At 38.4% G+C, this 72,089-nt stretch overlaps 1 protein-coding gene across 5 annotated transcripts; it reads right to left on the bottom strand.

Moving 5' to 3' along the window:
- Positions 1 to 11,944: 11,944 nt before the first annotated feature.
- KLHDC10 (kelch domain containing 10) lies at positions 11,945 to 67,980 on the bottom strand. 5 transcript variants are annotated; one of them, XM_036909035.2, is made up of 10 exons: positions 67,688 to 67,980; positions 40,444 to 40,530; positions 26,622 to 26,843; positions 25,070 to 25,224; positions 23,773 to 23,921; positions 21,889 to 21,973; positions 20,978 to 21,044; positions 20,407 to 20,454; positions 18,423 to 18,562; positions 11,945 to 12,103 (listed from the first exon to the last, which is right to left on the bottom strand). In XM_036909035.2, exons 1-10 carry the CDS (start codon positions 67,857 to 67,859, stop codon positions 12,092 to 12,094), a joined length of 1,137 nt encoding a protein of 378 aa, XP_036764930.1. In that variant the 5' UTR covers positions 67,860 to 67,980; the 3' UTR covers positions 11,945 to 12,091. The 5 variants fall into 5 exon arrangements, with proteins under 5 accessions (XP_036764930.1, XP_036764928.1, XP_057360743.1 ...); XM_036909033.2 differs by lacking the exon at positions 11,945 to 12,103 and adding an exon at positions 12,679 to 17,803 and having other exon boundaries at positions 67,688 to 67,977; XM_057504760.1 differs by lacking the exon at positions 11,945 to 12,103 and adding an exon at positions 12,679 to 17,803 and having other exon boundaries at positions 67,784 to 67,976.
- Between the last annotated feature and the right edge of the window lie 4,109 nt (positions 67,981 to 72,089).

Here is a 72,089-nt window from a genome sequence, read left to right as displayed (position 1 = left end):
GAGTCTTTGAACAGTGGAAATCCCCTCACTGTTCCCTTTCTGAGGCTGTTATAGGGAAGGGCCTTGGTTTCAGCTCGAAAAGAGTGATTGTCAAAGGGTGTTCACAGTTCCTCTTACAACACAATTATTCATGGGCCTTATTTAAAGTGCAGATGTGGGCCCACCCCAGTTTACTGAAGCAGAGCCTCTAGGTTTGAGGCCTAATGATTTTCACTTTTAAAACAAGGTCCTCAGACAGTGACTGTGAACTTGGTGATAAGTAGTGATTTTACAGCATCTTACTATGTGATGGACAGTGACTGTGAACGGGGATGTGGGGGGGACTTGGTGAAGGGAGGAGCCTAGTAAACAATGTCCTTCATGTAATTGTAGATTAATGATACCAAAATAAATAAAAATAAAAATAAGAAAAAGGAAAAAAAAATAAAAATAAAACAAGGTCCTCAGATAATTCTTCTGCACACTCAAGTCTGAGAGCCACTGATCCAGCCAGGTACGTGCACACAAATACCCCACCTGTATGTAGGGAGCACTGAGTGTGGGCTTCCTACATACACGTGTGAAGCTGTGGCCCACCTACGCCTCGTAGCAAACATCTCCTGAGGGCATAGCTGAGCTTTGGCTCTCACCTCTGCTTAGTAGTACGCGCCAGCCCCATCTTTTGAAACCTTGTGGTTTATGCACCACCACTGGGTTGGTTTTGTTCTCAGGCCATGTTGTGAGTAGTTGACCATTTTAGAATATCCTCGAGAGCAAACATTTTTTTCTGTTTCTTTGCTACCCTTCTGGCTCCTCAGGGTCTCATGTGGGGTTCTGGACCCAGCCGGTGCTGAACTACTTGCTAAATACAATGGCAGCACCTTAGAGAGGACCTCAGGAGATGAAGCAGGGGTGGCAGTCACAGGGTGTGGCGCACCTCTCCCGGCAAAGCCTGCATACCTGCAGCTGCCTCCAAGGCACTGCACACCTGGCTGAGATGACCTGACTTGCAGCCTGGCCCGCCCTCCCTCACCCCCTTCACTAATGACCACCAGGAGGCGGCAGCTCCCTACAGGCCCTAGTGCAGCGGGCAGCCATCCTGCGGCTGCAAGGGCGAGAGTGGTTGGATGGGTGCAGAAGTTGGGGGGCCCTTCTGCACCGGGCTGCTCGAAGCTCTGCAGGAAGCAGGACCTGAAGCTGCATTGCATCCTTAGTTCCCAGGCAGCAACGTCTAGGGGAGGGCACAGCACATCCTCAGTGCCCCCTTCACCCCTATGCCAAGCAACCCCCTGGGGGAGCAGGAGGATATGGGGCCTTTCAGGGTCAAATGGCCTCCCTTGCCCCCAAAGCTAAGTCAAATTTTAACTGAAACCTGTGAAGCACAAAGTCCTACAGAAACCAATACAAGAGTCTTCTGGAAAATAGGGACTGACACTCCCTGCAGGGAAGAGGATGAGATTCATGGCTCACCAGCCCTCCTGGCGGGAGCCCCAGGGCACGCAGCAGACGCTTCTCCATCTCTGGCCTATCTGGGTCCTCTCCCAATCTTGATCTCATTAAAAGGAAACCAAAAGGGCTGTATTATTTGGCTTCCATCTGGCTTCTTGAGGTTGAAGGACTTTAATCAACTGAATGTTAAAGAATAAAATAACTCTACAATAACAAGAAAGCTGCCAGCTGGCCCTTCCCGTGACCTTGCCTGAGTGCATGGGAAATGGATCACCCCATCTGGGCTTGAGTTCCCTTCTGGGGAAGACTGAGCAATTACAACATTTTAGGATCCAATTTTACAAAAAAATTATTTCTCAAGTTAAAAAAAGCTGTGCCCCCTAAACAGCACATATCTAAAACACCTGTTTCCTGCATCCCACTGCCTCTACCCCAAACCAGCCCTCCTCTGTCGTCTACGCCAGGTCAAAAACTCCAACACGGCATCTTTGGGAAGAGTTGACAGTTCAAGGCACCCGAGAGAGCTCACAGTGAAGGAATGTGGAAGAGACTAAAAGCAGGATATAAATCACACAGGTTGAAAAGACAGGAGAAGCGGGCAGATTCCTCCTCCAAGCCCATGTCTAGGATTTACCAGTCCTCTTCCTGGAGCCATCTTGCTCTCATGGGGAGAACCTACACCTAAATCAGTGAAGGAGAGACGGGGTGCAAGCAAACTGCCCAGTGGGTGACAGTCGGGGAGGGAAACCTGTTGGTGGTTCATGCTGGCCATCCCTTTTTCAGGGAGCCACTGAGAGGGAGCCCCTAAATTCCCACACACCCTCTTCTGGTGATGGCAGGCTAGCCCCCACCCCACCTGAGGCAAAGGGGAAGACTCCCGGGAGGCAGGACGGACCCAGCGCTGGGGCCCCGGCTCTGCACTCAAGCACCGTGAGGAGGGGCTTGGGCCCTTCATCCCTAAGAGGGGTCTGGAGGGAGGGGCTGTGTGAGGCTGAGCTCCCCACTCAAGGGCTCGCCTGCAGCTTTGAACCACGAGGCTGGCTCCCCCCTCCTCTCACCATCCCTCCTCCTCAGACTCCTTTTCCAGACTGTGGAAGCCTATGGAAGCTTCTTCCCCAGCCATGGAAGCTTCCCCACCTTCTACTTGGCGCCACATGCGGCCCTGGAGGTCATGGCCATTGGCACCTTTTCTGAAGGGACTGCTGTCATCCTTCCAGGGAGACCACAAAGATTAGGGTGGCCTGTCTGTGGTGAGGAGGAGCACCATCCCTGAGGCACCGGAAGTGGCCAAGAGAGGGGTCCTCAGGTCAGCAAGGGCTTTTGCTGGGAACAGGGCTGGTGGTTGGAGCTTCTCCTGGGCTGCTGATGTGGCATCAACTGCCCAGGAAGGAGCTAGCCCTGCTCTGACTGACACTCTGGCGCTTTCCAGCTCACCCCAATTTTCTTCTTGTGCTTAAACCTCCAAACCTTTTGAGGGTGGATTTTCTCATTTTAGAGAGGAGGCAGGCAAGGCCCAGAAGATCACATTCTAAATACAACTGCTGAGACCCGAAGCCAGGTATAGTGTAAAGAGAGGCCCCCGCCCGCTGGCCTGTTCTCTCCTCAAGCGGAGGCCGTGCGGCCCCTGCAGCTCCAGGCCCGAGCCTCTCCCAGCAGAAAGAAACTGAGTCTTTTAAATTCTTTAGGAGAAAGTCTTAAGAATACTCTTGTGCCTACTACCTAGATTTCTCATATCTTCACATTCTGCCCAGAGCCAGTGTTAAAAGTATATAAATATATATTTTTTTATTTTGGTATCCTTAATGTACAATTACTTGAACATTATGGTTACTAGAGTCCCCCCTTCACCAAGTCCCCCCCACATACCCCATTACAGTCACTGTCCATCAGTGTAGTAAGATGCTGTAGATTCACTACTTGTCTTCTCTGTGTTATACTGCCTTTCCTGTGTCCCCCCACCGCTACATTATGTGTGCTAATTGTATTGCCCCCTTTCCCCATTTTCCCTCCCTACCCACCCATCCTCCCCAGTCCCTTTCCCTTTGGTAACTGTTAGTCCATTCTTGGGCTCTGTGTCTGCTGCTGTTTTGTTCCTTCAGGTTTTCTTTGTTCTTATACTCCACACATGAGTGAAATCATCTGATACCCATCCCCCCACCGCCCGGCCCACCTCACTGAGCACAACACCCTCAAAAGTGTATTTTTTAAAGAAAAAAATAGAAATGGATAAACTGTAATTATTTCCAGACACTGGAATATTATTCAGCACTTAATAGAAATGAGCTATCAAACCATGAAAAGACATGGAAGAAACATAAATGCGTATTACTAAGGGGACGAAACCAATCGGAAAAGGCTACATACTGTATGATTCCAAGTATATAACATTCTGTAAAAGGCAAAACTATGGAGACAGTAAAAAGTTCAGTGGTTGCCAAGGGTTGGGGGAGAATTCTGAGATGAATAGGTGGGGCACAGAGAATTTTTAGGACAGTGAAGACACTCTGTATGCCGTAATGGTGGATATACGTCATTGTATTTGTCCAAACCCATGGCAGGTGCCCCACCAAGTGAACCCTAATGCACACTGGGGGCCCTGGGAGATAATGACATGTCATTGTAGGGTCAGCCTCGGCTCAGCGGGTTCAGACAAGCCGCCACCAGGAGATACCCAAAGGGCCTCCGGGACCCTCGGGTGCTCCCACAGCTTTTCCCTTTCTTATTTTCTCTCTGCCATGGACCCCCATGCCAGGCATTCCACTGGGGTAATTCTGATGAGAATTCTCCCAGATGTATTGCTCAAAACATACTTACTGACACAGCTATTTTTATACCTCTGCATTGCTGACTCCAAGAAAGCAAAGTGATTGTTAGATACCACTGTTAAACTCATACAGTGATTAATCTGAGAATCCCTTTTATGAAATTACTTCTGAAATGCTAACTTTTCATCTTTTGAAACTCACTGTGTAAATTACTCTGAAGATTACATTGTACCAACTTTTGGCTCTGTAAATCTTAATGGTAGTTTTTTGCCAAAAGCAATAAAAGCTGTCCTGAATTTATCAGGTCCAACAGGAAAGAGGCAGGCAGGCAGGAAATTGAAGGTGACTCATGCTGCAAGGGTTCTGACTGCGGATTGTTAGAACCTGCTGCTGCCAGGCAGTTACAGCAGACTTTGCTCCAATGAGAGGAAAGTAGCAGCCTCATGAAGCAGAGGGACATTCAGAGTCCCTGGTTGCAGGTGTTAAGGCTCCCTGCCTGAGAAAAGCTAATGTGGTTATAGGAAGCTGTCCCTCCACTCTCCCCACTGCCATGTCGGAAGCCCTGCAGTGAATCTCCCCCTAACGCACTGCACTGCTGAGTCTCTGGGTGCTGGAGACCTCCCAGCACTTCCCATTTGGGTTCCAAGCCCACTGAGAGCTGCCTCATGGCCGCCCACCCTGAGCAATCCTACAAGTCCTCGGCATGGGGTAGGGGGCACACCTGGGCTACTGCCCTCTGCCCTGCTTTCTCAGGGGGCCGGCGCCTGGACCTCAGGTGAGTCTAGTCATTCCAATCACGCCATCAACCCCGCTGCGGAGAAGGAATCTTAAAGCTTGCTGGGGCTACCACACCCAGTGGAAATAGCAGTGTCCAAGTTCATTCTTTTTAAAAGTTACTTTTATTCTTTTATTTTTTAATGGTAAGTCCTGTACATCCTATGAGGGTCTTACTAGAAGAGTGTTAGACAGCTCTGTCAGGTCGTGTAAGGCTGCAGCGCCCGCGCCCATCTCACTTGTTTTGAGAACAGGTGAAGGACAAAGCCTATTGAGCCTGTGGCCTCATCCATCCATCAGCCCACCCGCCCTCCCATCCCCCTTCACCCAGCCCCTCTTCGCCCATCCTCCCCTCCATCTCCCAACCATTCCGTCCACCCACCCTCCTGCCCATCTGTCCATCCATATACCTCCCATTTTTTAGGAGTGTATATTGAGCACTACTATGTGCCAGGCTCTGTTATAGTTTTGGGGAAACACACAAACCACAAACAGGACAGATATGATTCCTGTCCTCATGGCATTTCCATTTTAATAAAGGAAGTAGACAATAAACAAGATAAATACGAAGTGAGATGGTGCGCCAGTCATTGGGAAGAGGGTGGGGAACATAGTGGGAGGTGGGGAGGTAAGGGTGGCAGCAGACAATTTTAAATTGAGGGGTCAGAGAAGACCTTGATGTCTCTCTCACCTCATCCTAGCTTGGCTCTACCTCACTGAGATGACATTTGAATAAAGAACTGAAGGAGTTGGGAGATGGATACTGTAGAAAGAGCCTTCCAGGCAGAGGGAACAGTCAGTTCCAAGGCCCTGCCATGGGAGAGTGCCTGACTGTCAAGGAACAGCAAGGAGGTGCTGGAATGGAGTGAGCAAAGGGGCAGTGGCAGGTGCCACTGGGGCCATGGAAAGAGCTGAGTAAACTTGGCACATCTGGGTGTTTTGCGAGGGAAAAGCATGTCTGTAAGCCTTGTTCCCAACCTCTCTTGGCCCCCCCTCGCACCCCTTGGTTCTGTCCTGAAGGTGTCTTACAGGCAGACTCCAGAAGTTGGTCATCTGGGGGCCCATGCTAAGAGAAGGGTGTGTGGCAGGACCCATGGCCAGTGTTTCCTCTGCCCTGAGGCCCCACTGCCACGATTCTCCATACACCTGGGGAAACTGAGGTAAGAGCATCCTTCCTCTACTGCCCCTGGGGTGTCAGTGCTGCTGCTTCTCCAAGGGAAGCCAGCCAGGTACTTCTGGCTCTGGGAGGGCAGGGAGCTTCCCACTGCTGTCCGGAATTTTCTCCCACACCTGTGAGTACAGGTGAGAGCTAAACAGCAAGGGAAAGGCTGCCTCCAGGAGCTGCCAGGCGATTCCTGAGGTGGGGCAAGCTTTTGATGAATCTAACATGAAGACTGGAAACCAGAAGAGGTTTCTAATGCCCTCACGTTGCTCCTGAGAGAAGCCCCCAGTGGGTGGGAGGGCTGCAGCTGGCAGCTGGATAGTGGCAGGTGAAAAATGGACAGTCCTTGTTCTCTGTAGGGGTGAGGGGGTGCCCCTCTGTGACCTTACACCCCTAATCCTGTACAAGAGCTATTCCATTTTGCCACACTCCCCGTCCCCCACTTTCAGCAAAAGGATGACTTCACAGTCACGGTGTCATATTGAGGTGTCAGCCTTCCAGGCGTCTGAACGAGGACCAAGGAGAGCCTAGGAGGCCTCTGAGGGGAGCGTGGAAGGGGCAGCAGTGACGCCCAGCCCACCCTGCAGCTGGAGAACTGCGGGCCTCTCTGTTCCAGACTAAACCTGTCTTTGACCCTGGGGCTTTGGATCCCGCTCTGCGGCTAACTGCCTGGCTGAGCTGCCCCCGCTGCAGGGTTGTCTGGAAGGGGACAAACAGGCGTGAGCCTGGGGAGGCTCCCGACGTCTCTGTTTGCTGCTCCCTGGGTGTGAGGATTGAGCGACAGGTCGGGGTTGTCGCAGGGGCGTCTGTGGTTGCATTTCTGGTGTGTCCTCAGCCCTCCTGCTCATCCGCCGCCCCGCGGAGGGGGCCTGACTCCTCTCTTCCCTGCCCCTCCCCAAGCGTGCGGCGCTGCGCTCCAGAACAACCTCGCCCACCGTGGGCGCAGGGAAGAGGCCTCCTTCCCCGCGGTTTTCCTAGGGAGCCTTTTCTTCCCCCTGAAGGCGGTCACACATCTGAGAGGCGGAAGGACTGCCCTCTGGGTTGCCGTGGAAACGGAGCATTCTCCCCTCCCCCTCCCTCCGCGGTCAGGGACTGCAGCAAAAACCAGCCTGTTGGGGAAGGACAGGGAGGGCGGTAGGCGGGGGAGAGAGAGAGAGGGGGAAAGGCAGCAGCTCCGAACCAGATCATTCCGGTTGAGAGAGAAAGTGTGTGTGTGTGTGTGTGTGTGTGTGTGTGTGTGTGTGTGTGTGTGTGTGTGTGTGTGTGTGTGTGTGTGTGTGTGTGTGTGTGTGTGTGTGTGTGTGTGTGTGTGTGTGTGTGTGTGTGTGTGTGTGTGTGTGTGTGTGTGTGTGTGTGTGTGAGAGTGTGTGTGTGAGGGGAGAGAGTGTATATGAGAGGGAGGGTGTGTGAGTATGTGTGAGGGGGAAAGTGTGTGTATAAGAGAGAGGGAGTGTGTGTATGAGGGGAGAGTGTGTGTATGAGGGGAGAGTGTGTGTGTGTGAAGCAGTGTGTGCGCCTCTCCCGCCCGGAGTGGCGGCTCCCCGGGTGGGCCCTCGGCGGCCTCGGTGCAGGGCTCCTCCGTGCAGGGCTCCTCGGGGCAGCGCTCCGGAGGCCGCCCGCCCGGCCCCGTGTTGTACCCTTCCCTTGGGTGCCAGCTGTGAGCCAAGCCTTTGCGGCGCCGCCCCGGCTGTGCTGGGCCCCTGCTCAGAGCTGGGCGCTTGGTGGCCACACAAGGGCGCCCTGAGGAGGGCGGAGGGGGACGGGAGCTGAGGTCCGACCCCGCCCCGTGCCCAGGCCCCAAGCGCCTTCACCCTGCCTGGGTCCGTGCCTGTCCTAACGGACCCGCCTCCTCTTGCACCCTTTCCGCCGCGGCCGGAGGGGCCGTCCTGCGTTCCTCCTGGCTGAACCCCAAAGTGCCCAGCTCTGGATGACCTGCCCGGCCCGCCTCTGCCTCCCCGCTCCCCGCGCCTGCTCCCCCGGGGGGGCCTTGCTCCTGCCGCGCGGCTTCCTCCCCGTCCGGAAGACGCCGGGGGCTGGGTTCCGTCCCTGCCTGAACGTCCCGGTCCCTGATGCAGTAACGTTCTTCCTCAAACCGTTTTAGTTCCTGGTGCACATTCACGGCGTCCTCGGAGAGATGTTCCCCGACTCTGCTTGGACACGCGCTCCTAGTCACCCCATAGCTGGTTGCTTTGCTCCCTCCTGACGGGCGCTCCCTGCAGGCAGAGCCGCTTCCCTGCTGCCTCCTGCGCCCCCGCACAGCGGCGCACGCCGGCGCCCAGGCATGAGCGAGCTCCGCGGGCTCCCGCTCCCGGCCAGGGGGCCTCAGAGAAGCCGCCAGACGGTGCCTCGGGACGCCTGAAGGCGAGCACGAGGCCACCGTCTGCGGAAAAGCTTGGCCCCGACCGCCCGGCCCCGCGCGGCACAGGCCCCGCCGGACGGCGGGCGAGGCGGCGAGTGTCCCTCCGGGCTGGAGGCGCTGTAGCCCCGGCGGGGCCGCCAGGATGCCCCGGCCACTGCCCGTCCCCCTGCATCCCAGGCCTTTTCTGCCGCACCCCCCAGCCCCAGGAGGCCCTGGGATGCGCCCCAAACAAGGTCTTCTCAGCCTGGCCCGCCCATGCCCTCCCTTCCCAGGGCTTTGCGGATCTCGGTGACTTCTTTGGCTAATCACCTAACATGGTTTGTCTTGGCCTACTAATCTGTGAAGTGGGGTAAGACCTCTAGGTTTGCATTCCAACACAGGTTTGCTGAGAAAAGGAGCCATGAATATGCTTGGCCGACACTGCAGGAGGCAGGGGCTGGGCTCTGCGGTGGTGGTAGGCCAGGTGCGCCCCTCAGGTGTATGTATGACAACCTCCAAGTTGGTCATTCTTATGGATCATATCTTTGTGGGACGCAAGTCTGGCCTCTTACTTTCAAGGGAGTCTGGGCAGTACAGGGGGAGCATGGGGCGAGGCTGACATGCTGGACCAAGATCTGATTTGGCTGTTTTAGTCACACTCTACCTTTTCCTCCAGATGAGGCTTTGGAAGCAAGTAAGACCCCAGTCTTCCTTTGCATTGATAGAGCAAGTAACTTTGCTCCCTCATAGTGGGGGAGATTTTGAAAACATCCTTTGTAGCCATGGGGCGAGCAACTCAGCTCCAGTAGCTGAACAGCTTTTAATGGGTGGAAGTCTTGAGAAGGATAAACTGACCAGTGTGTCTCTTCTAAAGCGACATAGACTAAATAACAGCTGATTCCTCTGCTTTTCACAGTTGCCATTTGCAATACTGTTCTAAAGCTCCTGGCCTGGTGTGGGGTTCTGAAATAGAGGCCAGGGTTTCCAATGTCTCTTGTCTCCTCCCTCACCCTGGGATGGGCTGCCCTGGGTGCTGTCCTTCCTGACTGAGAGGCACTTTGTACCTTCCTAGTGAGCTGCTGAGGCCCTTTTGCCAAACTGACTCCTGGAGAGAAGCTAGGACACACTTCGGTGTTTGAGAAGCTGAGAAAATTATCTCACTGTTGCATTTGCGACTTAGACCCCAAGGCCTGTGCAGGATGGGGCAGATTTTCTGGGTCAGCTTTGATATATCACTCAGAAACCCTCTGCCTCTTCTCACCTCCCTGTGGAGTGTACGCAGGAAAAAGCCTCTTCCCTAGAATAATGTTCTTGCTTGATTTTATGAATGGACAGGATGGTGAGATATGAGCTTTGGGCAACAGGGTAAAACCACAGTTACACATTGAGAGATTGTATCATTTAAAAAAATTCCCTCTCTTTCCTGAATGTTTTCCCCTTCTACTAGCTTCCAAGATTAATTTTTAAATAGAAGACTCCCAAATACCAGTCAGGCTACGTCTGAATCAATGAAGAATTTAAAAATATGAATATCACCCAGTCTTTCTCAGCCTGATTTGATCAGAAGGGACCCAGATTCACAATGTCCTAAAGAGCTAAATCAAAAGAGCTGTGAAGGATTCTGCTTTAACAAGGGGAAAAAAGAAACAAACAAAAACAGGATTGTACTTAAAAAACCAGCAGTCCCTGCTGCAGCCCTTCTCACGGGTCAACAACCTGTTTTACACTGTTTGCTCTTTTGGCTGTTTCTTTGGATTCCTACCTCTCCCTCTCTAATATGCTCTCCTGGTTAGTGCTTCAATTTGAGACATTCTGCTAACCCTCCTGCTGTGGAAGGTAAGGATTTAGCTCACATCACCCCACCTCCCCTGCCTCATCTTATATTTAGCTTTTTATTGGTTAACTTCTAATTTTTAATACTTCATCTTTATTTCTTGTTCTATCCACTGTAGAGACCAACAGTCAATACCTAATCATGCTGACTGTGTACTAGACATCCTTCTAAGCATTTTACTCATATCTCCTCATTTAAGCCACACAGTAACATCAAAAGATACGTTCCTCTTATTAGCCCCCTTTTAGGGAAAAGGGAAACCGCTAAGTCATCTTACTATTATTTTAGTGGTCCTCCAAGAGGGTGAGGAGATCATCCTGGGTGGAAAGTCTGCCATCTTTACACTGAGTCCTAACAGGGCAAGGATTGGGAAGCATGCATTCTGGCCTTTGCTTTGGTTCTCTCCTGGGCAATTAGTATGACAGTGACCGATAAGGTAGGGAGGTCTCTCTGTTATCTTGTCTAGCCCCAGGCAGAGGTGCAACTGTGAGACAGGGATTCCCAAATGCTACAAACCTGCTAAATTGGAATCAACTGAGGAGTGGATTCTAAAACATAATCTTTGCGGTTTGGGCCCAGAAATCTGTATTTTTAACACCCATGCCTCATGGTTCAGAAACCAGTGGGTCATGAGTGGGCTTAGCAGCTGGCCTTGTTCCATTCCGTACACCACTTCCAGCACTCTCACTCGGAGCCTGCACTACACATGTGGTATCCTTTACTGTGGCTCTCCCTAAGGAACTTTTGCAGTAGGCCTCCCACCTGGGTAGCACCAATGGTTTTAACACCAAGATCAAGGTGAAGAGCTAATTCAAGACCAGTCCCAGTGCTACTGCTCACATATGCTGCTGTAGGCCTTTGGTCAGAAACACAGAATGTCAGATCTGAGAGGGACCTTGGAAAATATCTTTGCCAGCCTCTTCATCACTTGACAGGTCAGTAAACCAAGGCCCAAAGAGAAACAAATTGCATATAGAACTATTATGGGCTGAGCCACGAGTCGAGCCCTGGTCTCCCAACTCTCCAGGTCATCTCTTTCTAGAGCTGCACTTCTAGGTAGCCATTAGCCACAGGTGACTACTTACATTTAAATAAATTAAACAAAAAATTTAGCTCTTCAGTCACACTAACCACATCTGAAATGCTCAACAGCCAGTGGCCAGTAGCTACCACATATCAGACAGTGCAAATATAGAACATTTCCATTACTGCAGAAGACTAGTGGTCTTGTGATGGCCTGGAACCTGTGCCTTTCATTTGAAGGTAGTATGGAAACTGGATGATTTTATCAGTGTCTTCTCCCCACAAGCAATTACTGCAGGAGATTAACTGCACAGAATGTAGTTGTACTGTTAATATAATAGCTTAGTAATAGCATTTTGACAAAGTAGAATTTTATACATGTAACTGGAAGAACAAAATAACCCAAACCAGCTATAAGCCCCTGAAACCTCTCCCCACAAGCTAAGATGGGCCTTATCAAAGAAGTGAATCAGATACAAACAAAAATTAACTTCAAAGCTCTGGCTGGTCTAAAGTTTAAAAGGTACAGATAGGCTCTATTTCTTATTCCTGGTGTCTGAGGGGTATACACTTTAGAACCCAGAAAAATAAACCAAAGGAAATGAGACTGCTCTGTATAATAAATATACAATATTAGCTATAATGTGGGCTGTGAAGTCTTACAAATTAATTAAGGGGTAGAAATTGTACCTTTTCCTCCTTGTAGATTTATATTATAATATTTAAGATGATTTGTCCCAAGAAGGCATATTTCATTCAATCGTTTGTCAAAGGAAATGCTGAAAAACAAAAGAGGCATATGGGCAATTCTGGATGGGTGGACTTAAAAGTGACCAGGCTTGGAGTGTCCACAACAATTCTAGACTTAAACAGACTTGGGAAAAAGTACTGCTGGGAGAGGGGATCCTATCAGAGGGTGAAGCGACACAAAGCAGAGGTTCTGGAAAGGGAAGCATATGCAATACCAAGGCCAGAACTAGGAACTGTGGTTTCATCTCCAAAGGACCCCATGTGAATCCATACACAAACTCAGCTGGTGGTGATTTGGGTAATATACAGTAAAAGGAAGTGAGACCTACCCCACTGTCACTTCCTCATTGAGGTCCTGAAGGGAGCAAGCAGTGTTCTGCTGAGGGACTACCGTGTGTCCAGGAGTTCTGGATGATGAGCAGAGATAAGGGACCCACACCAGTGGGGGTGGAAGGTGGATGACTCACAAGGTACTATAGAGAAAAGTGGGCTCTGATGGGGTGGAAAAGGGGTGGTGGAGGTGCATGGGACTGATGGTTAGGTCACAGGCAGGTGAACTCACACACAAGTTACTATCAGACAATCAAGGTGGCCTTGAACCAGATAGATTTGGATAAGATTTATTGATCAGATTGTTTTAGAAAACCAACAGCAAAACACTGACAAGGTACATAAATACAGATTGGACATTTTAGGGTAAATTCACTATATTTCCTACTTGCTTGTAGGAAACTGGGGAAGGTGGAAAAGCTGTCCCGATCATATGGCATGCACACCAGACTGCAAAAGGACTTCCACACTATTTAACAGGACTGGGGCAAATAGCTTTAAAGTAAGGCAAGCATCGTGTGTGGCCTAAGCATACCCTGTACGAAGAGCCAAGCCCAGGCTAACACTCAGAGACTGCATATGAGAGAAGCTTCCCTTCTTGCTTAGGCTCTTCCAGTAAAATCCTCACTGGCAGGTGCCTTTATAGGGGATGCCTGGCGTTGTCCCTGCTCAGACTCTGTGTACAAGGAAGTGGCTTTAGAGAACGTCAGTGTGTTTCTGATGCCTCCTTTGTATTCTAAATGTGCAACTAGTAAAACAGCAATGACTACAGCTTGGTGGAACTGCCTCTGACTCACCCTGTATACTGACTAAGCAGGGCCCTTAAAAAACTTCTGAAAAGTAAAAAATAAAAATAAAAACATGAAAATTATACCAAAACGATGTACCACTTCTGAAGCACAATTCAGAACTTCATTCAACACCAGACAAGAGAAGAGGTTGCTTTCCACCGAATCAAATGACCTTCGAAGGGGAACACCATTGGCAGGCATGATCTAGTGGCACACATGTGGAGGTCACAGAACTCTACCCAGCCTACCTCAGGCCCTGCCAACATTCCTAGAGTCCCGAGGTATTTGGGGAACCAGAGCAATTAAGCTAACAGTGATCAGTTTTTGGAGCTTATGATCATGGGACCATAAATATTCAGCCATCCTGGAGCTCAGTGTCAGAACAATAAAGTTTAAGGAAATGGCTCTTTTTGTGCTATATCAGAGTACTGGCAGGTAGACAATTTAGTAACTTGTGCCACTTTCTAAACATCTGTAAGACCACATAAAAACAATTTGGCTTTATCAAATTAAGATCAACATAGTCCTACAAAATAATTCAACCTTTTTCAACATGCCAAACTCTATGGCTGTAAAAGGTATTTCCGAGGAAAAAAATAAGGCTCCTGCAAGAACAGAGGAAAAGCAAGTATTTGTCAAGACCAGAGAAATGTGTTCAAATGATGGGATTTCCTCTGCTGTTTCTTCCCATAGGTGCCAAGAGTTCTTTGGTGGTTATAGAAGGGAAAGCCTACACAGAACTCAGGGCAGGAAACTACGCTGAAGCAGAGGAGTGAAGAGTAACACCTAAACTCAGGACTACCACCCAGGGGTCCTGATTTCAGCATTCAACAGCTCTCATCAAAGTGATCAATCACAGCTAACTGGGCTGCTTATATATTTGCTGGTTTCCAGCCCCTCCTTGATTCTTCCTTTTTCTTTTCTACCTACTCATTAGCCCCACCCATTAAGAAGGAGGTGCTTGCAGGAAAGGGATAGGGAGGAAGAAGAAATAAATCAACTTTTTGATAGAAAAGCTGAAACACTGATTATCTATGGACTTCAACTATCTGTGCTTTTCTTGCTATTCTAGATAACCAAAGGTCACTGTTAATATACTTTTTGCTTAGAAATGTTAATGTTTATTTTTATATTTTTAAATCTAGCTATGTAATGGATGTGATAGTTTAAAGCAAATTTTTACATCATGTCACTAGAGCCCTGAAAAATGAATCTGCCAGTGAAAAAGATTTCAGTTTGGCCCCTGAAGAATAGTTAAAATTTCAATCATTCTATACTGGTTTATAGATTTTCCAGGATGTGGAAAATACTTCAATACTTTATTAAATGAAGAAAGCATCATTTTTGTCATTTAATAAAGTATTACATTCACAGATAAATTAGTATATACATGGGAGAACTGACAGTATTAAATATTAGGTTTTAATTCTCTATTTGTGAAACTCCTTACAGGTAGACTTCCTTGTTCCTGGGCACAGATATGTGGAAAGATATGCAAACATGAGATAGTACAAAGATAACTGGGGAAAAGTCTCAACTCTTAACAAACCCAAGGAACAAAAAGTCTCTTAACAATTGGAGTAAGAAAACACGGACTTGAAAATCCAGCATGACCAAGAGTTGGCTTAAGCCAGCCAATCACATTTCAAATTCTTGGCATAATTTGACTCCAAAGTAATGAGCTGGCTTCCCTAGACAGACAAAAAAAGTAGTCTAACTGCTTTATAGTCACACCCTATACATAATCTGTATATATCCATATGTGTTTCTCTATATTGCACTGAAATTTCCAAGACTGCAGTAAGGTGGCTGGGAGTACCTCAAAGAGGCAGAGAGAGAAGCAGCAGGCATCAGCGTCCCTAAATCGAGTAACAATGCCAGGGATTCCGAGTGCTGGTTATAGGTACACTAAAATGCCTGGGGACCCTTTATATAAAATTCTAGTTATCTACATTTAAGTCACCATACATACAGTCTCATTTGGCATCCAGAATATGTGCACATGTGCAGTTCTACAGCATTCAGAGCTGGTCATACAACATTTTCACTAGTGTTTTATTAAAAGAAGACACTTTAGACCAAAGTTATGTACTTTTATGAAAACGTTACACACAAAGTCTTGGACATCAGGCCTCCAAAGTCTACCTCAAAGAAGACTGGCCTCAGGAAGTTTTTAAAAAGATGCTAGCACGTGTATATTGAACCAGCCTATCTTTCTTGCTCTCTGGCATAGCAGAGCTAGAGACCTGCTTATTTCCCAAGGTCCATGGAAGGATAAGCACAGAGGCTGAGCATTCAGTCTTTGGTCCCTACATAAATCCATGACAAAAAGCCTTTCACCATGCTAGACAGCATGACTTGTTTGATTCTGTCTATATTTCCACCAAATATCCAGAGACCAGGCTAGAGTCAAACAGCAAAGTTGTGTTTTGAACTAATGGGGTTGCTCACACTGCCTTGCTCTGGAGAGAGCTCCTCATTGAAGCAAGCCTAGCAGTGAAGAGGTTAAACATCCAACAGACTTGGCCATGGCAAATGGGGGTGGGACCTCTAGAGGAGTTACTCCTTTTTCTGCCTCTCCCTCACACCCCTCACTCACAGATGAGTGGGTATCACAAGACCTCACAGAATACAGGCTCCATAAACTCAACCCAGCATGGATGGGATGTTACAGTAAAGCATGGAAGTTAGGAGTTCAAGTCTAGAGCCACAGTTTTCTCTTTCCCAGAACTGAATACTGGATGATAACTTTTTAGCCATAACTCAAAGGTGATTTTAAATCCACACATGAGTTAAAGAGAGCGCCCCTGTGGAACAAAGGAAAAAGAAGAATAACTTTAAAAGCTAAGTGAAAAAGAGGCACTTAAAGGAAAATGTGTCCCACATCTCCCACCTGAATCTCCTGTTCCGAGGTAACCAGTGGGATGATCGGCACAGCACTGTGCCCCTCTTGCTTGCCGTTAGCACCTTCCATACACCTGAGGACTTCCAAATGCTCCTGTCTCAGTGACTTGCTCATCTAGTGGCTTGATGGTAAAGCAAGTGAAAAGTCAGGGTGTTTCTTTTTTAGAATTAAAAAAACCAAAACAATCCAGAACTAAAATTTCACACCACAGAGTAAATGATCCTGTTTCATTCCTTCCTAATCTAGTTTTTAAAATGGTACTTAGTTCTTTAAGAAGGATGACCTGTGGCTTTTCCCTCAAGATCTTTTATCCAATTACTAGACAATTACTCATAGCACCATGCACATTAAAGCAGACAGAAAATGAGGCAAAAAGCTAAGAGAAAAATCAAGGGCCAGTTGGCTTTCTAAAGATAAAACCCGTTGCTTGAGAAAATGGCAGGTGCATGGCCCTGAATTAGAAAAGGAAAAAGTTTTGAAAATGAAATGGCCAATATGTTGGTCAAAGCTCACAGCCCAGAGCAGGAGCCCTCCCTGCCCTGCTCTTTTCTGGTTTCTCACAAGCTTCCATTTATGTCCCATGGCATTTATGCTACATATTTATGGTCTACAATTCCCCATGAAGAAGTCAAAGAGATACCTGAAACCATTTAATAAGCATAGGAGAATTTCAAAACTGCCCAGAATGACAAACTCTGACCACCATAATTTTCTTGATTTGAAACATTCTTGGTGCTATAATTTCTAAGAGCAACACTAAACAATGCAGCTATAACACACAAGAAGTCTTTTGACAAGCCAACTCTAACGACTACTGGCACCATAAAGATGAGGAAAGAAACCATTAACCAAGAGCTGCTGAGCTGCTTAACTGCCCTCTAAAGCCAAAGGGCAGATCTGGTCTCTGTGCAGCAAGATGCCAACAACTGCTGCCACTGGATCCAGCTACTCATCTAGATGCATCTTGGAAAACAGCAAACTAAACATATAGGTTTACATAGAACCTGCAAGATTCTTCAGGTTAGCCATCTTCTTCAATCCACAAAACTTGTTGTTGATGCTGGATGTTGTAACTTGTTGGATTTAAATTTTTGAAAATTTTTTTTTGTTTTTGTTGCTCATGTTGCATTAGTTTGTAGAGCACCAGCTGACAAGGTCATATGTTCAGAGTTCCTTTGAAAAATCCTGTATCTTATCTTGATTCAAACATTATTAAGGTACTTTCAGACTTTCTCTTAACTCCATCAAGGAAGAGGGAGTGTGTATGTGTGTGTGTATTGGGGCGGGAGGGAAAGAAGCAACGGAAGAAGCACGAGGGAGAGTGAGATTTCCATGAACTTAAAACCAATTTACAGAAAGGCATCTGATGTATTTTCTGAATAAGGCCTTGATCAGGGTAACCAATCCTCTTTGTAGCACATGCTACACTGCCCATAAATAAAGGAGTCTCTTTAAATTAACATTTCCAGTATCAATGAACAGTCCAGAAATTCTCATTTCAAGCGCTCGATGAGTCCCTGTGTGAGTCCAAGGTGCAGAAGCTGTGTTCGGGAGAGGTTTGCTAGGTTAGGGAAGGCCGCAAGCAGCTTCTCCCATGCCAGTTCCAGCAGGCTAGGTACCACCAGCCAGATCTTAAACAATGACCCAGTCCGTTTGTTTTCATGGATGTTCACAACTCCTCCATGAATGTACATGCAACCAGCCTATGAACAAATGGCAGTCAAAAGAGGATAAATTCAAATAGGAGAGAAACATACTTGGGCTGATGATTTGGCAAAAAAATGTATAGTATGCTGAATTGAGATGATGTGAGACAAAAAGTATTTCTTTCTGATCCCAACTTAGTGCAGAGATTACAAAGGGTTTAAATGATGAATGAGTTACTAAGGGGGAAACCTATAGTTTTTTTCTTACTTCAACAAGCATTAAATTAAGACTATATTAAGTATATGTTATACCAAATACTGGGGATATAAAAATGAAAATAAAGGTCTTTGCCTTCAAGAAACTTGTGGGATCTTCAATAATACAGCATCATGGGGGTGAAACTCTTCTGCCCTCCCAGGAAGCATCTTTTACATCACCGTCAGGGCCCAAATGCCATACATAGTATTTCTTTTACATCTATGCTACCCTTGTAAAATGAATATAATGTTTTTCTCCCCTTTACTCAGAGGAAGGGCTATCTTTGGAATAAAGTTTTAAAAACACATTCTTAGTCCAAAGTTGCTAATATCAGAATGTTTTTTTCTTGCTATATCCCTAAAAATATTTCCTTATTATCTGCAACTATGTAAGGAAGATATGAAAATAAAAACTTACTGGTGTAACAGCTGCACAGTGAAAATAAACTGGTTCTGGCATGGTTGCTGGGAGCTTTACCCACTGAAACGTCTGCAGATTCAACTTCCAGATATCTCCTAGGATAACTTCTCCATTATAGCCTCCACAAATAAACACATCTGTCAAGAAAAAAGAGGACAAAGATCACACAGAGGAAGAGCTACAGCTACAGCATGCTTTGTAGTAGATCACACAGCTAACTGACACGGGACCAGTTTGGTGGGTTTCTCCATAACACACTAGGTGTCCTCCCTGTTGCTGTCTTGTCTTTCAATAGAGTATTGGGTATGGACACTATGTTGGAATCTTTGTTAGAATTAAGGATGTAAGCCTCTTAGAAGGTTTCATGTCTGGATTCTCAAATTCAAATACCTACAGGTGACAGGCAAATAAAGTGAATGTGCAAGAAGGTCCAGAAAAATAAATAGGAGGTCCAGGGAAAACACACAGGAGTGCACATGCTCTCAAAGGGGAGATGGTGATGCCACTCCAGCTGGTTGATACCATGTAGGACTTAAGGTCAGCAACTGCCAGATCTTACCGTTTTTTCAAGAGAAGCTGGAAATCTGGATTTTTTAAAAAGTGAAACATTTTGATTTTTAAGTTTTACTAATTCAAAAAATTTTAATACACATATGAGTCAAACAAAACACATCTGCAGGCCGTCAGTTTGCAAACTCTTCTTCTAGATAAGGTTCTGGAAAGGACATTTATCTGCTCATAGAGAAAAATGTCTTCTTTGTAGACATTTGACCTGAGGAGAAACAGTCACTGCAATGTTCAGCTTGGGGGCACAAAAGAGGCTCTTCCAAGCTTTCTTCACCCAAAAGAGGACATTTCGAAACCTCATTTCATCTGTATGATTCTTTATGTCAGGAACAAAACCGTCCCCCAAATCAAAGGTTTTGTTGTCATTGTTTTGTTTATTTTTGTATAGTCAGTTAGTTATAACCAGTTAGACACCTTCTAATAAAGGCTATGTGAACCTGCAAACTAAATGCCAGAACTAAGGCTGAATTCTGTTTGTATGGTGTCTGGCCTCAAAGAATCAAATGAATAGATGTCTTAAGTCAGGTCTACATCCTTCAAGCCAATACTTACTTAAACTATAAAATACGCTGGAAACTTTTTTGGCTGGGAGAAAAATACAGCTCCAAAGCAAAGTACACCTTTGCTTCTTAGACAAAGATGAACATTGCCACTACCTATAAATACTATCCACAAAAAAGAAGCATAATAAAAAGCACCTCTGTATTAGAGATGGCAGCACAATCCTACTTAAATCCAAATGAAATTACTGTAAAGATACAAGCACTCAAACTCATTTATACACACCTTTCTCATAGAAAAATACTTTTCAGGTGGTATATCAAACTAAAAAATACGCTGTAAATTAGAAGACAGGAATGTTATCCCAAGGAGTCACTTATCACACTCAGCTAAAGGAGCTGCAGCTGGCTCACTAAAGCGAGACAACGCCACTATTGTAATGTGGCTGGAGAATAAGCTAAGAGTCCTATTGGCATCAAACAGTGAACAGAATAAACTTTATGAAATGACACTCTGAAGTAGTTATTACCATTTTAATACTGAGGTATTACTAAAATGGCTAGCTAAAATTATTTCCGAGATCTCTATTACACATCAAGATTATTAGTATTATCCACCAGAAGCACAGACATCTGTTGAGGTGGCGTGCTGACAGATCAGGTGGTATACTATATAATAAAAGCTTATTTATCACCGATTCTTGAGTTCTCAGATAACTAAGGGAACCCAACACACCGTACTAGTTTACTTTATGAAAACTGCTGAGAGAAGCATAACTTAAGGATTTTCCTTACAGTTTAAACTACAAGAAATAGACTCTTCCCAAACTTATGCCTTTTTTAAGGAGCTATCACTAAGAATAAGATATTCACAGCATATACAATTAGAAAAATGGAATGTTTAGCATCCTTACCATTCTTTATCTGAACACAACTGTGACATCTTCGGGCTGCAGGAAAACCTGCCAAACACAGAAATTCCACAAGAAGATTGGAGTAACACTGACATGCCACAGCAAAAGGCATACTATGAGTAACTCACTCACAACAGTCCCTTTGTTGCATTAAGCAAACATTGACTAGTCCTTCTAATCCTTCCTTATTTCACCTAAAATAAAGTGGTCAGAAGTCTCACCATAACAGTACCATGTTAAGTTCCAGGGAAACAATGTGCGACAGCAGGAGTAGGAGTTACTGGTGACTTTCCCAAGCCTTTTCTCCCACAAAGAGACAGGTAGATTTTGATTTAAGTGCCAATCTCTTATCCCACCATAATTTCCCACTTTCACAGAATTCAACAATCCCCATTAAAAGTCTCTGCTCAATTGTTGAACAAGAATAATAATTAGGTTAAGAAATACAAGCATTTCTAACACCAATATTTTACTTGTCATATAATTTAATAAGATTGCTTTTTTCCTTCCAAAACAAGTAAAAGTATAAAACACTTTTAGTAAAGATAAATTAATCATTTTTTCAATTTACCTATTTTTTCATGGGGTTTTGTTGCAATTTCTTCCCATGCATTCGTTTCAAGGTTGTATGCATGGATCTTGGAGAGGAAAAAAAGGAAGATACACAAATAATTTTAGCTAACCAGAAAACTGGATTTTTAACAACAGAGTATACAAATATATATTCTAGGTTGAAAGGTTCTTTGTTTTTCTCTGAGCTTTTTTAATTCTACTGTAAAGCAAAACTTTAAATAAAGCAGTTGGAAATTAAGCACATATATTATTTCAACTTTTTAAAAATCACAGAAAAAAATGAGTAAGAAAGTTGGAATTTTGTTAACTTCCACATTCTACATGAATATGTATCATTTTTATAACAGTAAAAAGCAAGTGTTGGTAAGAAAACATGGGAATGCAGTTTCAAGAAAACCTGAGAAAGACCAGTAAGGTTCCAGACCAGACCAGGAGCTCTGCTGCCTACTCTAGACTGGCCCTGGGATGTGTGGATTTAGAAATGCCACAGGCATGGATGATTAAAAGCCCTGCAGAGCTGAGCTCTCAAATAGCCCTAAACATGTCTGTTCTTTTTAGATACACAGCACTGACAGTGAGAAGGATGTGACATTCTGAGAATCCTGGTTCCAATTCTATTTAATTGCTTCATTCAAGCTACCATCTATTTCAGTTTCCTCATCCATTTTTGCTGGGGGATGATTTTTCATGAAGTACTTTCAGGTGTGATAAATACAACTGTCAACTGAAAAGCCTATCTCGGGCACCAAGTTTGGTCTTATAAAGAACATCGAACAAAAAATAGGTGTTGATGAAGAACCTGCTCAAAACTTAAAATATTCACAGGAACAGAATCATCTTGCTTAGTATAACACATGCATCTCTCTATCCTTTTCCCTCTCCATTTTTGAAAAAAAACAAACAAAATACCTTGTTTAAGGAATAAGCTGTCCAGGAAGTACCACCTCCCAAGATGTAAATCCTCTGCCCATCATGTGCAATTTCATGTCTGTATCTGAAAATATACAATAAAACCCATCTATAATGAGGTGGAAATTATCTACCTAAGGATGAGCTGCAAGACTTTATTTTTATTGAATCACTATTTATACAAAGTTATTAGAAATAACCTAAATGTTTAACAATAGTAAAATGATTAAATTACAGAATATACATAAAATGGTTAGTATGCAACCAATAATAATGTAGACATAGAGAATGGTTAATATATTAAGAACTTCTTTTTCATGTCATTAACTAAAAAAAAAAAGTTATATAAGAGCAGATAGGCTACACTCCCTTAAAAATTTATAGATACACAAACACACACAGAAAATGACTATGAGACTATATTTCAAATGTTTTTTTCCTTTTTTTAAAATTAAAGTATCATTGATATACAATCTTATGAAGGTTTCCACATGAACAACATTGCGGTTTCAACATTCATGCACATTATCAAGTCCCCCCCCCAACCCCATTGCAGTCACCGTCTGTCAGCGTAGTAAGATATTATAGTCATTACTTGTCTTCTCCATGCTATATACTGCCTTCCCAATTACCTGCCTATATGCTACATTTCAAATGTTAATCCTGGTTATCTCTGAATTTAGATTTTTTTTTTCATTTTGCTTATTCATATTTTCTAAAGTTTCTATAATCTTTGTGACAACTTTGTATAAAGAGAGGAAATTATTAGAGTTTTAAAAAGATCTGCCTACATTTAATTAGAAACCCTAAACTATGGGCTTTCAAGTTAAGACACATTTTTTTTAACAGATACAAAGATACCAGAAAAATTATGCTACACAGAACTGTGAATATAATGTGAAACACCTACCAGAACTTTTATCCAAGAAGTCTAGCTAGAAAATGATTCAAAGAAGGCAATCATATGAAAATGCTTTGAAAACTTAATCTATTTCCTCCTTTTCCTGAGGGCCTTGGTACTGATAAAATAAATTACATCAAAATTATTCCAGTAACAGTCCATCTCCCAAGTCCTCTCATGGTAGTTCTGCAATAATCAGTCCATTAACATATTACAATAAAGATAAATTCTTCCTTAGTACCTATGTGCCATTTTGTTTAAAGAAAACAAAGAAAGACTGGGTTTTTTTTTAAATTCAGAGTGAATAAAAACCTATTTACTATCTGCCTTTAAACTGGAAGGAAACCCATCCATCCATCCAACTCACTCATGAGTGAATTTAATTCTAAGAAGGAGCAACTGCAGTTAGAAAAGGCAAGTGAAAGATTTAGGACTGCTCCTAGAAGGCAAATAGAATCATGTGATGTTTGAGTGTTTAACAGAGCACACTTAAAATGAATGATGCTCCCTCCCTTCCCCCTTCCTTCCTTCCTTCCAACCATCCAATCAACATTCACTGTGTACCATTATGGGAATGGCACTGTGCCCTACTCTGGGTATACAGCTGTGAGCAAATGAGCCAAAGAATCCTAATATGTAAGATAAGAAGGAAAATATAAAAGTAACTAAAAAGTAATTGTTTTGCCTGTAATATGATATTTAGTTACAACTGCTACCACTGGTATCTTCTCCAAAATGTTACCATTTTCCTAGTACAGAAAAACTTAAGTATAAGAGGAAATAACATGAGAAAAATTCTATAGGTCAGGGGGAAATACCATTCCCTCACCAGAAAACCCTTCTTTAATGCTGAACTTGGATTTAACAGCCAGTTAGCTATTTTAACCAGGCTAATGAGTTTTCTTCAAACTGTATTAACAATATTCTAAAAAAGTTAAACCTTAACAATAAAGAATAAATACACTTTAATCCTAAAACCTCACCTCTCTTCTGGTAGATCACAGGATAGATTGTTTGGTTTCAGTTGTGTCCACTCTCTAGTATTGAGATCTAATTTGTGTAGATCTGTGCTGTAAATATAGCCAGTTGTCCCTCCAAAGACGTACAGGGAACCGTTGATTATTGCCATGGCCTGGATAACAAGGAAAGGTGAACGAGACTGACTCGTTAACCCTTGATTAAAGGATGTAAACGTATACCCCAAAATCAGGATTTATGAAATTCTCTTGTACTTTTTAAACTTCTAAATAGCAGACCCTTCAAGGACTAAAGATTTTAGAGAACTCAGAGATGAGTTTTAGAAAGGCAAAGCTTTGCTCAACTGAACAGCAAGTTCTGCCTAAAGAGACAAGGGAATTAGATGCTCCTTAGGGGTCCTAGCCAACCCAAGAATTTAAACATCATGGACATAAGCATTCCACAGAAAGCTGCTTCTCTTTCTAAGCAGTCTGAAGAAAAATACTTTCTGGAAGAAGCAGATATGAAAATAAGCCACCAGAATCTCTTAAGTAAAAAGTCTAGAGTTGACAGTCTCAAAAACTTCACATATTCCACCAGCCCCTTTCTCAATATAAGTTCAGCTTTTGTTATGGTCTCTTCTTAGACTTTAAATGGCAGCTATGGTGGGATACAGAGTTATCTAGTATGTGCCTCTAGACATAGCTCTGAGCTATTTATCAGTACTAATGCCAGCCAACTGAAAAAGAATCAAAGCTTGGTTGTTTTAAGCTTAGCCCGTTACTCTCAAAGGGTCTCTGATGTATGGTGGGTTGCTCCCTATCTTTTTGAGTTTAACTTCTCAAACCTAGGGTTTAAAGCACTGGAAACTAATCTCTACACAATCTGTTCTAGCTCAGATCCACCCATATGAGAGTTCCTCACCAAGTGCAGGAGTCATCTACTCTATTACTTAGGCCAGCAAGCTCTTCAAAGGATCATATACTCTTAACGATGATGGGACCATATGTAGCCCTTCTCTCACTGGGAGGGGGTGGAGTCCTAAAGTTTCTTTAAACTTCCATACAGATCTAGATCATGATCCAAGATTGGATTTGAAACAAAGAGGGAGGGGGAGAAAAACAAAGAAGGGAAGGAAACAGATTTGCAAATTACAATCTCACATCAGAATTGAAAAATCAAACTTTTTTTGAAAAATAACCACAGTAAATTCATTCTCCATTTAAAAATTGGTAATAATAGAATATAAATAATCCTATATTGTCCTCAGGACTAGAAAAATATGAACAAACATATCCACTATGACTGGCCACAGATTGGTACCTGTCCATATATACGACTGGGTTTCTTCCCCCGACAGCTGAGTAGAGCCCATCGCTTATACTTCACGTTACAGACATGGACATCATTGCCGTTGCTCTCACCAAATGGGATGCCTGTACCTCCAAACACTAACAGGTTGTTTCCATGCAGTACGACTGGGGAAGGAGAAGCACAAATTACATTCACATACTGGCTACCTACGATGTGTTCCCACATAAACACAGAATAACTGAGAAACTAAAAAAAAAAGGTCTGCTTTAATGCTCTCAGAAGATGTGCTCAAAAAGGTCTGCCAAAAGGTCTAATTCACACTACAGAGACTATACCATATAGCTCATTGTTAGGTATGTGATATGTATTCAATACACTTGTGGAATTTATGAAATACTGTGTGTGCATAACAACAGGGAATGATGTGAACTACAGCACACTACTGCAGCTGAAGACAGCTCAGGCATGCAGCAGAGGAAAATGAAGTATCATCTTTGCCCTAATTAGTAAAGACCCAGTGGGATTCAGGATGAAGGGATAAAAGGAGCATTCTGTTTTCGCCAGGGGAATGATTTCTACATTTTAAATTATGGTTTCTGTCATCTTGATTCTCCACCAGATAAAAAGAAACACCATTATCCTATTGGGACCTTTGGTGCTCTCTTCTCTGTATCTTCTGTTCCTGTCACAGCACACACACACAAAAGCATGTGCATCCAAGGTTGCATATACTTTCCCTAGTGGCAAATACTCTCAAAATAGTGCTGCTGTACTATTTCAACAGTATTTTTTACCACTTCTTCAATTGATATAGTTTAAGAGTCAACAGCGTGGGCTCTGGAACCAGTGAGAGCTGGTTTTAAATTCTCATGTGACCTCAGGAAAGTTACTTAATCTCTCTAAATTAATCTTCGCAACAACCTCATGAGGTAGGAACTCTTATTATCTTCTCCATTCTTACAAACAATGAAACAGAAGTGAAGAGTGGTTACAATAACTTGTTGCAGGTTTCCTAAAAATGCCTGCAAGCTGGGATTCAATCCCAAGCAGTCTGACTCCAGAGCCTGCACTCTTAGCCATTACCCTAGGGCCTCTCTAAAACCTCAGTTTCCTCATTTGTACAATGGCAATAAGCCCAGCACCTGTATCATAGGGCTGTTGTGAGGTAAATAGATAACATGTGTGAGGTACTTTGCTCAATAGCTGTTATCATCATTATAAATCCCATTTGTTGATCTACTGCATTTTGATTAGCATATATATGATAATTGATATTGCACTCCCTGAGATATTACTAATCCTATTTTACAGGTGAGAAATTTGAAGCTAAAAATCATTAGGCAAGTAAATGGCATATAACTAGATTCAAACTCAGGACCATCCAATGTGCAAGTAATTCTGAATCACCTGCTATATTATTACCATAGTAAAAAGTCAACCTATTAACAGGGTTTAACCATACTACAATATTATTTTAAGTTATTGACAAAAAACTTGTGACATTGAACCTGACCTCTCAGACACTGCAAAAAGTCAGAAGTTCAGAACTGTTTGCACTCACGTGACATAGATGCCAATTCCCGGGGCATGTAGCCATCTGTGCCCATCTGGTGCCATACTCCTGTAGCAAAATGATACCTCCAAAGCTCCCTGAAGAGAGGATAGTCTTCATTATCTGGCCCTCCTGATTCATCATAATCTGGGTTATAACCTCCAAATACATATAGATTGGTATTATCTGCCACACAGCGATGTCCACTTCGTGCTGGTGGAGGTCTGTGGCCTAGGACAGAAGAGGAGCAATTTCCCACAGATGACCCAGCAGATTAAAAGCACAGGCAAAATTTGTTAACAATCATTTTAGCATTAAAATGGGATCAGGGAAGATTTATAACATGGATATACTTTTTATTTGCTTAGGTTATTTTATATATTCACACACTACTTAGTATTTTAAGGAGCTAGTCTCCATTTCTGTTTCATCTGACTACTCTCAGAATTATGGCATAACTGCAAAAAGATTTTTTCAAAGGGAGGCAAATAGCATTATGAAATTAAGAAAATGGTGTTTAACTTGAAATTTTCAAGAAAAGAAGGAGGAGGGGTTTAATAATCCAAAAGTTAACAGGACAAATTTTCTTATTTCCTTAGCAGAAAACAAAAACACAGGTCAACTAAATTAAACTGAAAATATTAGAGAACTACATAAATATAATCACAAATGTGAATGAGTCATGTATAAATAAAAATACACATACATAAAACCCATGATTTTTCCACAATATGTAATTATACACTTAAAAAGAAAACTGGCTTTCAAAGAGTCATAGCAAAATTTAGAATTTAAATACTCCAGACATTATGGCATTTAACAAAGAGCATCTTTCAACCAAATAAGAGCTTTACTAAGACAAGCTATTTCTATAATTTATACTTGAAAGGTTTCTGGAACTTAAGTTAGGTCAATTAGTTTGCTTAAAATTGCTTCAAGATAATTTTAGAGTAAAAAAACCTAAGACTTTATATTATTTCTATTATCCTTAATCTTTTTTTATCAATCTACACAAATCCTTATACAGCTACAGAACAAAAGATGCTTAAACATATATTGAGATGGAATACAAAGCTACTACAGTTACCCTAAAGGTTTATCTACTTTCATATAGATACTAGTGTCTATATGAATAGGTACTAGTATAACATTAATTAATATTTGTTATATAAATAAAAAACAAACATTTGTTATATAAATAAACATTTATTACCAACCTAACATAGGCCTCATATATTTTTTCTAATCAAAATCCTATTTCCTAGGGTATGCTTTTAAATAAGAACTGTAAAGATATTGCACATTTAGAGAAACTAAAAAACAAACTATGAGTCATTCAATCACTCAACTCCAACCCGTCAGCTCTGTTTGAGTCTTAGATGGTTTCTTACTGCTCAAGTACAAAGTCCTCAACAATTTAGAGCCTTTCATGACACAGCCTTGTCCTGATCTCACACTCCTGCCTGTTTAAGTTTGTCTCTCTGCTTGGAAAGCCAAGTCCTGGCCTTAGACCTTGGTCTGGTCTACATATCCTGCATTGCCTAGCTATGGAAATGCTCTGAGTCCAGCCCATACAGCTCTTTCTCATCAATAAAACACTAGGGCCCTGACAGTTCATTAACCTACTATTCAAATATAAGGGTGTACATGTACAATTAATAAGACTTTTACACAACTATGTAAATACATGAATAAATATAATATTAGGCAAACTATAATAAAAAAATTTACTCAAGAGCTGTGATTTACCTCGAGTAAACTCAATTTCTCTTTCTGGGAATCTTGAAACTCTAAGTGTGGTGTGGAAGAGCAAGGGCTCCTACAAATATCTAGATTTGAATCCAGGTTCTTTCTGACTGCTACTTTGAGCAAGTCACTGACCCTCATGGAGTTTCAGCTTCCTCATCTGTATAAGGGAATATTAGTCCTGTATCTTGCAGATTTATTATACTTGTTATTATGTTAAAATATGCTTATTGGTTTACATATGCATCTTTCCAGGTAGCTGTGAACTATCTCAGGAAAAAGAAATGTATATGTATTCACATTTCTATCACTAAGTCTAAAGCACACAAAAACAAAACAGGGAACAAATTTAATTTTTCTCTATTTTGTTAGCATTTGTTTTTCTCCTGCAAATAGACTATAGGCTTCTCAAGGGCAAAGATCATGTATAACAATTATCCTGTATCACCCACAATACCTAAAACTGCTGGAAATATATAATAGATACTAGAAATTTCATTGATTTTAACTGCAGGTCAAAGTAAATAGTGACAGGAGTGATCAAATGTTGTACAGCTCTCAGTGAACTTAGATGTTATTGTGCTTAAGAAAAACACAATTTCAGGGACAGGGAATGGATTATGCAATGGTCTTCTCAAAACACAAATGCTTCCAAAAATTAGCAAAACAAAGTAAAGAAAAAGACAGAGTTGCTATGGTCAACAGATGGGAACTCTAAGAATCTCTGTATAATGTCATATGCTCTATTAGTTGGAGCCAACAGATAATTTTTAAAACTGCTTTGGGTAAATATGAAGACATACATATATTCTACAGTTTTCGCTAAATGTCTGCACAAGCAGACATTCTAAGCTTACTGCCAACTATTTTTGTGACAAACATAACTCACATGGCTCAAAGACTGAAAAGTGAGTGAAAAGATGGTTTTATATTTATCTACTCATTCATTCATGCATTCAGCCAAAACTATTACTGGACACCTGCTGTGTACCAGGTGCTGTGCTAGGTGCTGGGGATACAATGGTAAGACCATTACTATTTTGTCCTCTGGGGCTTATAGGCTAATCCTGCACTGTACATTCCAGTGGCCACTGGCAACATATGACTATTAAGCACTTGAAATGAGGCTGAGATATGCTCTAATGTAAAATACCCACTGGATTTCAAAGACTCAGCATCCAAAAATGAGTGTAAAATTGCCAAATTTTCTTTGAATATATGTTGAAATTATATTTTTGATACCTTGAGTTAAATAAAATATTAAAATTGATGTCACTTGTCTTTTAACTTTCTAATGTGGCTACAAAAAAATTTAAAGTTTTGTGCCTTTATCTATAAACATTTCTATCAAACAATGCTGGTCTAGCTCAATAGCTGGCTCCTGTAAATAATTCCATTATCTATGTAAATTAAGCTGCCAGGTAAAGAGGACCTGATCAATGTTTGCTAAATATTAAACATCCTGCCAAGGAGTCTTACAGCTGGGAGTAAAGGCGTAACTCTTACTCTTTCGTTAATAACTAAAGACTTCTTTGTATGTATTTATAGCCCAAGAGTGACTAACATTGGAAAGCTGAATTTTATTTTAAATAAATCATAGAAATTTGTGGAGACTTAAGCACTAATTTTCATTATGTGGGGTATAGCACAGACTCATCAACCTTGACCAAAATGAAATTGGGTCTTAAATTATTAAAGTAGTTATCTGAATCCTCCCCAAAATTCTCAATATGCAAATCCCACTTCACTAAAAATTATTTGCTAGTAATGAAATCACCCATAGAATTAAGTGACTTGAATCAGGAACTCCCATTAAAACTGTATTGTCAAAAATTAAAACTGAACCTGCATGCAGATATGAACTCTTAAAATCCAAAAGGGAACATCTGGTTAAGGGGTTGTATACCTATGGTATCTGAGCCATCTTCTTTTCCGTGTGCTCAACAGGTCACAAACACTTACTCTTTACCCCAGGGATTAAGTAGGAGTTTATGGTAATGAATGAATTTAGGAAAATGAATGGGCTTTAGTTTCCCAGCCCAAAGAAGCTAGCTGAGATAAGGTAACTGATTATTAGGTTGCTGCGGATATTTTCACTATTACAAATAATATTCTAACAAAGCTTCCTTTACATGTATCACATGCAAATGCTTGAGTATTTCTGGGTCAAAAGAATATACACTTAACACTGTTATAGATGCAATATTGCTATGGAGCCACACTGCTCCACCAAAAGACTGGAACAATTTATACCCCCAGCAATGGTGTATGTAATCACCTATTTCTTCATTTCATTTGTGCTAATCTGACAGATGCACATCACTGTCAGGTGACACTGACATCATTTTTTAACTACAAAAATTTAAATGCATTAATTTGCATTTCCCTGGTTTTCATCAGTTCACATATTCATTGGCCCATTTGTGTTTCTTCTTTGGGGACTTGCCCGATCATATCCCTTGCCTACTTTACTATTTATTGTGTTATCTTCTCACAGATTTGTAGGCGTTATTTATTACATTTCTTTCTCCCAGCCTGCTACTTGTCTTTTAATTTTGGCAATGGCATCTCTTAACATACGAAGTTTTTGTGTAATTGAAGCTATCATTTCTTTTCAGGTTCCTTTGGTGCAGAAAAAAAAAAACCACTCCTTTGCTTTACATCTCATTTATCTCTGCATCATCATAAAATTATAAAACTATTCTCATTTTTATCTAGTAATTTTATAGTTTTTATTTTTATATTCAGAACCTGAATACACATAGAACTTGTTTTTGTACATTTTACGAAGTAGGGCTCTAATTTTTCCCCAAAAATAGATAGGCTATTGTCGCTAAACCATTTATGGAAAGCCACCCCTTCTACACTGAACTGAAATGCCATTTTTATCATATACTAAATTGACATGTTCTGAAGTAGAATTAGGAAAATTCCAACTTCCGGGTGTAGTCATTTTGGACATAAAAATCTATGGCTCTTTAAGAATGCACAAGATCAGTATAAAGCAACATCACAGAATGTTAATACAAAAGCTTGTAAATAAAATACACATTACAATTTATTGCTTAATAAGTCTATTACTTACAAGATGTAGCCACCTCTAGATGTGCTATCAAACATTTGTGGTAAGGCCATTAAAACAAAAAAAACCCTTTATTTCTAAAAGTGTTGACTATAAATATCAACTAGTCCAAAGGATAAATTCAGTTTAACTGGTCACTTCTTTCCAAATATAAAGCTAACCATTACCTCTACCTGAGAAGGTCTGTTGTACACCTACAAGTGTGGACAGGGCAGCCAAGACTCAAGCCAGTTGGCTCCCACCCCTAAACAGCAGGCAGACCTTTTTACTACTTCCAGAGTCCAAACTGCTCAGGCAAAAGTAATCCATGCTGATCAGTACACAGTATTACTTCTTGGTTATGTAAGCATCTCCTACCACAGGGACTCCATACCCTGTATGAGATGCATATGTAAAGATTTGGCTTCTTAGGACAGAGTAATCTTAGTGTCTAAGATAGCAGTAATAAAAGAAACTTGCTTTAGCAGATTCTGGTGGTAGCATGAGTTAGTTTCAAGTGCTGAGCACAGCATACTTGAAACAGCTATCACATTCTACCTAGTTGCATATGGTCATGGGCTTTGGGGCTCTGTTCGTTCCACTACTTATCAATTCCTATAGTATCGGCACACTGTTTTAATTATGAATGTTTTGAAGTACCTATCAACATCTAATAGGACAAATTCTCCTTTTTGTTATTCTTTTCCAAAAACTTCCTAGCTATTTTTCTCCTTTACTCTTAGAATAAATTTTAGAGTTTGTTCAAATTTACAAAAAGTCCCTTGGGCAGACACCATCTCATCCAGTGATCAAAGTTAACCTCAGAAGTAATGGGACAAATCAACATTATGTACAATGAGATGAATACAATATTACCTCAGTGATATTTCTACCCAAAATGAGTAAGCTGAATGTAATCATGAAAAAACATGAGACAAGCCCAGACTACGTAGAGGATTCCACAATATAACCAGCCTGTACTGTTCAAAAATATCAATGTCAAAGCTAAAGATACATGAGAAATGAATGCAACACATGATCTGGGGTTTTCTTTTACTGTAAAGAACATTATTGGAATAATTGGCAAAATCAGACATAAGGCTGTAAATTAAGATACTAATGTTAGTTTTATCCATTATTTGTAGTGTTGATAGTGTTTATTTCCTGATTTTAGTACTTGTTTTACAGTTATGTAAGAGAGTTATCTTTTCTATCTTTTCCTGTTTTTTAGGAACAGACACTAAAATATTTATGAGTAAAGGGGCATCATGTCTGTAGCTTACTCTCAAATGGTTCAAACAGAAAGATCATATGTCTATGCATAAGTGTGTATATATGTATAGAGAAGAGGAAAGCTTGAAAGGAGAGGAGAAGAGAGGAAGCAGGATAAAGCAAATGTGATCAAATGTTAACATTTGGGCATCTGGGTGAAAGATATAGAAGAGTTCTTTTTCTAAGTCTTGTAACTTCTCTGTAAATCTGATAATGTTAAAATAAAAATTAAATTTTTAAAAAGTCCCTTGAGGATTTTCTTTGGGATAAACTATGAAAGAATATAATCTCTAGCCATTTATCCCCATCTCTTTTGATAGCCATCAGTATAGTTTCATTATTTTCTTGTTTTTCATTTCTGAGCCTATTATAATTTTCCATACAACTATGAATAGATCTCTATTTTGTTCTATTTTTCTAATTGACTGCTGTCAATACAAAGGAAAGTAATTTACTTTGCAAGCTTAAATGTTATCCAGCCAATTTTCTGAACTCCAGTATTAGTTATCTTGAATTTTATAGTAACAAACATTATCTGTAATTAATGACAACTTTCAGCTCTTTCTTTCCAATATATGTACCTTTTATTTTTTTCCCTCATCTTCTATTGTATTGACTGAAACTTCCAGGACTGGGTTGAATAGTGGAATGATAATGAGCACTGTATTGTACTCTAGTGAGTATACTGGTAACGTTTCACCATTATATGTGATATTTGCTATTGGTTTCTTATAGACAGACTATTTTAAAAGAAAATTTTTATTGAAATGTAACATATCTAAAAGTGAATATACCATAAGTGTAGGTTGATGCACTTTAACAAAATGAACACATGCAGTATCAAGTTTTATTAAGTGCATTTTTTGAAATCATGAAGATCATACTTTTTCCTTTAACCTATTAAAGCAGGAAACTAAATGCATTCCATAAACAATTTAATCTTGATTTCTTACTTAGATTTATCTCTGCATTCTTATATATTTTTTAATTTACCATTCTTTCTTATTGTTTTGTTTTTCTACTTCTGATTTTACTGAAATAATCAAGCTTTCTTTTTTATTTCCTTTTTTTCTAGGAAGATCTACATCCTATTACCACTAGTATTTTTTTAAAACCCCTAAACTTTAATTTTTCTAACAATGTTAAAACTAAACCACATCTAGAAAGAAACGTGGCTATTAATGGTGGTTACCTCTGGCAAGGGGAAGTTACCTCTGGAAAGGGGAATGAGGTGATGAGTGAAGATGTGAAGCAGTACCTTTGCTTTTTGACATTTTTCCAAATATAACCTTTTATTTTTTATCTTTTTAATTTAACCTATTTTATTGTGAAATACAACACATATATAGGAATATATGTAACTATAAATGTATAGTTTAACAGATCATCAAACAACACATAATGATCATCCAGGTCAAGAAACAATACTACCGGCACCCAGATGTCCCCTTACCTTTCATTGATCACAACCCCATCATCCCACCTCCTTCACTTCTAGAGGAAACCTATTTATGGCAATCATAAAACTTGCTTTCTTTTAATAGCTTTATTGTACCTAAGTATGCATCCCTAAACAATACTGGGTTGGGTTTTTTTGGCCTAGTTCTGAAGTGTATAGAATAATATGTATTCTTCCTGGGCTATTTCATTCACAATTACGTTTCTGAGATTCATCCACATTGTTGGCGGGAGAGGTGGTCAATTCATTTCCACTGCCAAATAGCATTTCTTTGTATGAATATATACCACAATGTAACCAATCTATGTTAGGTGAATGAACATTTGGGTTGTTTCAAATTAGTGACTCATAATGCTTCTATAAACATTTTTGTACATGTTTCCAAGTGCACAGAGGCCCACATTTGTTGGCTATAAACCTAGAAAAGGAATTTTTGAGTTATAATGTATGGAAATCTTCACTTTTACTAGGTAAAGTCAAACAGTTTACAAACTACTGAGTATTAGTATTGTCAGTCTTTTTAATTCAGCAATTCAGCAAAATCTTTGTAGACTTATCTCACTGTGGTTTTAATATACATTTTTCCCATTACTAATGAGGTTGAGGACCTTCTCATGTTTATTGACCAGCTGGATTTTTCCTTTTGGGAGGTGCCTGCTCAAGCCTTCATACATTCTTCTATTGAGATGTCTGTCCTTTTTCTTTTCACCAATTTGTAGAAATTTGCTATATATGCTTGGGTTAAGAACCTTCATTTTTCATCCTATGTATTTCCATATTACTTGAATTTTAATAAGCACATATTATACCTGCAAATTCTAAAAAAATTGTATGATCTTCAGTTTTATTTCCTCCCTATTTAAGTCATCTGAAATGTTATTGTTATATATACATACATATATATATATAATTTATTATTCTTTTATAACATTTATTGTTCTTTTCTTAACATTTACACTAGTCTTCACAGTCCCCTTATTTAGACATAATTCTAAGTTGTACTGGTTTCTTTGTACACTACTGTTTCTTATATTAAAATCTTCCTCTTTCTTTGTTTTTCATTTTACTGGGAGAACCTCTTCAAAATAATTTTCTCAAAAAGGGTGTGTGTGTCACACAAACTGTCAGAGTTCTTATTAATTTTGACCCCCACTGAAACACTAGTGAGGTTGGATACAGAGTTCTGTGTTCAAAATAATTTTCCCTCAGAACACTGAAGGCACTTGTCTTCTCGCAAATCATGTTGCAGGTAATAAATACAATGCCAGTCTTAGTCTTAAGTCTATGTAAACTGTTTCCTATCTCTAGACTCTTTAGGTAGGTCAGTAATGAATATATAGGTGCTTTTTGTTTGTTTTTGCATTTTCCTGAAGGTTCCTAGGAGCGTACTTCATAGTTGAAAATTCAGTTTTTCTTCAACATAGGGAAATATTCTTTATTTCTTTATTCTCTCCCATTTGATTTTTCCTTCTGTGACTATACAATGGATACTAGATCACTTAGATCTATCCTCAAAGCATGAGTTTTCCTCATGTATTTTCTCTTTTGGTCTTCTTGTTTTATGGTCTATATAGTTCCTCTATTTTCAAATAAATTGGTCTTCAGCCTGTCAATTTTTTAACCCTCCAACTGTATGTTTATTTTAGCAATCAAGCCTTCCATACAGAACTAATTCTTTTATCATTCTTTTTCCCATGGCAGTTGCTTTTTTATTTGGGTCCAATTCACTCTGAACTCTGAGGAAACCTCCTGTGCTCAGAACTTTCTAAAGTTCCAATCTGCTTCCTCATGATCTCTATTTCCACATGGTCATCTTAGTCATCCTCTTCCAAGTCTAGTTTCCCTCAAATGTCTGTTGGGCCTTGATCATTTATTCCCATTAATAAGTGAAGGACTACACTTGGTTAGTAATTTTGAGAGACATGGATTTCAACAGTTGGATTACTCTGTTTCCAAACCTCCAAACGGGTGTTCTGATCGTCTACTCTGCAAGTGGTACACTGACAGACAGGTTTGCCTTTAGAAGTGCAGGAAAGGTAAACAGGTTTGCCTTAGTATTGCCAGAATAAGGAAAGCTGTATTTTGATGATACGGTCCTTTAATATACATCAGTCCCTGATGGAGCTCCCTTTCTTTTCCTGCTCCCATTCCACCCTCCCCACCCACTCTATGGTGGAGGTCTATTATCAAAGCTCTGCTTTGAGCTCGAACTCCCTCTCCAGTCCCAGTCTACAACAGCACTGCTTGCTCAGCCCTCCTCAAAGCAAACCCCCTACTTTGCTTGAGAAGCTGTTCCCATAGCTTCATCTTGGTAACTAATACCACTGCCAGAGCTCTTTACCTGAAAGAAGGGAGAGGAGTGAGAAAATAACTGCTATGGAAGCAGTCCCTTAGTCATTTGCCCTGATGTTCCATCTTTCCCCAACCTGCTCTCTCTTCCTCCACTTGCCGACTCTAGGCTTAGAGTTTCAAGAAAGAGGCTCTACTAAGAATTCTCTGGCTTCCAGTAAGCAGCAGGAACATCTATTTGGTGTTGCATTTTATTCTGTTCTGGTTTTTCAATACAACTCCAACTGTATTCTATTACCCTGAAATTCTTTGGAATTTCTGGTATTGTAACAATAATGGCAGCAGTTAATTTAGGTAACAATAACTCAGTGGCGGCTAAGTGTAAAAACTCTAAGGGCTTTGCACATGTTCTCTCTCTTTGCCCTTGCAATAACTCTAGGAGGTAGGTACTATTAGTATCATCTTAATTTTACTTGAGAAAATTGAGGCCAAGAATAAGGAACTTGCCCAAGGTCACACAGCAGGGCCTGGATTTGGATATAGATAATCTGGCTTCAAAGCCTCCCTTTTCTGTTTTTCAATACAATTTTATGATCTATTCTCTTTCTTATGTCTGTTTTGTCTTTTTCATTGATAGCTGAGACATACTGAGAGTTAAATGGGTGTGTTTGGTCCATCATTTTGTTGTTTTCATTACACCATTACTGTTTTCACACCATACTCTTAATTGGTAGAAATAACTTTTAGAGAAGATGCATGATCTTCTCTAAAGTGAAGGAAATCTAATGACAGAAAATGAGCCTTTTGAAACTGTATTCAATCAGAATTAACAGAGGTAATCCACAGGATTCCCAAATGAGAGGCTTGAAAGTGGCAATTTCAAAAGTATAGGTTTAAGGGTTTTTTTCATCTAAGGCAACAGTAAACAACAGCACTTACACATTTTCAGCAACTCATTGGTTTACTGTCAGCACCACCGCAGAGAAGTTGAGAATATACTAAAATTTTAGTACCATCTACTCCCTCACATCACAGCAGCTTTTTCAATAATTCAATTCAACTCAAATACATATGACATACTTACTACATACACTGTGCTACAAACTGGAGTTAAAGAAATTGAAGGCCCTGTTCCACTGTCCCTGCCCTTACAGAGCTTACAGTCTAATAGCAGGAACGGACAAGCACACACATGACTATAATTCAGTGTGGTAAGTGCTGTGACACTAGCACGTGCACAGGGTGCCATCAGAACAAAGAGGTCTTCCAAGGAGCTTTCCCTGGAAATATCTCTTAAACCGAATGTTCAAGAATATGCTATTACTGGTTTGGGGAGATTAAATTGAATGTATCATTTTTTTTCCCTCAAATCTGCCCATCTACCCACCTATATAACCACTGTAAAGAGTACAACAGTCCACACAGAAAGCTGAAAGTTTTCTTCACTTTTCCCTCCTCCTCTTCAATATTAGTCACCAAGTTTCATCCAATTCCATCCACTTCCTTATATTGCAAATTAACTCCCTATTCTCCATTCCTACTACAACTACTTTAGTTGCATCCTCCATCATTTCTCATCTTGATAATTGTAATAACCTTGTAACTGGTCTTTCAATAAAATCTCTTCACTAGTTAAAAAGAAAAAAACTGATCCTGAAAACTCCCCTTAGGGGTACCCCCACTTGATCAGGGTCCTCTCCAGCATCTTCTGTCCACACTCTTTCCCACTATGCTAAAATTCCTAGAGTTCTCTGAAAGATGTGTTCTGTTTTGTCTGTCGTTATTCAAGCTTCTTGGTCCCCGTGTTGAGATGCTCCAACCCTTCATTGCTAACACCTACTCAGCCCTTATGTACATGTCTTCTAAAGACATCCTGATGGACACTCTTATCTTTCTGTCCTCCCCACAAGCTGAGTCAGGTACCCCTTCTGTGTGATCCCATACTATACTATCTCATCAGGTCACTTACCACAAAGAATTACACTCAGATTATTCTGTAATTGTTCCCTTACCTAATTGTCTATTATCTAGATCACTGAGCTAGCATGGTGCCTGTTACATTGGAGGCAATCAAGAAATACGGAGAGAATGAAAAGAATGAACAAACGAACGAACGGACGAAGATAGTTAAGTCTGTGAAAGCTGATGAAAGAACCAAAGGAGATATGGAGAGGACAGAATGCTGGAGAAATGCCCACCTTTAGGGCGTAGGAAGAAAGAAGCTAGTGAAGAAAACAGAATGAACAATCGAAGAGATAGGAAGAAAATATCTAGGATTGTACAGTAAAGTATCCCAAAAGAAGAGAGAAATTTAAGAAGGTGCAGGTGGTCAACAGCATTAGACACTACAAACATGTCAAAGAAGGTGAGAACTAAGACAAGGCCACTGATTTAGAGGCAGGTACTAGTGACCTTGATGTTGCTAATGCTGAGTTTACTCCCACCTCACTCTTCTCAGCCCTGTCAGAGGCCATCTTCCTCAGCCATAATTTCAGGCAATTTAGGGCTTACAGAATAACCAAATGTATGAAACTTACCTGTGCTAATCTCTTTTTTTCATGGCTAAGAAATTGAAAAACAGAGAATATACAAAAGAAAATAAAATCCCACCATCCAGATATGTTATTTCACTATTGGTTTGTTTCTTGTACTTGTATTAAACTGATGTTATATTGAATTTTATACTCTAAACAATTATACTTAAATTTAGTCGGCCTAAGTTAGCTTTCTCATGGTAAATCAGTGAATTAGTATTCTAATTTATAAGCAGAAAAAATAAAAAATATTACATGTGCTTCCTTAGCCATGTGTGCACAATGGTTTTTCTGTCACATTACACTAAAATTACCTCTTAATTTATATCAATAAAATTTATACTAAAAGGTAGCACAATACCTTAAGTTTCTTGATAAATACTTTTTATTCTTTCCATGCTGTGGAGCTTGGCTGCTCAAAATAGGTTAGGTACTAATATAGAACAATCTATATTGAGTGCAGGATTTTTTTTTTTAAATCTTCAGTCAAAATTAGATATAGTGGCTTATAAATAATTTAATAAAGTCTAAATTACCACATTAAGTATGCTTGTCTGACAATTTGTTATATCTAGAAAAACAGTGTGACCAGTTTTTAACCCTCTCCTGAGATTTTCTTTTTTCAGTATGGAATATGCTTTAGTGGAAAAAATTTAAATGGAAGGGATGCAACATTTCTGCTAGGTCAAAGGATGAGAACATTTTTAAGGCTTTTGATTCATACTGCCAAACTGAATACAGAAAGGCTGTGTTAAATTTATACTTCCTTCAGTATATAAGCTTCATTTCTCCATGCCCTTGCCAACACTGGGTGTTCTTATGTTTAATTTTTGCCAGCCTAATAGGTGGAAATGATATCTTATTATTTTAATTAATAATGTGTATAATAGTTGTGAAAAGAAATATTTGTAAATATTTTTAACTTTTTTTATGAATTGATTGATTAATCATCTTCTTTTACCTACTTTTCTAGGGGGCATTTGTTTTTAAACTTGATTTATAAGAGCTCTTAATATAATCATGATATTAACCATTTGTTACAAATTTTTCTTTCCCCTTTTAATTTACTTATTTTTATTTATGGGTATTTTTTGACATAAGAGGTTTTTAATTTTGTACAGTCACATAAATTAATCTTTATTTCTTCCTTAGAACCATATTTAGAAAATTCTTTCCCACACCTATATTTTATAAATTATTCACTCAAAGTTCTTTCTAATATGGTTACAGTGGAATAATTTTATCTCTATCATCTAATACACACTAAGTGATTCTAACTCCCTAGAACTTATAATTACAATTCCAACCGTGGTCAATATGAAACACAGGTTTAAAAATTAAACTCTAGACTTCTCTTACTCCAATTTTAGCTGTTTAGACAATTTTTAAAAACCAGAGTTTTGAGTTTAGAAAATTCAAAGTTCCCTTTAACCCATATGAAGCACAGATCTCTTGCTAGTTATCACCCACCTCTCAAAAACCTGTTAGGGATCCTTATGATGGGACAGGACTGAATGAAGCGCCTCCTAACTGGGTCCCATCGTATTTTCTTCTTACCTGTTACCACAATTATCAGCAATAAGTCAGACACATACAACACATGGCAAATAATACATAGTTACTGTAGTTATAAAGACAGAAAAACAGGAAACAAAACAATACTTGAATACAGGAAGAAGTGATGTAAAGTAGCATTTAACCCTGTTTTGAAGTCAAAACAAAATTAAATTAATATATAAGCATTGATGAAGGTTTTTAACTCATCCCCAAAAGCATACAAACAATTATGTGCACCAATTTTCGTTATTCTGGTTCAACAGAACATGCATTCAATAATCACCAATGCCATCTTGTGGCAAAACTTCATCAGAAGCTTTACAAACAAATTAGAAATGATGAGTTTTTAAAGTCAGTGAATGTCAAAAAAGGAGCTCTGACTAAAATTAATGCAGCGTAACATAGGTTCCTGTTCTCTTCCAGGTTTGGTATTCTTTTATCAGTTTTGTGTTCAAAAGGATAAAGCAATGGGCACCTTTTTAAAATATGAAATAAGCTCATCTTCCTGTAATTAAAATTTTATGGTATCAACCAAATAAACATTCAATATCTTGGCCTTTCCACGGTTGGGGGTGGGGGACAGTGTAGTAAGGGAGAGGTGGAGGTGGGGGTGGAGAAAAAAGGAAATGCATTTCTTCTCAGGAAGCTTCACATTAACTCCAGGTAAAACTTGTTTTCTTACAAAAATAGAAGAAACATGCAAAGTATTAGAGAACTGTTAAATGGGGGTAATTTTGTCTCTTCCCAAAGTTTTCATAATCCCAAAGACAGCTCTTACTGGCAATAAAAATAATTAACATTTTGTATAGAGTTTAAAGTTTCAAAGAGCTTCCACACATATTACCTCCTTTGATCCTCACAACAATCCAGTATGGATTCCACAGTCATTTCATGAAGCACCTGCTGTGCCTTGAGCCCTGGGCTAGGCTCTAGGGCACCCAAAGAGGCTATGACTCTCAAAAGCTCATGGACTTGTGAGGAAGACAGATGTATAAATAATTACATCACAGCAAAGTAATTGCTATAACAGGGGCTATAAAAACACATTAAAGAAGAGATTATCATCTTAATTTTACAAGAAAGGAAGCTAAGTGACTTAATGCCAGAGCCAGGATTCAAGCCCAAGATGTCTGACTCTAAAACCTGCCTTCTTTTCCACTGTCTCAAATTCTTTAGAAAGCATATAGTTTTAGTTGGAAATACATTTAAATGTTAAATGTTCATCAGCAAGGTCTGGTTTGCTTACTATAGTACTTGTACATAGAAATACACAAATTCCGTGTAATGAAAGGGCTTTGCTTGCACATGTGTACTTAATATTGTGAAGAAAGACTTGTGAGCAAGAGCAAGAATTATTTATTTTGCAAAAGGGTTTATTTTTAATCCTCTAAGTCTTTTAAATCAGTAGTTACCAAATGTTGGTCTACAGACCTGCTAGGCTAAGGTGAAGATTACCAGTAAAACGCAAAATGAGAAAAAAATGTGGACAAGGCAATAAGTTTTTTTTTTAAGTTAAAGTGTTTCATTTAACAGTCTGTCCTTTTTTAGAGATTAGAAACTTTTTGTTATTAAATATGCTTTATTTTATGAGATGAAGGTGATAAGAAATGGCAGCTGTGTTGTTTTTAAATACTCTTTCTTGGAAAAATAGAAAATTTGCAAGGCCTTTATGAATCCCCAAAATATATATATCTTTAAATTTACAGACATCCAAAAGTCTGGAGAACCACACCTTTAAATCAGTACAATACTGTTGATGACTCATAAGTCCAACACTGTAAACCACACTGTCAAAGGATACATAAGATGTACAAGAAACTTCCCTTGCCCTCAAAAAGCTTATATTCTAATTAGGGAGACAAGACAGACATATAAAACAATTAGATAGCAAACAAGACAGAATATAACAAGTGATTAGCTTAAAATTCAATATTTTATGTACCAAAAGTGTTAAAATGTACATACCCTTTGACCCAGCTATTCCACTCCTAGGAATTTATTCCTAAAGAAACAATCACAGATGCATGGAAAGATGTATGGACAAATATACTTACTATGATATTATTTATAATGGTAAAAAATTAGAAACACTTTCTATGTCCAATGATAGGGAGATGGTTAAGTATGTATGCTAAATAAACATACTTAAATATGTTCATGTTCTACACACTGCTAAAAGGTATATACAAGAATATTTAATAATATGGAAAAACATTCACAATATATTGCAAATGAAAAATGCAAAGCACAAAATAGCACCAGAGTAGAATACCATATTAAAGAAAAAAGTGTTTGTATATATTCATGAAAAATACAAGAAGAATATACACCAAATTTTAGTTGTGGTTATCTTTGGGTGGTTATTATGAGTGACTTTTGTTTTTTCTCCTTAATGCTGGTCTTTATTTTCCAAGCTTTCTCATTGAGTAGGCATTACTTTTGGACTGGAAGAAAAACAGTATCATATTTAATTCTTTAAAGCTATGATTTAAAAAAATACTTAAAGAAACATACCAAAGTGTTAACAGCAGTTATGATGGGGGTTGAGGACTACCACCCCTTTTATATTGTCCAAAAATTATGGAAAAATATACAACAAATTTAGGGTAACACTGAATGAGTAACATTGGAAATTAATGAACCAAATTTGTTATAAAAAAATTCTTTTTGATCTCAGAGCTCTGTCAGACATCTTCAGCCTGCTTCTCTCTCAGCAACCAACTAATTCTGTCATAGGTATAGGCTAATATTGACTCTAAGGAGGTTGTTCACACGAGAATAGGCAACTGATTTCAGAACCCATGTTTTCTTCCTTCTCCAAAGAGCAGGCAAAAAGAGAAAACACCAATGCCTTTCCAAACACAGCAAACATCTGCCTTCCCAATTTCAAATAAATATAATCTTGATATGAAGTTTTGTTCATTGAAACTTTAATTTTTATGTATTTGGACCGCCAATCTTTATTTGTGACTGTTTTTACTCTTCACAAAAAACAAAAATCATAATTTCTTCAATGATTTCATCATTTATTTTTTTGCTAACTTTTAAAATGTTTTTCTTAAATGTATTAACTTCAATATGACATAGTCATTCAAAAAAATGAGATGGTAGGCTGAGCACACTGTGAACAAGCTCCCCTTCCCCCAAAGCCCCACAAATAACATAGAAGCCATTTTTTTAAAAAAACCAATAATCAAAAGAAAACAAGAAATGTTCCTAGTGGACTAAATATGAGAAATCACTGAAAAATGAAAAGCTGATAGAATTAGCTTAAAGCAGGTAACCACAGTCCTATATGCCCAACATAGAGAGCTATTACAGATGATTGGGGCAGCCCTCAGAGTAAAACCCAGACGTGGCAGATGGCAGGAAGAATTGAAAGAACTTACAGAATTTACAGCATGACTGGTTGATGGGGAAGCAAAAAAGTTACAAAGTAGGTCAACCTTTCCCACCCATTTACCTCTTTGAGTCAAGCATTATAGAACAGAGCCACTTGCTCCCAGATGGGAAAAGTAGGAACAATAAATACTAACACCTAGATCAAAGAGACAGGACACTAAACCTGGGTGGATATTAAATGCCAGGCTAAGGAGGCGACACTCACACTGAAGAAGACTAGCAATTGATATACTCCATCTCATTGCACATTCCATCTCAAACCACAATCAATGGAGACCTGCTGCAATAAACAGATGTAACATTCAAAAGAAGGCTGAGAAGGACTCTCAAAGATGAATGAGCACAAAACCAAGACTTACATGTGAAAAAGAGACATCAGTGTGACAAACAGAACTCACACCCAAAGAGAGTTTTTTTTAACTAAATAAATATATTTTTTAAATATATTTAAATATATAAAAAAAATAAATTTTTTAACTAAATAAAACAAAAAAAATTAGATTAAGTACAATAAATATCCTCAGAAATAAGCAAGATAATACATTTATATAAAAAAAGAAATCAACTGGAACTCGTACAAATTAAATTTTTGTCACTGAACTAAAAAACCTTAAAAAACTTAAAAAATTTTTTTTAACTAAATAAATATATTTTTTAAATATATTTAAATATATAAAAAAAATAAATTTTTTAACTAAATAAAACAAAAAAAATTAGATTAAGTACAATAAATATCCTCAGAAATAAGCAAGATAATACATTTATATAAAAAAAGAAATCAACTGGAACTCGTACAAATTAAATTTTTGTCACTGAACTAAAAAACCTTAAAAAAAAGGACTAAATTTTTTCAGTTCAACACATAAGCCCATACATCTATTGTCAATTGGCTTTGATAAGGGTGACAAGACAACTCAAGGAGGAAAGAATAGTCTTTTCAACAAATGGTCTGGGACAACTGGATACTTTTAAATCTAGAATTCTAAATCTACTCAAACTCTCACAGAGTGAAATTAAGACATTTTTGAATGTACAAAGAAACAGACACTTTGCTTCCTTCAGAATTCTGGTGAAATAATTACTTAGAGATATATATCTGGAATTTTCAAAAAAGGATCCAAGAATAAAAAAGGTATAAGGAAAGAGTAGGCAGAGAAATAGGTAAGGCCTTTAAGTTTAAATAAGTGCTGACTGCATGTTTAAAAAAGCCAGAAAACAAAACTTAACTTACTAACAAAAGCTTAATAACATTCAAAACTATAATCTCAGACAATGTAGTCAGAAATACCTGTGAGGGTAAGAAGAGGGTTTGTGAGAAGGGAAAGCAGAAGAATGGTAAAGTTCTTGTTTTGTTCAGAAGATACAGAAACTGATTAACATAGATATCAACAGAAAAACATAAATTTAAGTAGTACATAAAATATTTAAGAATACTAGTTTGCTCCATTCCAAACATTTAAGGAAGATATAATACCTATCTTTCACAAATGCTTTCAGAGAACAGTGAAACTCATTTATTAGATAGTAGAACCCTGATATCAAACACAGTCTGTTAAGGACATTAAAAATAATTACAGGTCAACATCTCTTATAAACATAGGCATAGGCACAAAAACGCTAAACAAAACATTACTAAATTAAGTCAGTTACATAAAAAGGATAATACATCATGACCAAGTGAAATTTATTCCAAGAAGTTAAGGCTGATTTAACATTTAAAAATTAGTATAACCTACCACATTAACAGAATAAGAAAAAACCCATATGATCACCTCAATGAATGCAGAGAAAGTATCTGATAAAAGTCAACACTGAGCAAACTGTGAAAAAAAAAAGAAGAAACTTATGCTCAGATAAAAAACCCGTACACAAATGTTCAGAGTAGCTTCATTCACAATAGTTGAAACCTGGAAACAGCTTTCCAGTGAATGAATGGTTAACAACAAATCACAGCATAGTGTACTACTTAGGATCAGTGAATGAATGACATGTGCACCAACCTGACAGCTTCTCAAGGAGTTACGCTGAATGAAAAAAGCTAATATCAATAAGTTACATATTATATGATTCCACTTATATAACAATCTTGAAATGAAGAAATTAGTGAAATGAAGAACAGATTAGTGGTGGCCAGGGGTTTGCCAGGGGAGATGGCTGTGGCTACATGAGGGAGCCCTGTGATGGCTCTGTAGGTGCTCACACAAATCTACACATGTGAAAAAACTGCACAGAACTCAATACAAACACACACACACACACACTAGTGTATGTAAAAAAATACAATCTGAGTAAGGTCAGTGGATGCTATCAATGTTAATTTCCAGGTTGTGCTGTTGTACAGTAGCAACAAGATGTTATCATTCTGGGAAACTAGATGAAGAGAGTATGGATTTCTCTGTATTATTCTGTATAATTGCATGTGAATCTACAATATCTCAAAGTCAAATTATAAAAATTAAATAAAAACCCAAGTGAAAAAACTGATTATGCTGATATGGGGCAGATTGCATCCAAAACAGTATGTCTGAAACATTATAAATATTTTAGTAATTTAGAACTATTGACAGAGAACACAATCTAAGAATTATGATTTAGGAGGCTATGCCACACAGTAATGGTCCTACTGCTGCATACAATTCAGCACCTATAAAGAATTTCAAAAGAGAAGCAAATTAGTACTATATTCAGAATCACTGCTCAGTTATACTGATTTGCTTACTGCACAAGAGCTCCAGGCCAAATGACTAATGGGGGCTAAAATCCAGCCTGCACTCTACTCCCCAGTGTACATACCCACAGGACTCTATTTACCTAGAAGAGGCATTTTGTTTTAAATTTACACAATGGTACACTTTGGGCTAGCAGTGACCCACTTGTTAAGTCAGTGATTTTTCTTTTAAACATTTATTATCAACTCTTTTCTTAGCATTCATATATACTCATTTTTAAATTTCTGCTTTTTTCCTTTCAAAACAAGAAAATCTGGACCCATAGCAGGTCTGTTCTCCTGGTTGGGTACAGAATATTTTTTAGGAGGCTTTAGTTTTGCCTCAAATCCTTTTTGAAACAAAGTGGCACATAACACAAACTAAAATATAAATTACAGTGCTGTATTATACTGGCATTATATACATATATATGTTTGTGTGTCTATATATATATAAACAAATGTATTCCTTAACAACAATACTGTTCCAAGAACTCATTTAATCCTCACCACAACTCTGAGATAGATATTATTATCACTTCTAATTTATAGATGAAGAAACTAAGAGATTAAGTAATCTGCCCACCTTCACTTAGTGAAGCAAGTGAAAAATCAGGGATTCAAACCCATGCAGCTTGGATCCAAACCACTCTTAACCACTGTACAATAAAAGCTCTTAGTCACAATTCAGTTTGACACCTGAAAAACAAATCAGTTTGATACCTGAAAAAGTATGTCTAATGGAGCATTTGATAAATACTTATTAAATCAATGAATGAATGAATATTAAGGCAATGATTCTCAACCAAAGATATACTCTCACAATCCCCAAAGAAGTTTCTCTTCTCTCCCAAGATTCTGGTATTATCCCCCATTATACCATCATATTGCCACCTTATTAAGAATAAAAATCCTAAAAAATAAAAAGAGTAACAACACAAACAAATAAAAAGCACAGTAAGTCACTGTACCTAATAGAATAACCATAATGTTTCCCATCCTTAGGTTTTTAGGGGTCAAAAAGAGGTTAAGAACAACTGTGCTGGCAACTTGAACAGCCAGTTCAATTGGAAGGTACTCCAATCCTTTTAAGGGCCTTCAAAGCTAGGGTGTGAGAGCTGATGAATATTCACTGGCTTCTACTGTACATCCCTAAATCACACACAGGAAGTGTATCTTCAAGGAATTAAAATACTGAGGAAAGAGCAGCAATTTGCCGCCCAAACATCTAACCACATCCCTTATTCATTTACTTAAAACTGTCTCTCTCTCTCTCTCTCTCTCTCTCTCTCTCTATATATATATATATAGTTCATATATATATATATATGAGAGAACATATATATATATATGTTCATAAACTTAGATATTTTTCACACTAAGAAAAGAATAAACGGTAAATGAATGAAAATTTCTGGTTTTTGCCTTCTCTGTTGCTTGCCATTTCTATTGTGCACTAAAACAGTTCATTTCCCCTGCCATGCATTACTGCTTCATTTTTCTGTTTTCTTTCTCTTTAGTCTCTTGTCTCTTTTTACATAACTCCTCTGACATTTGAAGCAAAAACTAGGCCTATCGCAGACTCCTTTACTTGTATAAAAGTGAAGTAATCATAGCACATTGAAAGACATCTTTAAATCTTAAAACTGCTCTTTGTCATTTTGGTTTATATTGTTAGTTCTTCAAGTATTACTTTTTTGAAAAGATAGGCTTCTTGATTGAGCAGTTTTGTCTCGGGGGAGAAAGGGGCACAGGAAGAGTTTTATCAGGTTCAAACTGTTCTGAAAGACCTATACCCTAAAAACTACAATACACTCATGAGAGAAATTAAAGAAGAAACCAATAAATGGAAATCTATTCTGTACTCATGGATAGGAAAAATTAATATTGTCAAAATGGCCATCCTGACTAAAGCAATCTACAGATTAAATGCAATCCCCATCAAAACACCATCAGCATTCTTCAATGAACTAGAACGAGTAGTTCTAAAATTCATAATACCCCCAAATAGCCAAAGCAACCCTGAGAAGGAAGAACAAAGCTGAGGGGATTACACTTGCTGACTTCAAGCTCTACTACAAAGTCACAGTAATCAAAACAATTTGGTACTGGCACAAGAACAGACCCATAGACCAGTGGAACAGAAGAGAGAGCCCAGATATAAACCCACACATATATGGCCAATTAATATACAATAAAGGAGCCATGGACATACAATGGGGAAAAGACAGCCTCTTCAACAAATGGTGTTGGCAAAATTGGATAGCTACATGTAAGAGAATGAAACTGGACTATTGTCTAACTCCACACAAAAAGTAACTCAAAATGGATCAAATACCTGAATGTAAGTCATGAAACCATAAGACTCTTAGAAGAAAACATAGGAAAAAATCTCTTGAATATAAAGCATGAGCAACTTTTTCCGGAACAAATTTCCTTGGGCAAGGGAGACAAAAGCAAAAATGAACAAATGGGGCTATATCAAACTAAAAAGCTTTTGTGTAGCAAAGGACACCATCAGCAGAACAAAAAGGGATCCTACAATAAGGGAAAATATACTTGTAAATGACTTATCTGATAAGGGGTTAACATTCAAAATACATAGAGAACTCACACACCTCAACACCCAAAAAACAAATAACCTGATGAAAAAACGGGCAAAGGATCTGAACAGACACTTCTCCAAAGAAGAAATTCAAATGGCCAACAGGCACATGAAAAGATGCTCCACATTGCTAATCATCAGGGAAATGCAAATTAAAACCACAATGAAATATCACCTCATGCCAGTTAGGAGGGCCAACATCAACAGATAAGGAACAACAAATGCTGGCAAGGATGTGGAGAAAGGGGAACCTTCCTACACTGTTGGTGGGAATGTCAATTAGTTCAATCATTATGGAAAGCAATATGGAGGTTCCTTAAAAAACTAAAAATAGAAATACCATTTGATCCAGGAATTCCACTCATAGGAATTTACCCAAAGAAAACAAGATCTCTGATTCAAAGAGAAATATGCACCCCTATGTTTATCGTGGCGCTATTTACAATAAGCAAGATATGAAGCAACCTAAGTATCCATCAGAAGATGTGGTACATAACCACCATGAAATATTATTCAGCCATAAGAAGAAAACAAATCCTGCCATTTGCAACAACATGGATGGAGCTAGAGTGAAATAAGCCGGCTGGAAAAAGCCAAGTACCAAATGATTTCACTCACTTGTGGAGTATAACAAAGCAAAACTGAAGGAACAAAACAGCAGCAGACACACAGACTCTAAGAAGGGACTAGCGATCACCAAAGAGAAGGGGTTGAGGAGGTTGGGTGGAGAGGGAGGGAGAAGGATTAAGGGGCACTATAATTCACTATCACAATAAAGGTAGGTCACGGGGAAGGCAGCACAGCACAGAAAAGACAAGTAATGACTCCATAGCATCTTACTACACTAACAGACAGTGACTGCAATGGCAGGGAGGGTGAGGACTTGATAATATAGGTGAATGTTGAAACCACAATGCTGTTCATGTGAAACTTTCATAAGATTGTTTATCAATGATACTTTAATTTAAAATAAAATACTGGGTGAGTGTAGATGTTGGAGACTAAATATGAAAAACAGAATTCTTAATCAGTACATTTTGACAATGCCTGATGACTACAATTCTGCAACCTCCTTCCTTTACAAAACAGCAAAGATGGGTAGCTCTTTAGAGACACAATCTCTCCCTATCAGCAAGTGAAACTGAGGAACTAAGCAGAAGGAACTCTGCAAATTCTAATAGTTAAATGACTGCATCCGGAAATGTCATTTATTACTTTTGCTACTCATTCTAGTCCTTGATTAAAATTAGAAAAGCAATCAGTTTTGAAAGTGCAGGTACAGCTGCTCTGTCTGAACTCAATTTCTCTTCTCTAAAGTCACCATTTTTTGTAAGCACATGCAATGACTTCCAAGAAAATATCTAGAACTGACCTACAGCAGTAAAAGCTTGTGTTGGACTAAGCAAGCAACAAACTACTCACTAAACAACAAATTTTTAATGTCTGATATTTTTTAAGTTATTTTTAAAGTTTAATATTTAAAATCAAGCTATTTTGAAAAATTGATAATAATCCTGCTATATAACTAGCAGAGAGCCAATAAGAATATCTTAAATGCAAAACTAAAGAATGTCTGATATGAATACTGCCAAAGAAGACATGATTTCTATAAGACATCTGCATGAAGCATTATATTCAGAAATAACAGCTATTCTTTACTCAGAAATAAAAACTTCAGAAGATAACATTTCACAAGAGCACCTGCATTGAAGAATTTTTCCATAAATGTACAGATAAGTTTCGGATTTAAAATTAAAACTGAGTAGCCTGGGGGTGTAGCTCAGCGGTAGAGTGTATGCTTCGCATGTAAAATTAAAACTGAGCAGAAAGAATTCTAACGTAGCTTTAAGAGGTTATTTCTCTCCCTAAATAGTTTTCTCAGTGTTTTGTTTCGTATATAAGCACGAGTACTTAAAGCTAAATACATTATAAATTTCATATTCTTACATCAGTTTTGTGTATTTGTGTGTATTGTAAGGAATTTGTTTCACGTGACACCAACATGTTTGTGGCTAGCATTTGTTGGATCAATTACATATCTGAGTCAAATTAATTGAGTTGACAGTTTGTTAATGAAACCAGATGGCAGGAGCTACTGTGGGTAAAAAGGGAAACAAGTCAAAGAAAAAGCACCATTCAATTCCAAAGACTATTTATCTCATTTTTTTGCTAGTCATCATATTTCTAATTTCACTAAGTCTTATAGACAACTCAATCATCACATCTTAGCTAAAGCTTGGAGAAATTCACTGACAATATAGTGAATATAAAAGGGAAGAGCACAAAATCAAGTTGGATTCCAAATGCAGCAGAAAGCCACTGAAGGATTTTGATGTGGGAAGTGCATCTAAATCATCATACCTGTGCTTCAAAAAGATTAATCATGTCTCAGTATATAGGATGGAATAGGAAAGGCAGACTGGGAATGACAAAAACATTATTAATCTAGTCCAGTTTAAGGCACTGAAGGCTGGAATTACAGTAGTAATAGAAAGACCTGGGAAGGACAGGCTGCAGAGAGGAACACAGCCCAGGGGTTAAGAGCATGGAGTTATAGAATCACACTGCCTGTGTCCAAATTCTGGGTCTGTCCCTTGCTAGTTATATGGCCTTGCACAAGGTCTTATCCTATGGGCCTTAGCTTCCTTCTCTATGAAAAAGGGACAGTAACAGTATTTATTCCTCACTGGGTTATGTTTTAAAAAATACCTAGTTCATAATATTATTATGGGGATAAAACATAAGGACTTAAAAACTAGCTGCATGAAATGAGTAAAATAAAGGGATAAATTTAAGTGTAAGTTTTTAAATTCTATAACTTGAAGAAAACTTAAAAACACAGATATTAAAGGACAAGCTGGCAATACTTACCACTATGCATTGCAACAATGTTTTGATAAACTAGAAGTCCAAAATTAACCTAAACATCTATCAATTGTGTGGTTGGTAAATTATTATACATCATACAATGCAATACTTACAACCCTGAAGAAGAATCAGATCACTCATGGACTCAGTAAGTTGCAGGTTACAAAATTAATACACAGAAATCTGTTGTGTTCTTATATACTAACAACAAACTAGCAGAAAGAGAAATCAGGACAACAATTTCATTTACAATTGCCATCAAAAGGAATAAAATATTTACAAATGAACCTAACCAAAGAGATGAAAGACCTATACTCTAGAACTATAAGACATTCATGAGAGAAAGTAAAGAAGACACAAATAAATGGAAATCTATCCCATGCTCATGGATAGGAAGAACTAATATTGCCAAAATGTCCATCCTGTGTATAGCATTTTACAGATTCAATGCAATCCCTTTCAAAATACCAACAGTATTTTTCAATGAACTAGAGCAAATAATCCTAAAATTCATATGGAACCACTAAAGACCCCAAACAGCTAAAGCAATCCTGAGAAAGAAGAACAAGGCTGGGGGGATTGTGCTCCCTAACTTCAAGCTCTACTACAATGCTACAGTGATCAAACATTTTGGTACTGGCACAAGAACAGCCCCATAGATCAGTGGAACAGACTAGAGAGCCCAGATATAAACCCATGCATCTATGATCGATTAATATGTGATAAAGGAGCCATGGATATACAATGGGGAAAAGACAGCCTCTTCAATAACTGGGGTTGGGAAAACTGGACAGCTACATGCAAGAGAATGAAACTGAATTACTGTCTAACTCCATACACAAATGTAACTTGAAATGGATCAAAGACTTAAATGTAAGACATGAGACCATAAAACTCTTAGGAGAAAACATAGGCAAAAATCTCTTGAACATAAGCATGAGCAATTTTTTCCTGGACACATCTCCTAGGGCAAGAGAAACAAAATAAAAAATGAACAAATGGGACTACATCAAATTAAAAGGCTTCTGTATAGCAAAGGACACCATCAGGAGAACAAACAGACAACCTACAGTATTGGAGAATATATTTGTAGATGATTTATCTGGTAAGGGGTTAACATCCAAAAGATATAAAGAACTCATACACCTCAACACACACAAAAAAACAAATAACTCAATTAAAAAATGGGCTGAGGACCTGAACAGACATTTCTCCAAAGAAATACAAATGGACAACAGGCACATGAAAAGATGTTCCACATTGCTAATAATCAGGGAAATGCAAATCAAACCACAATGAGATTATCACCTCACACCTGTTAAAATGGCCACTATACAAGTTGTTGGCAAGGATGTGGAGACATAGGAACCCTCCTATGCTACTGGTGGGAATGCAAATTGGTACAGTCACTGTGGAAAGGAGTATGGAGATTCCTCAAAAAACTAAAAATAGAAATACAATATGACCCAGTAATTCCACTTCAAGGAATTTACCCAAAGAAAACAAAATCTCTGATTCAAAAAGATTGATGCACCCCTAGGTTTACTGCCACATTATTTACAATAGCCAAGTTATGGAAGCAACCAAAGTGTCCACCAATAGACTACTGGATAAACAGGAGGTGGTACATATATACAATGGAATATTATTCAGCTATAAAAAGGAAATACTGCCATGTGCAATGACATGGATGGACCTAAAGGGTATTATGCTAAGTGAAATAAGCCAGGCAGAGAAAGAGAAATACTGTATGATTTCACTTATTTGTGGGACATCAAAACAAAATGAACAAAATAGCAGTAGCCTCACTGACACTAAGAAGTGATTGGTAGTTACCATGGGGGAGAGTTGGGGTGGGTGGGCTGGGAAGGTGAGTGGGATACAGGGGCACATTGGGTTATGGGGCATATAGGGATAAAGGAGCACAAAAATTCTCAATCATAACATAAGTTGGTCACAGGGATGGTAGTACAGCATGGAGAATATAACCAATGATTCTGTCACATTTTCCTATGTTGACAGATAGTAACTGCACTAATGGGGGTGAGGATTTAATAATACAGGCAACTGTTGAACCACTGTGTTGTATACTTGAAACCAATATAAGATTGTACATCTATAATACTTCAATAAAAATTACTCAGGTCATTCTAAATGTGCTTTAAAAAACGTGCAGAAAGAATACTTTATGTTGTACTCTAATTTATTTTAAAATAAAGATAACACATACCTATATGCAAACATGCAAATTCCATTTCTGAATTTGCACCAGAAACACAAGAAAACTCTAACAGATGATACCTCTTGGGAGAGACTAGAGAACTAGGGATCTATGGACTAAGACAGACTTTGTCTCCCTTGTATACTATTTGATTTTGACATGTTTATGTAATGTTTTTTGCTTTAAAAAAATTAATGAAGGATGAGTTCAACAACAGGAAATCATATTTACATATTTAAGTGAGCATAACTTTTATGTGTTCCGCAAGCTTGCCCAGTATAGATACTCATAACAGTTTAATGATCTGAAGGCTCAAAAACACTGAAGACTTCAAAAAAAAGAAAAAAGAAAAAGGATGGCCTTAAAAACTGTTCAGGGAGAACAAAGTGAACCTTAGAAAGTATACAGACTATTAAAAATCAGGCTACATTATAAAATTCTAAACTTGTAAATCAGCTGTGATTTGAAATTCTGAGTATATTTTCCCATATTATAAATAGTTAATAGGTCCATAAGCCAATCCACAAGTTACTATATCCACAATGATAACTATAGTACTGTAGTAATAGTAGTACAGAGTCCACCATTTTAGAACTTTGAAAGGGTGACCTCACCCTCCTTCTTGAAACACTTTCTTCTCTTGGCTTCTATGAAACCAAGCAGTCCTGGTTGTCCTCCTATTTTACAAACTTCCTTTCCTTCTCACTTTCAAGAGTTATAGTCTTCTGCCCTTATTTCTATTTAATCTTCCTTGGTGATCTCAAAGCCCAGTCCAGCGGCTTTAAATATCTGTACACTAATAATTCCAAAATACATATTTGAGCCTCCATCTCTTCCCTGAATTTGATTTATATATGAACATTGCCTACGCTATCCTCTACTTGGAGGTCAAATAGGCATCTCATGCTTAACAGACAAAACAAAACTCTTGATTTACACCCAAACTCCTGCTCTTTGCAGTCTGTTCCATCTCATTTAATGACACCATCATCCACCCAGTTACTCAAGGCAAAAAACTTACGAGTCATTCTGATTCCTCTCTTTCCTTCATACCTCACAGTAAATCCTATTAATGCTACTTTCAAAATATATCTCATATTCAATCACTTCTCACAACTGTACCCTAGTCTAAACCACCATCATCTTTTTAGGAGACTACTGCAATAGTCTTCTAAACAGCCTTTATGCTTCACTTTTACCATTTCCCACAATCCATCTCCATCCAGAAGCTAGCGGGAGCTTTTAAAAATGTAAATAACATTACACCATTCCCCAGCTTAAAACTGTCCAACAGTTCCCCTTCACCTTTAGAATAAAGAAAGGTCACAAGTTTTATTTTAGACATGCTGAACTTGAGGTCTATAAGGCATGTAAGTAGAGACATGGAGAAAGCAAGTATATGGCTTGTGAGAGAGTTTTGGGCAGAAGTTATAAAGTGGCCTTAATTATGGGCATATGGATGGAAACTGAAAACCATGGATTTCTAAAAGAATACATAAAATAAACTGAAAAGAAAGGGCAGAGACATAGCATCAAGACTTAAGAACTCCAACACATTAAGGCCTGAAGGAAGAGGAAGAATTGACAAAGAAGACAAAGTATGAGAGGCCAGATACATAAAAAGAAAACCAGACCCAATGTCAGGGAGGCCAAGGGAAAAGGATGCTTCAAAATGAAGAGAGATAAAGCAAGATGGGGACTGAAAAACACCCTCTTGATTTGACAACACAGAAATCATTTGTGACTATCAAGAGCTACTTCAAAGACATGATGGGGAATATGGCAATGAAGACAGTAACTCTAGCCAATGGTTTCCTGAACTTGGCTATAAAAGAAAAGGGAGAGATTAGAAGAGATAAAATTGAGTAAGCTCAAATGTCATATATAAGAATGATTTGAAGGAAAGAAAGAAAGAAAGAAGTTAAAGACAAAGGAGAGAGAATAATAATAATGTACATTTTCTGACAAGGTAGGAAGGGATGGAATCAAGTCACAGATGGAAGGATGCTACAACTATTTCTGATAATATTCAATATAAAATTGTAGTTGAAAAAGAACTATTTGGGAAAGACCAACAAAAATAGTATGTACTAAATTCCTAGGTAAAAACAACATTTAGACTTACATAACTTAAAATAACCTAAACTCAACTCCTTGCATAAGTAGCTATAGACATTTAACAATTACTAACTCATTCAATAAACATTTACCAAAGTGTACTATAAGCTGGGTAGTGTTCTAGTCTCTGTGGAAGATGACAGAAAATAAGACCTTATTTTTCACTTTAAGGAGCCCTAGTTAGTAACAAGGTAAATTAAAAAACAGATTAATTGCATGGGGAAGCCAATGTAGCTCAGAGAAGACAAATAGGGACTCTAAGGCACATTACTATACTGATGGATAGTGACTGCAGTGGGGTGTGGGTGGGAACTCGATAATAGGGCTGAATGTAATAACTACATTGCTTTTCTTGTGAAGCCTTCATAAGAGTGTTTATCAATAATACCTTAATAAAAAAACATATTAATTGCAAATCAATATTATAAGACTGTGATCCTTTGTATCTACAAAGGAAGGTGGTGGCACAAAAAGAGACACAACAGTATGGGCTTTGAAGTCCAACAAACTCAGTCTGAATCCTAACTGACATTTCTTAGCTATATAAACTTTGAGCAAGTTACATAGCTTCTCTCTAAGCCCCAGATCCTCATCACAGAAGGGGATGCAAAAGTTACTTACCTCACAAGGTTATGAGAATTAAATTAGTTAATGCTTATAAAACACCTTGAACAGTGTAGACACACAGTAGCTACTCAGTACAAGTAAGCTATCTGTATTAAAAGAGAGAATAGGAAAAATCTGTATAACATATACTTGGGTGGGTCTTAGAAGACAATTAGGAAAATGGCACTCTAGGAAGAAGAAATGATTTGTACAGAATATAACACAGTGTAGTATTGCAGGAAATCAAAGTTGTAAAAAATCTCTCCCTCCCAACCTACCTTGTTCCAAGAAGTTAAGGCAACTAACTGCAAATACTTCTATACAGCTGAAATATAAAATGAAAGACATAAATGGTTGTAGAGGTAGAAAGGGACAAACAGAAGAGTTAGAGTAAAGAGGATATATTAACAAGACTTTGTGATTAATTGGATAAGAGGTTAACAAAAGGAAGGAATCTAACGCAGTGCCCAGGTTTCTGGCTTGAGCCCCTAAATTGATGAGGTAGCTGTTAAGTTAGTCAGGATAAGGAGCACCTAAGGAAGAACAGGTTTGTCAGGAAAGATGATGAAATTGTTTTTGGACATGTTGAATTTAACATATTCATCAGTCACTTTGGTGGCAAAGGCTAGTAGCCACTGACAAACAGACCAGGAAAAGAAGTCTGAGTTGGAGACAAATTTGGGTATTGTCAGGGTTTTAATGATATCACCCGGGGAAAATATAAGAATAAGGGAAAACTAACAAATGAACAAAAAACATATATACTCTTGGATACCAATATTTAGAAGCAGATGAATTAAGAAAACCAATGAGAAGTACAAGAGATAAAAGAGTAACTAAGAGTTCTTTAGGAACAGAGACTTTGTCTAATCATTATGTATTCCCAGGCTCCAATACATGAGTTAGTCAAAATCAAAATCTGGAGAAGTTGGATAGGATGAAGACTAAGAGACATCTAATGAATTTAACAATGAGGAGGTTATCACCTTAGCAAGAGCAACTTGAGTAGAATGATGGAGGCAGAAGTGAAACTGCAATAGACTGAAGAGTGGGGAAAAACTGAAATTAAAATAAACAACAGACACTATTTTTCTGAAAGTTTGGCTGTAAAGGAGAGAAAATAGGACATCAACTAGAAAAATCCTAACAAATTAGTCATATGATAAATTGAGAAACAGATTCTATCTGATAAAATAACAGAAAACATAGGCAAGTGTTTATGAGTAAAACATTTAAATATAAACAACTTTAAGATAATCCCAAATTGCTACTAGTGATATGTAATTATTTACAGCGTTAAATAAAATACAACTTACCAGTGGAACAAACAGAAAGTCCAGATATTAACCCAAACATATATGGTCAATTAATATATGATAAAGGGGCCATGGATATACAATAGGGAAATGACAGCCTCTTCAACAGCTGGTGTTGGAAAAACTGGACAGCTACATGTAAGAGAATGAAACTGGATTACTGTCTAACCCCATACACAAAAGTAAACTCAAAATGGATCAAAGACCTGAATGTAAGTCATGAAACCATAAAACTCTTAGAAGAAAACATAGGCAAAACTCTCTTGAATATAAACATGAGCAACTTCTTCATGAACGTATCTCCACAGGCAAGGGAAACAAAAGCAAAAATGAACAAGCGGGACTATATCAAACTAAAAAGCTTCTGTACAGCAAAGGACACCATCAGTAGAACAAAAAAGCATCCTACAGTATGGGAGAACATAATCATAAATGACATATCTGATAAGGGGTTGATATCCAAAATATACAAAGAGCTCATGCACCTCAATGAAAAAAAAGCAAATAATCCAATTTAAAAATGGGCAGAGGATGTGAACACACTTCTCCAAAGAAGAAATTTAGATGGTAAACAGGCACATGAAAAGATGCTCCACATCATTGGTCATCAGAGAAATGCAAATTAAAACCATAATGAGATATCACCTCACACAAGTAAGGATCATTACCATCCAAAAGACAAACAATAACAAATGTTGGTGAGGTTGTGGAGAAAGGGGAACCCTCCTACACTGCTGGTGGGAATGTCAATTAGTTCAACCATTGTGGAAAGCAGTATGGAGGTTCCTCAAAAAACTCAAAATAGAAATACCATTTGACCCAGGAATTCCACTCCTAGGAATTTACCCTAAGAATGCAGCAGCCCAGTTTGAAAAAGACAGATGCACCCCTATATTTATCACAGCACTATTTACAATAGCCAAGAAATGGAAGCAATCTAAGTGTCCATCAGTAGATGAATGGATAAAGAAGATGTGGTACATCCACACAATGGAATATTATTCAGCCATAAGAAGAAAACAAATCCTACCATTTGCAACAACATGGATGGAGCTAGAGGGTATTATGCTCAGTGAAATAAGCCAGACAGAGAAAGACAAGTACCAAATGATCTCATTCATATGTGGAGTACAAGAACAAAGAAAAACTGAAGATACAAAACAGCAGCAGAATCACAGAACCCAAGAATGGACTAACAGTTACCAAAGGGAAAGGGACTGGGGAGGATGGGTGGGAATGGAGGGATAAGGGCAGGGAAAAATAAAGGGGGCCTTATGATTAGCATGTATAATGTGGGGGTGGGGCATAGGGAGGGCTGTGCAACACAGAGAAGACAAGTAGTGATTCTACAGCATCTTATTACGCTGATGGACAGTGACTGTAATGGGATTTGTGGGGGGGACTTGGTGAAGGGGCGAGTCTAGTAAACATGTTCTTCATGTAATTGTAGATTAATGATAACAAAATGATTTTAAAAAATGGGAAAAAAATTAAAGCAGGAGGACTCTCACCTTCTGATTTCAAAACTTGCTACAAAGCAACAGTAATTGAGGCAGTGTGGTATTAGAATGCAGAAAGACATATAGATCAATGGAATAGAATCAAGAGTCCAGAAATAAACCTGTATAAAACCGATTTTGGGGGAAAAATATGAGGGAACTATGCTGGGAAACAACAGTCTTTTCAGCAAATGGTGCTGGGACAACAGGACAGACAGTTGAGATAATCCTTACCTCAGATGAAACATAAAAATTAACTCAAAATGAATCAAAGACATAAATATAAGAGCAAAAATTTAAAACTCTTAGGAAAAAACACAGATTAGTCTCCATGACCTTGGATTTGGCAAAGGATTCTTAAATATGATACCAAAAACAAGAGCAACAAAAGAAAAAATGGATTAACTGGACTTTATCACAATTTAAAACTTTTGTGCTTTGAAGGATACAATTAAGAAAATGAAAAGACAACCAAAGACAGGGGAAAATATTTTCAAATCATATATCTGATGAGGTACTTGTATGTAGTGTACGAGCTCTTACAAATCAATAATAAAAAGACAAATAATCCAATTAAAAATAGGGCAAGAAAGGATCTAATAGACATTTCTCCAAAGAAGACATACAGTTAATCAACAAAGACATGAAAAGTTGCTCCAGGTCAATTGTACCTCAAAAAAACTGGAAAATAAAGAAAGAAAAGAAAGAGAAAATCAGCTTGACATCATTAGTCATTAAAGAAATGCAAATTTAAAAACCACATGTCAACACTAGGATAATTAGATCAAAAAGTCATGTAACAACAAGCCTTGGCAAGGATGTGGAGAAATGGGAACCCTCACACTGCTGGTAGGAACATGAAAAAGTTTGGCAACTCCTTGAATGATTAAACACAGAGCACAGAGTTGCCATATGACCCAACAATTCTAGTCCTGGGTATATACCTAAGAGAAATGAAAACATACATCTGCATAGTAATTTGTACACAAATGTTTATAGCAGCATTATTCACAGTAGCCCAAAAGTAGAAACAATCTATGTCCAAAAGTGGATAAATGAATAAACAAAATGTGGTATATCCATATAATGGAATATTATTTAGTCATAAAAAGGAATGAAGTACTGATACCTTTTTCAACTTGGATGAATTTTGACAACATTATGCAAAATGAACATAGGTAGTCACAAAAGACCACATATTATATGATACCATTCATATGACAAAGGCCTTTATAGGGAAATCTATATAGAGAGAAAGTGGATTAGAGGTTGCTTAGGGCTGAGGTAGGGGTAAAGGGGTAGGGATTGGGAGCCAGAGGACAGCTAAAGGATATGGGGTTTCTTCTTTAAGTGATAAAAAATATTCTAAAATTGACTGTGATAATAATTGCACATATCTGAATATACTAAAAACCACTTAATTGTACACTTTAAATGGTGTATTGTATGGAATGTGAATTATATCTCAATAAAGCTATTAAAAACAAAAATGGGAATATCAAGAAAAAAGTGAAAAAGGATTAACATCTCTTGTGTTAAAGAAAATTAATAAAAACGGAATTGTAAGATATTTAGAAAATAACTACAACAAGAAGCCTCAAATTACAGGACACAACTGAAGCAGAGTATTCAGGAGAAATTTACAATTTAAACAAGTGGAAAAAGAACGAAAAGAACATTAAACATCCAACATAAGAAGTAGAAAAACAACCACAAAATAAACCTAAGGAAAGCTAACTGAGAGATTTAAAATAATGAAAGAAAAAAACTAACAAATATGGAAAGACAGAAAATAGTAGAGCTAATTTTATTTTTAATCCAAGAGCCAAGAAAAAATGGCAAGGTCTTACACATACAAACCAAGAAGTAATAATGAATAAAATGATGATGTAGTTACAGACACAGGAAATTTTTTTAACTATAAAAGAATATCTTGATCTACTCCACACAATTATTTTGAAAGCTCAAAATGAAATGATTATTTTCTAGGATAATATAAATTATCAAAGCTTCCCCCAAAGATATAAATTGTTAAGCAGTCAAATTCTAAAGAAGTAGGTAATTGTTAAAGAGCTACTCCCCCCTCAAAATACTCAAGGTCAAAATTATTTCACAGGCAATTCAACCAAACCTTTAACTTCAATGCCATTTAATGAGAGAAGGAAGGAAGGGGAAAAAAAGCATAGAAAAAGAAAACTGTGATATTATTTTTATGGAAAGGCATAATCCAACAAACATAAAACACAGAAAACTACAAACCAATATATCTATAAGGAATGATGCAAAATTTCTAACTAAAGTTCAACAAACAGAACCCAGCAGCACATTCAATGACAAAGTGAGTTGATTCAGGAATGCAAGGATGGTCTAGTCATAGTAAATCTGTTAGTATAATTCACCACAATAGTAGATCAAAAGAGAAAAATTACATAACTTCCATATAGGCTGAAGCAGTATTTGACAAAATTAACTTCCACCTTTAAAGATTTTAATAAAATGGCAGCAGCTGACTACTTTAACGTGATAAAATATGTACATTTCAACCTAACATTAGGCCTAATCTTAATAGGAAAAACTGAAAACATCCATTGAAGTCAGGAGTAAGACAAAAATCTACTATCATATTGTTCAATATTTTTGGAAAGTACTAGCCAAATCAATTTGACAAAATAAATAAATAAGCATAAAAATTGGAAAGGAGGACATAAAGTTACCTTTACATGGTAATGATATAATTATTTAACCACAAAACCCTAGAAAAACAACTGGGAAACTATTACAGATAGTATTAGAATTCTAAAGGTGGCTACATACAAAATTAATACTCAGAAATCAATAGCATTCCCACATTCAAACAAGATAAAAGATATAATAAAAGAGAAACATCATTTACAGTAGCAAAAAAAAACAAGATAAAATATCAAGAACTAAACATAAGAAATGTGAAAAATTTATATGAGAAAAAGCCTTAAAATGTTACTGAGGGAGGCACAACCTGAACAACAAGAAATGAATATATATGTACCATGTTCTTAAACAGAAGATTAAACCTCAAAAAGGTGTCAGTTATCTCTAAATCAATCTATAAATATAATTAAAGTTCCAATAAAAATACCAGCAGGATGGGGGAAGGAACTTTGATAAATAATTCTTAAATTTTATGGACAAATAAACAAGCAAGAATATCCAGGAAAACTCTGGACAGTAAAATGAGAGAGTTCTAGAATCAAAGAATGGGGTCATTAGGTATAAAAAGTATATTGATCAATGAAACAGAATAAAAGTCCAGTAAGAAACCCAAATTATATGTAGGAACTAAGTACACCCACAGGCAACAAACAGTCCAATAACTGGGCATCCACCTGGAAGAAAAGTTAAGTTGGATTCCTACCTCAATACTTTACACAACTTATGCCTGTATGGATAAGTACATTTAACTTAAAAACAAAATTACAAAAATACCAGGAAAAAAACACAAAATTTCTCATTTCCATTAGAAGTAATACTGAAATAGGGAAGGCCTTTCTTATGACACATAACCTAAAATCCAGAAAAGATTGACAATTACAACCAAAAAAATGTTTAATTTCTGCTCAAAAAAAATACCATAAACAAGGTCAAAAGCCAAATGACAAACTGTGGAAAAAAAAATCTGCAACATGTATCAAAGACAGAGAATGAATTTCTTAAAACATTGGTTCCTATAAATATTCTGATACAGAAATGAAAAAAAATCAGATGAATAAAAAATATAAGCAGATGTTATAAATAAACGAAACAAATATGGTTCTTACACCCATTGAAAAGATGAAGAAAAATGTACCTATTAATTGCCAATTAAAAAATGTTTGATTAACTACTCCCAAGGGCATGGGAAGCCAGTACGAACAGTGGAACACAAACGGGTACAAACTCTGGAGGGCAACATGACAATATCAAAATGTAAATAGTATACATTTTTTTATCCAGCAATTGTATTTCCAGGGATTTATTCTAAAGACAGTTTCACTCATGTGCAAAATTGTATATTTATAGGAATATTCATGGTATCATAATTTGTATTACGTTTTAAATGCACATCCAAACAAAGAAATAATACCATTTCTCTCCCCCACCGCCACCCGACCCCTACCCCATACACACACCTTTCTGGAAAAGATACCCAAGAAATTTATCATTGGTTTCTTCTAGAGAAGGAAGCCAACCAATTAACTGGGGTCAAAGGTAGAAGGAAAACATGCCTTTTATCATATGCTTTTTGGTGACATTTGGATTTTATGTCATGTGCATATATCACATTTTACATTCTTAAGACCTAAAGTATTTTTTTACCCAGTTTTTACCAGCAGCTTTATTCTTCCTCCTCTGTGTCAATTTTCCAGTCCTTACTTCAGCAACAATGTTTAACTGCTTTCCCAGCTAATACACAGTATTTAATCAAACTCATATTGTTAAATCATAACAGTAACTTGGGTTCTATTATCCCCTGATCTCCTTGCCTGAGCTGTCTCTGCATACCTATCCTACAAAAAAGATTCCTTCTTTTTCCCTGGGTGTACAGAGACTATGAGTTAGTAGAAACCCAGGATTAAGAAGTTATGAATTTCCTGACCTATGGGGCAAATACATAATCACTGTTGTATTTTAGGAGACAGCAAAAAGGCAAGAAGATGCTCAAACGAAGTTTCAGAAAATATTATTTGTTTTGTCATCGAGGATGCCACTGTTGATGCAGTCTAGTCTACTATTTTTATGTTTAAGAAATTGACTTTATCCACTTGTCCAGTCAATGTGGCTATAGGTGATTGAACCACACCAATCAAATTCACAAGGAACTAACTGCTTACACATAGTGCCAATGAGTTAATTTAGAATTTAGGAATATATATGTGCGTATTTACATATACATGGGTATATACATATATACTTGGGTGTGTGTGTGTGTGTGTGTGTGTGTATACACATATATACATACACATACGTATATATCAAGAGTATCAAATCATGCATATCAATGAATCACAGACAAATGGTAAGTATGCCCAAGGAGAGCCATGGTGCTACAGGGAGAGTGTATAGGGAGAAGAGAACAAATCAGAAGATCTGAGGCTTCCCTGAAAAACACAGTGTGATCAACCTGAGATCTAATAGAAGAAAGGTTAAAACAAGAGAATAGAATGAGGAGTTAGAGGGTTCCTGAATGAAGAGATAGCAGGTTCAATGGCGCTGTAACAGAAGGGAGCAGGACATATCTAAGGAGGTAGAAAAAGATCAAAGAGCAAGACTATATGATGAAGGATTAAGTAGAGAGAGGGGCCAGACCATGTGCGCCTTTTAGGCCATGTTAAGAATTTTTGCTGTATCCTAAGAGCAATGAAAAGGCAGTAAAGGGTTGTGAGCAGAGATGAGCACAGATTTGTGCTGTATGAATTGAAGGGTAAGAGCAGAAGCAGGAAGACTGCTTAGAAAGCTCTACTGCTTAGAGACCTAAGTGTGGGATGATGGTAGCACGGACTGGAGTTATGGTAGAAATAAAATAAATAGAACTGATTACGGGACTCGAGGACTGATTACACCTGAAATGCAAGGGAGTGGAAAATGTTAAGGAGGATGCCCAAGTTTCAGGTTTGTGTAACTGCATGGATAAGGATGCTACCACTGAAGGAAAGAGAGAACACTCCAGGAAGACCAGGTTGTTTTGTTTTGTTTCATTGCGGCTGGAGACAGGGCAAATGTGAAAAAAGTAAGTGTTTTCGGTGCTCAGTATCTGTAAGTCTTGGTAGAGAAGGATGAAAAACAGGGTTAGAGTTCAACGGAGAAAGAGAGTTAGCCACAAAAACTTAGGGGAAAAATTTTTTAACCTCCAAGGGCCAGCTATAAAACAGGCCTAGACATTTCTATCCCTCCCTGTCACCTAAAATCTTTTTACATATTTCAAAATAAAACCTTTCAATCAGGCTTAAAATGCAGTACTTGGGAAAATAAAGAATTGGTCTGAAACAATTTCAAAGTATTTTTTCAGATAACACATATTCTCAATTCTGACAGCGAAGACGAGAGGCTGCCTATTTGGGGAAGGAAGAGTGAAGCACCAGTCAAGGGTGAAAGAAAGCAGAAAGACGCTGATGATCCCACAGCACAAATTTCCAGAGTTTAAACACATTTATCTTTACCTCTGGCCTAATGGCTGTTCTTGGCCTTGTGTGTACTAAGGGAATGCAGAAATAGCTCCACACCTAAGCCCCTTATCAGAAATCATGGCTTCTACTGCCATCAGGTGGTGGCACTTAGGAAGTTCACCAACCAGGTTCTTGGAGCCTGGGAATGCCTATATGAAGCCCATGATATTAATTAATGGAAGATCAAAGACCTAAAGATTGCAGTAGTACAGGGCAAACTGGTAATAGTATTTGGCAAGAGATTTATCTTTTAATCAATCAATATATAAAGATATGTTTTTGCTATTAATTTGGGGGTAAGAAAAAAGATTTCTCCTTTTTTCTTTTTTATGTTAAAGATAGCATATTTAGCAATTCTAGAACACCCAGTCTAATACTATCATCTCAAACCCAATTCCTGGTATATTACATATTTGACTATTTAAAACTGCTTCAATGTAAATTTTAACGGCGCATACATAAATGGGTTAATGTGCATTTCTAACACATTAATAACCGTATCACAAACATAAGCAATTGTCTCATTGAATATGCAAAATATCCTTTATCTTTAAATTCATCATAACAATTTTGACTACTTAGAAATACAAGGCAAAGTAGTACATACAATTCAAAACCCACCATGTTCTCAAATTCATCAATCAGGCAATACATCACTGATAAAATCAGCATCAACATCGTTCACAAAAAAAATATGAATATTTTCACACTATTACATTATTCACAAAAAATATGCTGAACCTTATTCCTGATAGGTCTCTTCAGCTTGACCAATGTAATATTTGACAATCTGTGTAGTATTTACTTCCCTACCTTCCTTCTACTATACTGAATATTCACTTACAAATTGATCTCTTTTAAATTGTCTGCACACACATATCGACTTGCCTATGTTTCTTAAGGCATCTGATGTAACGAAAGGGAACTGTAAGCAAAAACGTGAAATAATCACATTAGGTGCATTTTTCCAATTCTCGCTCAGGTTTTTTATACAGCAGACAGCCTGATTTTGCCAGTAAGTATACTCTTGATCTCCATTTTCTCCCCTCAAAATCCAGACACATTATCCATTCTGTCTCTGCACATTCCAAAATATTAATAATTCAACCAGTTTTCCCTAATTCTCTGGGTTCTGTTTCCCACCCACATCTCAACACCTACCCTCATTTCCTTCTCCTTTCTTGCTTCAGAATGCCTAACTCTTACACACTCGAGGTGGTTCTTACAAAACCACTCTTGGAAATGATTCTTTGCTCAATTTAGTACCCTTTAAAAAATTCCCCACAGCTAAGCGCCAATGCCTTTCTTTCACAGGATCAAACTGCGGAAGAGGACGAGACTGGGAAACAAGAGAGCGAAGCATTTGGGAATGTCAGTGAGACAGCGGCCTCTCCTTTGAAAACACAACTCTCAGAACACAGCTTTCAAAAGAGCAAAAATACTTTTTTCGGTGTGTTCCTGTTCCCTCCCTGACCTCAAAAACACCTTTCCTTTTCTCTAAGCCCCTGTCCCTCTATTACGCGTGGGGCCTGCCTTTCCTCCTCCCCGCAAAAAAGAAAGCCAGGGAGAAAAGAAAAGGTAGCAGTCACCCTCCCGCCGCACCCGATAGCTGTCAGGACCTCGTCCCCAGACTCACCTGGCAGGTGCGGCCGCCCGGAGAGTTGGACGAAGCGGTTGAGCTGGCCAGTCCCCCGACCCCCGCTGCCCCCACTGCCCCCGCTGGCCCCGCTACCTCCGCCGCCGCCACCACTGCCTGCGGCGCCTCCTCCCCTCCGGCGGTTCCTGTCCCAGCCCTGGGCGGCCGACATGACCCGCCAACGACTGCAGCGGCCGGGTCCCGGGAGCCCCTGGCCCGGCGGCACTAGAAGAGCCTCCTTCCTGGGCTCCTCAAGAGACCCGGGAGACAGGGGAAGGGGGAGCGCCCGTCATCACCAGTGACCAATGGCTGACTTACTTGGTGACAGACAGCCAATGGCCAGTAGTCTTCTTGATAGGTGGAGGGAGGCGGGGAGAGACGTGGTAACCATAGCTATGGCTTAAAAAAAAAAAGGAGGGGGAGAAAAAGGCAGAAGCAGCCACTCCTCACTCGCATCAACCGCGCTAAGGACTCCTGCGGGATCAGGCGGACCAATCGAAGGCCGAGTAAGAGAGGCCACGCCTGCAGAGAGTCGCGGCGGCCGCCAGTACGCCCGGCCGGTGCAGGGCTCGGGAGCTCTTTCTGTACACTAAAGCCGGAGGAACCAGGATATGCGCCTAAGACGTACACTTGTGGGGAATACAGCGTCCGCCAGCTTTACGGACTGAGATCCCTTCGTGTGGCCGTGGACACACACAAAGGGCCCTCTTGGAGGGGGAAAAGCCGGGGCGGAGTCGAAGCTTAAGTATAAGAATGAGGTATTCCCGGGTTTCATTTGTCTTCTTTCAGTCGATTGGCTGAGTTCCTCCCTAGTTCTATGTAAGCCACATCCCAAAAGCAAGCAACTTTAAACCTGGTTAACAGATACGGGAAAATGTCCAAGTTCACCAGTTAATCATAGAAATACGAGTTAAGACCCCAATAAGAAACCATTTCTGGCTTAAAGATTTTTAAAGTAACACCGAGCAGTGGTTAAAGAGCTAAGAAATAAGTACTTTCATGATGACTGATAGCTGTGTAAATGTTTTTGTTCCATCAAACCTCTTTTTGCTCATAGAAATCTTGAGTCAGCTTAAAGACAGGGATAGGTTCGGAAGATGAAGATCGAAGAGTAATGTAGATGTACAGATCAGAAATTCCTATTGTTACAGAATTAGGCAAAATTTGGCTTTGAACTTAATGGGGGCAGTACAAAGTGGGAAAATGGAGAATGTTCGCTGATGTTTAAGAATGATAAGGGAAAAGCATACCAATTCATCAAGGGAAACAAAAATTCAAAATTCTTAGATCCGGTGGCTTTCTCTTTTTCGTAACGCTCCCCATAAGAAAACCTTACGAAATGTGGAGAAAAAAAAATCTGCTGGAGCTGAGGACGTATATACATGCCTTCAGTGCAAATTTCAAGTCACCACTGGCCCCGCCTCCTTATTTTCCTACTTTTAGTCCCAGAGGGCAGGTGTTTTGCCCTTTAAGCCCTGTAATGCAACGCTTACGAAAATATTTGACATCTGGGAAAAAAAGGTCTGTGGCTCTAAAATATGAATCAAAATTAATACATGTTAATTTTTCTAAAGAAACTGTACGAATGCATAACCAAATAGTAGATATAGGAAATTTCCTTTTTATAGGAGCATTGGAAGTAATAAAGAATGAATGGTAGGACATCACCATTTTGCAACCCCTAATGAATTCAGAGTTCAACCGTCGAACGCCAACCAGTGTGCTAGCATCACAAAATGAAAGATGAGACATTTGTGCCTTTAAAACATAAACAGGGCTATGAAGTAGTCTTGTGGAAAAAAACTGAACTGAATCTTATCAGACCTCTATATCTACCAAGTTATAGGACAGAGGGCAAAGGACATTTAAAAAAATTACAGAGCTGCAAGAAGCAAAAACCAGAATATGGAAATGCTACAGGATAAACAAGCAAGTTTCTTCAACAAATAAATTGCAAAGGAAGAAGATTTGGAAGGAAAAATATATAGGTGAAAAAGAGACTTGTGACAGTTGTATAACTCGGTGGATATACTAGAAATCATTGAATAGTAATGGTTACACAACTTTGTTTTAAAAACCAGTGAGCTGTATACTTGAAAAGGGTGAATTTTATAGTGTGTGAATTATATCTCATTTTTTAAAAATGTAAGTAATATAGGAAGGGAGAAGTAGATGGGGAGCTAGATGAAACATTAACCATTGAAGCTGGGTAATGAGTACACGAGAGCTGTTCATTATGATCTGCCTATCTTTGTATATGTTAGAAATTTTGCATTATAAAAGGAAAAAAGTTTAGAAAAAATAAGATTATATTAAACAATCAACGGAAAATCATCTGGTATATTAATATATATATATTTCAAATTACAGAAACAAAAGGAAAGTTTAACTAAATTTAAAACTGTTAAATTATTTTCAAAGCCTTATAAAAAAGTTACAGGCAAATTTTCTTAATGTAGAGTATGGGTACCCTTTGATGTGTATTGACGTGATTTGGAGAGGGACTTATTTTGAAAATAAGTGCATGCAGACAATAGGTACCTGCTAACTTGAAGTAATATGAAGTACACAATATTGCCTATGAAGTAATCATACCAAAAACATTAACTTGAATCTAATCAGAATTTAAGCTCTAATGTCTAGTTTACAGGAAATGTCAAGGGACAATGAAACAAGTTAAATGACATGTGAAACAATCGAACAAATCCATGGCAACGATCTCCACAATATCTAGCCTGGTCTCGTCAGTAAGTCAACGTAATGAAAAGCAAAATGAAATAATGCAAAAAGAGGACAGGAGGGTGGTACCTCCTAATGAAATGATAGAGCTAGGGAATGATAACCAGTGGCTGCTAGGGTAACAAAAAGAAACAAGCAGACATTACGTGTGTGCCGACAGAGGACGTACAATCATCAATGAAGTATTCTTTCCAAAAAATTGAATCCAAATAAAATCAAACCTTTTGCTCTATAATTACCAGTTTACAAGAAATAAAAGGGACAGAGAATATGTTAAATAATACTTTGGAAATGTAATCTGCAAAATATATAAAGTAGAAAAATCTATAGAATAGCCTGTTTTCTTCAATATATTTAAAGGAGAAGAGAGAGGAAAAGGGAATCTACAGATTAATAAAGTTATTAATTACAAATACAGTATTTGGGCCTTGTTTGCATTTTGATTAGAACAAGCCAACCTTTTTTTTAATGGGAAAATTTGATTTAATATTGGATTGTATTCAGAAATCATAGCTAAATTTTTATAGGTATTGTGGTTATGTTTTTTTTAAAAGAGCTCTTATTTTTTAGAGAAGCATACTGAAATATTTACAGGTAAAATGCTATAATGTCTAGGATTTGCTTCAAATCCAGGAAGGTGGGCATGGGAGTCAGGATGAAAGGTATGTTAAACAAACATGGCCATTAGTTGATGCATAATGGGTGATGGCTACTGGAGCATTCCTTACACTATTCTGTCTTCTTTTGTGTTCATTTCAATTTTTCCTTCATAAAAAGTTTGGAAAAAAATAGTTCTTAACAATCCTAGATTAAATGGAACTTACTACAAAATATATGTGGTTCTTTTGAAGAAAGCAACCTTAAAAAATCTGGGGACGATTGGAAAGATTTGAATTTGGAAAGGTTATTAAAGGATATTAGGAAATTATTTATATTTGTTAGGTAAGATAATGAAATCAAGGATATATAAGAAAGTCTTTGTTTTTTAGAGATGTATAAATATTTAAGAATGACTATTATTACACCTTAGAACAGCAGGACTATCTACCCTCCTGAGGTTTACCTGTGAAGATAGTGAGACAAGCAGTTAGAACTTGCAGTCCATGCTAACTCAGAAAATAAGTTTGTTGGAATTAGCAAGAAGTCGACATTGAGAATATTTTCCAGGAAATTCTGTTTCATAAATGTTTAATATATACAATGATTCAAACAAATTTCTGAAATTGTTTTCCAGCAGAGATTCTATAATTACAACATTTGAGGTAGTGAGGGAGTAGATGGTTTGGGGAGTGATAAAAAGTACTCATCCTATTCTGCAATCTAGTTTTATTTATCATTTGGCATTTTAAACTCAGTATATGTAATCCAATGGCTCTCAACCCTGACTGCACGTTGGACTAGCCTGAGGCCATTTTGGAAGATACTGATGTTCAGGCTGTCTCCAGACCATTTGCATCAAAATCTCTGGAGCACAGAATTGGCCGTATTTTAAAAAATTATTTTAGTGATGTATTATTGATGTACAATCTTATATTGATTTCAAGTATACAACACAGTGGTTCAACACTTACCCATATTATTAAATCCTCACCCCCACTAGTGCAGTTTCTATCTGTCGGCCATATTTTTCAAGTTCCCCATGTTATCTGTGGCCAGGGTAGAG

This window comes from Manis pentadactyla, chromosome 7 (assembly GCF_030020395.1).
Source record: "Manis pentadactyla isolate mManPen7 chromosome 7, mManPen7.hap1, whole genome shotgun sequence".
NCBI lineage: Eukaryota > Metazoa > Chordata > Mammalia > Pholidota > Manidae > Manis > Manis pentadactyla.
The sequence above is the reverse complement of the archived record's forward strand: the minus strand, read 5'-3'. Positions and strand labels throughout refer to the sequence as shown.

Bases quoted from the DNA above. Each gene is read 5' to 3' on its own strand.
- KLHDC10 (XM_036909033.2), bottom strand. From the start codon at position 67,859: ATGTCGGCCGCCCAGGGCTGGGACAGGAACCGCCGGAGGGGAGGAGGC. The intron at 40,531-67,687 runs GTGAGTCTGGGG...TTGTGGTAACAG, and splicing joins CGGGCGGCCGCACCTGCCAG to GTAAGAAGAAAATACGATGG. The intron at 21,974-23,772 runs GTGAGGTTTTAG...GTATATTTTCAG, and splicing joins TGTGATCTACCAGAAGAGAG to ATACAGACATGAAATTGCAC.